Genomic DNA, 72089 nt, shown 5'->3' on the forward strand with positions numbered 1-72089 from the left:
TTAGATTGTTTTCGCATATAGGTCATCACTGAGTATTGAGTTCCCTATCCTATAAAGTTCAGAGAAGGCAATGGCACCCCACTCCAGTACTCTTGCTTGGAAAATCCCATGGACGGAGGAGCCTGGTAAGCTGCAGTCCGTGGGGTCGCTAAGAATCGGACACGACTGAGCGACTTCACTTTCACTTTTCACTTTCATGCATTGGAGAAGGAAATGGCAACCCACTCCAGCGTTCTTGCCTGGAGAATCCCAGGGACAGGGGAGCCTGGTGGGCTTCCATCTATGGGGCTGCACAGAGTCGGACACGACTGAAGTGACTTAGCAGCAGCAGCAGCATGCTATAAAGTTGGTCCTTGTTAGCTATCTATTTTATATATAAGCAGTGTGTATGTTAATCCCAATCTCTCAATTTATTCTTTGATCCCTCCCTTTCACTTTCACTTTCATTTTTCACCAGTAACCTTGTTTGTTTTCTATTGTATTATCGTTACCTAGTGTATTGTCAATACATCTGTGACTCTAAGAATCAGCTGTATTGTGAATGTGTAAGAGTTGCTCTCCTTGTAAGCATGACAGTTAGCCAGTGATTTTGCAGTTTACTGGTGAACCCATAACATAAAGGTTTGGGGCTCTGTTATTAACCAACAATGTGTTGCTAACCAGTGTTATTAATAGCGAGCGTTTCAAGAGTCTCTTCATCAGTTGGGAGTAGGGAGAGATCAACAATTTAGTCCAAAGATACAGGAAGACTGTATCTTAATACTGTAGCCTCATAGGCAAGTTGGTGATAGGAATTCTATGGACTGACAAGAGGGTTTCAGGTCATCTACATCCTCATAGATTTGGTAGTGTTAAAAGCAAGCAAACACATTCACTGCCATGCAAAACAGAGCAAGTGTATCATAGACAGTATTAAGACTGAATGATGCCTGAACTATTGCATCCCTGTTGGTTCCAAATTTATAATAATATCTGGGGAAAGGTGGAGAACAATAATAAAATGTAATGACTCATATTCCATGGCTTAGGACAATGCCAGATAGGGCAATCAGTGTTGTCAGTTTCCAGAGAAACTGCCATTTTAACTCACAACTCTTAATAGCTTTTCATCTGCAATTTTTTTTTTCTCAGTGGAGAATCCTTCCTGTGTTTCTGGATGAGGATGAGAACAGTAGCATAATGTCTATTACTTTTTAGGAGGCTAGAAACAAAGACTCTACAAGTGGGGATGAGGGCGTGACTAGAAAAGACAGCATACTTGCATTTGGCCATAAAGAAAAGTAAACTTAAGGATAAGGGGAGAGCTTAACTAACTTGTTTTTTCCTTTACTTCCCCATTCCTGCCAAGTCTTGTGCATTTAAGAAAAAAGTGGGAAAGAGGTGTGCCACTTCTTATGGCTAATACTCCATCATAAATGAGCGACAAACAAATCTGAGAAAGAATGTCTTTTGGTACTTGAGAAACACAAATGCAAGTAAAGAGTTTCATGGTTTCAAATAGGGTGAATTCTATAACTTCCAATTTCTCTCTTTGGCTTACCATGGTCACTTTTTTTTTTTTCCTCTAAAGGTGATCTAATTTATTTTCTCTAGAAGCTTAACATCCTTACAGTAGGCTTGAAATTCTGACATATTGACATCACAGGAAAAGATCAAGAACCTAAGTGTCAAATTATGAAGTCTTTATTAGAAAGTGCAAAGTCAACAGAAGACCATTACTTGGAGATTTACTTCTCTGAAGGAAGTAATATATCAGTATGCTCTCAGATATGGCCCAAGTGATACCTGCTTGGGAAACAAAAAATCTCCAGCTAGTGGGCTTTCTAACCTTCCCTTTATATCTGTAAAGCCAGAAGTTAATATGCAGAATTTTAAGTAATAATGCTACACACATTATTTTACCTTAGCTTCTGAGAGTTCATTGTTCTATGAGAAGAAAAGTACTGTGCCTCATATGATGCTTTACTGAATTCCCAAAAACTGCAATGGTACTATTCTATTCTATAGAGGTTAATTTCCTTTTGTTTGTATGGGAATTAGAAAAAGATTAACCTAGCATTCAAACTGAATTTACTCTTCTAGTCTCTTTTGCTAAAGACAGAACCTGGAGAGTCAGAAAACATATCCACCAGCCCAGTGAGTGGTGTGGCTTTGTGATTTTTGAATCACTTTGTAGAACAGGTCATGTTTCTAAGTGTTCTTGGTTGGAGGCATCTAATATGTAGTTTGTAAAGCTTAAGGTACAAAGCTTTATTTCCTGCTTCAATGGGTTAAGAAGTTTCCTTCCAGCCCTTAATTTTATGCAGTGCTATTTTTTAAAAAAAATTAATGTAGGTATTTTTCACTATTTGTCTCTTAAGAATCATTGAGATAAAGAGCTTCTAGAGGATTTATTTTTAATCTCTATATCCATTCTTCAATAAATCATGTGTATAGTAATATAGATATTTCATAGACTTTCTGAAACTTATTCATACACCAATAGATCCATGGTTGCCAAGTTTAAAACCACAATTGTAAAAGAATTGGAATTGTATCAGTTTAAATAAGTAAATAAGCTTCCCAAGTGGCACTGTGGTAAAGAATCTGTCTGCCAATTCAGGAAACACAGGAAATGTGGGTTCAATCCCTGGGTCAGGAAGATCCCCTGGAGTAGGAATTCATAAGCCACTCCAGTAATCTTGTCTGGAAAATTCCATGGACAAAGAAGCCTGGTGGGTACAGTCCATAAGAATACACAGAGTTGGACATGACAGAACATGCATACAAATAGCTGACTATCATATCCTAGATTGGGCCAGGGATTCAGTGAGCACTTCTCCACCTTTTGGAGAAAATACCCAGTAGAATTTTTTTTTTAATTCTCTGCTCTGAAATTACATTTCCTGAGCCTCTGAGAGACCCAATAAGGGTTATTTCCAAGATTCCTGCCTTTCGTTGCTCGATTTCAACTGATGAGAGACAGGACAGGAAATTCCCAGCGTTTTGTGAATGTGATCATTACATGATCTTGGAAGGCACCCTTAAGTTTTTCTCTCTTGGCTTTCATTTGTGACACTGGATGTGTTAGTGAAGGAAACTAAAGGAGACATGAATGATTTTGTAAAGGAGAGAGAAAGAAAAATTCCTTTCTTTAAAAATTTTTATTCAATTGCCTGCCTGTGATCAATGCAAAAAAATAAAGGAAAACAATAGAATGGGAATAATGACAGATCTCCACAGGAAAATTAGAGATTCCAGGGGAAAATTTCATGCAAAGATGGGCACAATAAAGGACAGAAACAGTATGGCTCCAACAGAAACACAAGATATTATGAAGAGGTGAAAAGAATACACAGAAGAACTATACAAAAAATATCTTAATGAGCCAGATAACCACAATGGTGTGATAACTCACCTAGAGCCAGACGTCCTGGAGTGTGAAATCAAATGATCCTTAGGAAGTATCACTATGAACAAAGCTAGTGTAGTGGAGGTGATGGAATTCCAGCTGAGCTGTTTCAAATCCTAAAAGATGATGCCGTGAAAGTTCTGCACTCAATATGTCAGCAAATTTGGAAAACTCGGTAGTGGCCACAGGACTGGAAAAGGTCAGTTTTTGTTCCAATTCCAAAGAAAGACAATGCCAAAGAATGTTCAAACTACCGAACAATTGCACTCATCTCACATGCTAGAAAGTAATGCTCAAAATTCTCCAAGCCAGGCTTCAGCAGTATGTGAACCATGAACTTCCATATGTTCAGGCTGAATTTAGAAAAGTCAGAGGAATCAGAGACCAAATTGCCAACATCTGTTGGATCATAGAAAAAGCAAGAGAGTTCCAGAAAAACATGTACTTCTGTTTCACTGACTTCGCCAAAGCCTTTGACTGTGTGGATCACAATAAATTGTGGAAAATTCTTCAAGACCTGGGAAAACCAGACCACATTACCTGCCTCCTGTGAAACCTGTATGCAGGTTTCAAGAAGCAACAGCTAGAACTGGACATGGAAGAATGAACTGGTTACAGATTGGGAAAGGAGTACGTCAAGGCTGTATATTGTCACCTGCTTATTAAACTTATACGCAGAGTACATCAGGTGAAATGCCAGGCTGGATGAAGCACAAGCTAGAATTAATATTGCCAGAAGAAATATCAATAACCTCAGATATGCAGATGACACCACCCTTATGGCAGAAAGCAAAGAGAAACTAAAGAGTCTCTTGATGAAGGTGAAAGAGGAGAGTGAAAAAGTTGGCTTAAAACTCAGCATTCAGAAAACAAAGGTCATGGCATCCGGTCTAATCACTTCATGTCAAATATATGGGGAAACAATGGAAACAGTAAGAGACTTTATATTCTTGGGCTCCAAAATCACTGCAGATGGTGACTGCAGTCATGAAATTAAAGGATGCTTGCTTCTTGGAGGAAATCTATGACAAACCTAGACAGCATATTCAAAAGCAGAGACATTACTTTGCCAACAAAGGTCTGTCTAGTCAAGGCTATGGGTTTTCCAGTAGTCATGTATGGATGTGAGAGTTGGACTATAAAGAAAGCTGAGTGCCAAAGAATTGATGCTTTTGAACTGTGGTGTTGGAGAAGACTCTTGAGAGTTCCTTGGACTGCAAGGAGAATCTACTAGTCCATCCTAAAGGAAAACAGTACTGAATATTCATTGGAAGGACTGATGCTGAAGCTGTAGCTCCAATACTTTGGCCACCTGATGGGAAGATCTAACGCATTGGAAAAGACCCTGATGCTGGGGGAAATGGAGGGCAGAAAGAGAAGGGAGCAACAGAGAATGAGATGGTTGGATGGCATCACCAACTTAATGGATGTGAGTTTAAGCAAGCTCTGGGAGATGGTGAAGGGAAGCCTGGCATGCTAAAGTCCATGGGGTCACAGAGTGTTGGACATGACTAGTGACTGAACAATCCTCTCTCCTTGTCTCTTTCTAGGCACACAGAAATTTTTTGTGTATTGCTCAAATTGTGTAATATGGTAATGAAATACTTTATTCATGAGAAGCAAACAAATATTTAGTAGTTCAACTAAAACAAATAGAATCATCTTAGTTTTATAATATAATTTTAGCTTTAGATACTTGCTCCTTGGAAGAAAAGCTAGGACAAACCTAGACAGCATATTAAAAAGCTGAGATATAACTTTGCTGACAAAGGTCCATTTAGTCAAAGCTATGGTTTTTCCAGTAGTCATATATAGAGGTGAGAGTCAGACCATAAAGAAGGCTGAGGATATTTTTGAATATTGATTGATATTTTTGAATTGTGGCACTGGAGCAGACTCTTAAGAGTCCCTTGGACTGCAATGAGATCCAACCAGTCAAGCCTAAAGGAAATCAACCCTGAATTTTCATTGGAAGGACTGATGTTGAAGCTGAAACTCCAATACTTTGGCCACCTCATGTGAAGAGTGGAGCCATTTGAAAAGACCCTGATGCTGTGAAAGACTGAGGGCAGGTGGAGAAGGGGATGATAGAGAAAGAGATGGTTGGATGACATCCCCGAGTAAATAGGCATGAATTTGAGAAAACTCCAGGAGATAGTGAAGTACAGGGAAGCCTAGTGTGCTGAGGTTTATGGGTCCCAAAGAGTCAGACACGACTTAGTGACTAAACAACAACAACCACATCAAAATCCATCTGCCTGCTCAAACTCAACCATCAAAATTTACATCCCTTGTTACTTGTCATGAACTATTCTGGTTTTAAATGAAATGAAAAACAATTTTAAAAAGTATGAAAAAAAAGGAAGTTTGTGCAATACAGTTTTACTGATTAACACATATATACACAAATTTACCTCCATAGTTGAAAACCTATACAAATAATAAATTTCATCCTTGATTGACTCTAATACTTTACTTTTTTTCATTAATATCGGAAATAGTCTATCAAGACAGGAGAAAAGAACATTTTATTTTCATGGTGAAACTTCAGCACAATTTTAAAGAGTTCTTGGGCAGTATGTAAGCTGAAAGTTTGATCTTTTATTAAATAATTTATAGGCTGAGTCTTTTAAAAATTTGTATTGAGAAAAATTTCAAATACATACAAAAGTAGAGAGAATAGTATGGCTCTGTAACCAATCTTTAAATAGATTTTTGAAGTCACTGATGATTGAATTATAGTATTCTAGAAAAAGCATTAATGATCATTGCATTATTTTAGTCCCTTTCTTACTTCTTCTCACACCTTGTTAGAACTGAAGCTAAGTAAATTCCATTTTATATAAAATTAATAGATGATCATTTAAAAAAAGCCAAGCCATTCAGAAAAATGCAAAGAAAAAAGTATTTTAAACTATATCAGTTTTCACCACTTCTAAATTTACTCTTGTTACTATTTTTTGAACAGCATTTTATGCATATTCTTATAAAGAGATCAACAGGTAATAGAGTAAAAAGTATTATCATGTTACACCCAGTATTTAAAATGAAAATTATGGAATTAAAAAAAAAGGAAACTGAAGTAAAATGAAAATAATGGTTTCTTCAGGAGATACTCAATCCTTAAAATGTCTTCACTTATTAATATTAAGAGTTTATTAAAAAGTACATTTTACTTACTGGATATAGCAGGCTTCCCTGGTGGCTTAGATGGTAAAGCATCTGCCTGTAATGCAGGAGACCCAGGTTAGATCCCTGGGTTGGGAAAATCCCCTGCAGAAGAAAATGGCAACCAACTCCTGTATTCCACCCTGAAAAATTCCATGGACAGAGGAGCCTGGTGGGCTACAGTTCTTGGGGTCACAAAATAGCTGGACGTGACTGAGGGACTAAGAATGCATGCACCTTTCTCCATATCCAAGTTTTCATTATGCTTTACCTTTTATCAGCCTGGCATTCATTCTGCTCAGGAATGTGCTGTTCCATAAGTTGTTAACAAAGTTGCTAACCTCAAGGAGATATCTTTATCTGAAGACACTTTGGATAGTGTAAGTTACTGGGTCACTTGGGCTTCCCTGGTGGCTCAGTTGGTAAAGAATCTGCTTGCAGTGCAGGAGACCTGGGTTCGATCCCTGGGTTGGGAAGATCCCCTGGAGGAGGGCATGGCAACCCAATCCACTATTCTTGCCTGGAGAATCCCACGGACAGAGGAGCCTGGTGGGCTACAGTCCATGGTGTCTCAAAAGCTCAGACACGACTGAGTGACTCACAGCACAACAGCATTGGGTTACTCTCCTGGAACCCTATGAATATCATTCACTATCTTTGTGAATTAAACATTGCCTTAGAGATATCCACAGTCTACCCTATTTTGCCTCTTTGCATACCATTCACTTTTCTTATCACAGGCTCAATTTTTTTCTGAATTGTTCAAGTATAGCCACTTTTACAAAATATGTCCAAAGATTGTCTGAATTTTTCAAAGGTAAAATGTTCCCTTTCAATTTTTTTTCTCAGTTTTGTGGTATTTTCACTGGTGATACTTTTTATAATTTTAACTGTTTCATTTTTGCCATACTCTTCTTCAGCCATTGTGGATATACTGGAACTTCTTTTCTTCCATATCCATCAATTTACAAACAGTAATTGTTTTTCCATTTCTTTATTGTTATTGTACTAATGTGACTTTCATCTTTATCGTGGTTTAGTTTTCTGTTACATTTTCTCTATGAGTTGTACTGGCTCAAGCTTTTATTCATCTGTTATCTTATAATTTCTTCTTTGAATCCTTGTATCTATCCTGTGACATCTTTTCAGGAGTTATTATGCTTTTGCAATTTCTTGGAGATCTAGCAGGTTGAATGCTTTTGTAATATAAGCATAGCTGTTGCAGTATTTGTAGGTGGAATTACAGTGTGAGTTTGTAAAAATGTCTGTTTTATTGGAGATGAAGAGCTCTTCTCTTCTATTTCTTTTTCATTCCTCACAGAAGGATTTCAAAAAGGAGAGAGGAATTTTAGAAAGGTCTTTGCCCAACCATCTTTGACCTAAAGGTTTACAAAGAGGTTTAAGCCCGGAATTTTACACTGTGTCACTGCTATGACGACTTCATAGATAGCCACTGAGTTGGAGTGCTTCCTTTCACTTGGAATGAGCAAGTTCCTAAGATGTATTGATTGCAAGAGCTAAGAACATAGGATTAGTTTTCCAATTCTTCCAATTACCTTCACCCCAGGAAACTGGAGAATACAATCCCTTGCCCTGATAACTGTGATGGAGACACAGGGTGAGACTTTGCAGGTATGGTTGGAAAAAGCCCTTTTTTCCCCCGCCATAGAGAAATATATGGAGTCAGCAGCTTGACTGTGTTTCCGAAAGACTGGGCTGATTTTGGCTACACCTTGAATAAATTTTTACTGGGCAGATTGTTGAGACATGAATATCACACCTTGGAGGTTCATTTCCTCTTAAAAGGCAAAAAAGCAACTGAAAGCTTTGCCACAAGTTTTTTTGTTTGTTTGTTTGATTTGTTTTACCAGCAATAGGAATAAAGTCTACCTGGAAATACTGACTAAATTATAAGTTTCTCATATCTAGCTGGAAATAAAGTCTAACTGGAAATACTAACTAAATTATAAGTTTCTCAAGTGGCCATGACTTATTTATCTTTGCATTTTCAGTACCTTGCATACACAGTGTTTGGAAAATAGTAGGTACATAATATTAACAATAATAACTAATATTCAGATGCCTATTGATGATGGGCATTTTGCCAGTCACTTGCTATGAATCATCACATTCAGTTCTTGCATATAAAGAGCCACTTATCACCCTTCTTGATTAGGGAAGTGAGGCTCAAAAAGGTAAATGCCCAAGCTTTCAATAAGAAATTGTCTTTTGATCAAAACATAAATACCCCCATATCATTTGCAAACATCTGTATGTGTATTGAACTTAGATCCATTTTGTTTGACAATCAAAGCCCAAGAGACATATTGATCAAGTGATTTTTCAGTGTAAGATATAGCACCACTACTAATTATTACTATGTCTTAGAGATAGTGCTAAAGCTATCTGAGTTCCTGGTTTATGTTTAAATTCTTTGCTCTCTTTTACCATATCTCCTTTCCTGTCTCATAGACTATCAACAACTGTACATAACTCTTCATTCATTCCCAAATGCAGCCAGCTCTGAGATGAAAGGATAAAAGACATGCTAGTCCCCTAAATACATAAGCACATTAGCTGTAAAGAAAAAAGGTATAGAAAGCATAAGAAAATCAACAGGAAGTTTTGAAAATAAGTATTCCAAAAGATATTGAAGGAAAAATCCACAAAACCTTTGATCTATCAAGCCTGTCTCTAGACATAAACATTATAGAAATACTTGTATAAGTGTACAAATAAGTATATAAAAGTAAAAAGTATTCATTGCAGCTATTTATTAGTGACAATTAGAAATAACAAATACCATCCACTGGGGAATAATATAAAACTTAGGATATACCTAAGAAAACACTTAGGCATTGAATTATATGAATTAGATCTCCATATATGACAATGAAAGAAGTCCACAAGGCAGGATCATTTTTTAAACCAAGTTGCAGGCATTAAGGGGAAACATAATTTTATTTTTTATCATTCATGTTTTATACCCAGGAAGGTGACTGCGGTCTTCAATTATTCAAGAGGATGAAGATGTTTTATGTATGTAAAAGATTCTTAAAATTCATTGTAGGTTTAGTGATTTGAGGATTTATTCAACTGTCTAAGTACATGCATAGACTCTGAAAGTTGATCTTGAAAATACTAATGGTGATTTTTGTAGGGAAGTGGGAAATTGGAAAAGGGAGGTGAGGAGACATTATTTTAATCTGAAAACTCTAGCCATCAAATGCTTATAACTGATGAATAAACTATTAAAACAATCTCTGAAAAGAGCTACACTATCTCCTCCATAAATGACCCAGGCACTCACTGTAGTTTGGCACCTTTTCCTTTTATGACTTGTGAAAATATGTGTTGCAGGCCAAGTATGGAGATAATCTTATTTGCAAAACAGAAATAAAGACACAGACGTACAGAACAAATGTATGGATACCAGTGGGGAAGTAGTGGGTGGGAGGAATTGAGAGGCTGGGATTGGCACATTTACACTACTGATACTTTGTTTAAAATAGATAATTAATGAGAACTTACTTTATATAGCACAGGGAATCCTATTCAATACTCTGTGGTGACCTGAATGGAAAGGAAGTCCAAAAAGGAGGGGATATATGGATATATATGGCTGATTCATTTGGCTGTACAGTAGAAACTAGTTTATTGTAAAGCAAATATATTCCAATGAACCAAAATTTTTAAAAAGACAAACACAGAGAATAATGTAGGATTGGAATGCAGTTTTACTTCTAAAATTCAGTTTGCGCATTTGACAAATTATAAATGGAATAATGTATCTGAATTCTTTGTAGTTGCTTTCCATATGGTGGATGGAGATGTGCAGGACATGTGAGATAGCTGTATTTATGGCAGCAATGACTTAGACCCAAGTTCTGTTTGGTCCCAGAAGAGGTGCTGCTATCCATATCAGTTAGAGTCTATCAACATGGTTTAACAACCCTGTGTTAAACAATTTCCATAAAGAGCAGCTGTTTCCTTCAATCTATCTCTCCCTTGTTGTCCCTAAATACGTGTTCATACTCACATTGGCCCTTTGATATCATGTAAGATGGACAAAGGTGTTTTATAAATATAAAAGATATTTTCAAAGGTGATTTTAAGGCTTACTATTTTAAACATGATTTAAACTGTAGAGGCTTAGTGTTTTCAGTGGCTTAATGCAATAAAACCCACCTGTTATTTTTGGCTGCTTTATTTAGACCATCTGCTCCACAAAGAATGAAAAGCTCAACAGTGGATGGAGAATTGTCTACACCTCATGTGTCAATAATTTATTTATTCTCTCTAACCAAGCCTTCAGGTCATTGCAAAAGTGTTTATCTATTCATTTTCCGGCACAAAGGAAGCAAATATTTGGTGTCTGGCTGTGTTAAAAATCATCACAGGGGATTGTATTTTTGTTAATTCATGGTTTCCTATTTTCCCTGTCTTTAAATAGCTTGCTGGGTGCATTTATTTTAAGGACCCCGATTCTCTTTTCCTTCTGTGACAAGTGAAGTAGCTGCTGAAGAGGTGTTCTTGGTGATGATGAATAAATAACATATTCAGGTAGCACTCACCATTCAGGTAGCGATGTGAGCATCACACAGACTTCTCTGAAATTATGGAATCTCAGATAGAGATGATAATTACAAAGGTCAGGCACTTTGGTCACCAACTGTGTCCACTTGAATGAAATGGTTTTGCAGTCTTTGTCCTCATCTTTTTGCAGCATTGAATACTGGAGATCACCTCACTTTAACTTTTCTACTTTACTTGATGCTGTGATTTATTCTCTCTTGAATTTAGTCTCACATCTTTTACCACCTCTAATCATAATCACAATCATAGCAATAATAACAGTTTGCATCTATTGAGTGCTTCAGCTGTTGTTTAGTCGCTAAGTAGTATCAGACTCTTTGCAATCCCATAGACTGTAGCCTGCCAGGCTCCTCTGTCCATAGGATTTCCCAGGCGAGAATACTGGAGTGGTTTGCCATTTCCTTCTCAGGGGATCTAAGTTCTCAATACTATGCTAGGCACGCCTCATATCTACTCCTAATCTTTATTCATCTCCTCCTTTTTCTCATCTTAGGCTCAAACTTAACTCATGGGTCTTTTCTTCTACTTATTTGTTCACTTTTTCAATGAGAACATTTCACATATGGTTCAAAACCCCACCTCTATGTGCATGGGGTATAGCTACATTTCCAGCCTGTCTCAGTCTCTGCAAGCAGCTATACATATAACAAAATATCATCAACTAGGTGGCTTATAGACAACAGAAATTTATTTCTCACAGTTCTGGGTGCTGGAAAGGCCAAGGTTATAATGCATACAGATTCAGTGCCTGATCAGAGCCCGCTTCCTCAGTGATGGCCATCTTCTCATTGTAACCTCATGCGACAAAAGGGATGAAGGAGGTCACTTTTAGGCTTCTTACAAAGGCTCTAATTCCATTCATGAAGACTTTGTTCTCATTACCTACTCATATCTCAAAGGCCTCACCTCAAAGCACCATCACATTGGAGATTAGAATTTCATATACACATTGTGGGTCAGGGGGACACAAACATTCAGACCATAATACAGACAGACATTGAACGTGAAACTGACTTCCAGTTTCTAGCTGCCTAAGTAGAATCGGTTTCCGCTATTTCTTGAGTGTCTACCAAATGCTAGGCACTTGTTAGATATTTTACATATTATCTTTAATCTTTACATAAACAAAGTACATCTCACTCTAGATTTGGGAAAAATCTGCATACAAATAATTTAATAATGTTCCTGCAATCACACTGTTGCTAAGAAACAAGCTGGGATGTGCAAATGTAATTCTAAAACCCAAGACTCTTATAGCATTTCATAGGCTAAATCTCACATGTAATACTTTCTCCATATCACTGACTAAGCATTTGAGACTATCGCCCCTGTACTGACAGATCTCCCTTTCTGTGTTTCTATTTATCCCCAGCCAACCTCCTGCTAGGACTTTCATCTAAGTCCTCAGTAACCTCAACCTTAGATCATCCCAGTTACCTCCCTCCCTACTCTTAATTTTTCTAATCCATCCTGTATGAAACTATCCAGTTTATTTTCCTATGGCATTATTCTATTGTCATTTCTTTTAAAGAATCTATAACATCACCCATGATCTATCCATCAAGGTCAATTATAGATTCGGAGTTTTTCTTCAAGTCCTCTAATCTACCTGTCTAAATTGATCATTATTTTATTAATTCTTCATTCACAACAATCATCTTGCTGGGTTCTTCACTTACTCTGCTCTTTGCCATTTGTTTTCCACTTCTTCATATCTCTTCCCTTCTCTTCTTGGCCAGTGCAATCTTACCCTGGTTCAAAATTCCAAACCAAGTTCTTTTCTTTCAAGAAAGCCATCTCCTGTCTACAACCCAGTAGCATCTCCTTCTCTGAATTCCTGCAGTATTTGCAGTGGACTCCAAGCCTTTATCTACTATCTCTCTCTCTCTCTCTTTTTTTTTTTTTTTTTTTTGCTTTTCATCATTTGAGCCTCCAGACATTAGACAGTAAACTTTTGAGGACAGAGGTCCTTGTATTACTTCTTGGATTTGGCACATGAACTTGGCACAGACTCTGTGCTCACTAACCACCTTTAGATAGTTGACTGCTATAAGCTGTGTGCTTAGAAGCGAGAGCCACCTTGTCACACAGAGACCATAGCCTCCCTGAATACCTTTGTCATAATCTGTTTGTCCCACAAGTGTTTGGAATTCCCCAGCTTGACATCATATATGCCTAACAAGAAACATCGAACAATATTTATTTAACTCCGTAAGCATATTTTATATCCAATAGTCTCTCATGCAAAAAGATAATTATACTTACATGTTGTTATCCTTCAGAACCCATGTATGGTAACTTTGAAACTGTAATGCCTATTACTTAAAGAGACAGGGTAATACAAAGTATAGTAAGTCCCCTACATATGAACAAGTTCTATCCTGACAGCACATTCACAAGTCTTATCTATTCGCAAATCCAACACAGTTAGCCTAGGTACCCAACTAACACAATATATAATACTGGACTGTAATAGGTCTATAATATTTTTCCAAAAAAATACATTTAAAAAAACCACACAAAATTAAAAAAAATTTTTTTTAAACCTCATAGTACAGTACCTTGAAAAGTATAGTAGCACAGTACAAGAGCTGGCATATAGGAGCTGGCATCAAGTGACGTGGAAAGAAGAATTACTGATTGGAGGAGGGAGACAAAGTTGGAGACGACACAGCTGAAGGATCATCAACAGTAGGAGATGAAGGGCAAGCTGCAATTTCACTCATGCTTTACGTGATTGGACATGCAAACTCATGTTCACATCTTTGAAAGTTTGCAACTGGAAGGTTCATATGTAGGGGACTTACTGTATGTCAGCATGTTTCTTATCATCTAAGTCATGATTCTCTCTTCTTTCCAAAAGGCATGCTTACAAAGCATTAGGTGAAAAATTTTAAAAGTTGCCTCCATCCCTGAAATATAATCTGTTCTAAAACACGCTGGAAAGATTCTGAAGAGCGAAAAAGAAAGTATGATGTACTTAAAGTTCTTTGAAGGTCAGAACCAACACTTGAACTAATTCCAAGTTAGTGATTCCTGGAGAAATATTTGCCGTCTTGTTGCAGATGGACAATGTGACAATAATAGGATAAGTGGCTAGGAACTGATACCTCAGATAGTCTGATGGCTCTTGAGAGGCAAGCCAGGCAACTGAACTCGCTGTAATATGAGAACAACGGACAGGATTTCTAATGAGATTTAGCTTCTCAGCAAGAGCACACACTGTGTGTAGGAAGCACTGTTTTAACTTTCCAATATTTTTAAAATACATTGGTATTATTAGTGCAGGACCATTTAAAGGTTGATAGGATTCCAATAGAAAACTCAATGACCAGTATAGGATAACACTAAGGTCACTTTAAAAAGGGCATGAAATGGACAGCTAATTCCCAGAGATTTGCTGTGTGATTCTCAATGCAGCATCTAATAGAAGGACGATTCAGTAGAATTAAAACTATCAGCAATACTTCCATTTTGTTTGTACATTAAAACTGACTCTATACTGCTGGCATGCCAAAGATGTAGCCTAAATGCCATGATGATGCAGAAACATAGTAACACAAACTAATCACAAAACAAATAGAACATGTTACCGCTATTGGTGTTTTATCTTATTGAATCCAATTCTAACCAGTTCTGTGGGATGAATATTTGTATTCTAATGGCTGAGTATATTGAACCTCAGAAAGATTAAATAACTTGCTCAAGGTCAAAGTTAGTAAGAGGTAGAGTTAGGATTCAAATAAGTCTGAAAGCTAATTCACTTCCCTCACTCCCCTATGTGGGGTTTTGAGAAATCCTGGAGTAAAGAAATCTATTCCACCTGATTTAGGGCCTGCTCTGCCACACTCATTTGACTGAGTAAACCTTTTCTCACAGAAGGCTTTCTAAAACCTAAGACACTGACTTTCAATAACACAGGCTTCAGGAATGCTGCACTAGAAAATAAGTACTTCAGCAGAGATATCAGATCTTCCTCAACTGAAAAAAACTACCAAGGTAGTTGAGTACAATTCAGTGTAGCCAAAGGGCATACCTTGATGGGTTCAAAAGGCGCAAAGCCCACTGAGCTTCTAAAATCAGAAGCACATGGAGCTGCCTGGCCAAAATGCCACACTACAGAAGTGGTCAATCAAGTCAACACATCAGTTGTTGGTCTCTTTCAGGATTCTGCTCACGTTTAGCAAGCGGAATCATGGATGATGCCTTGCTTCTTCAAGGTTACTCTAGATAAAGTAGATTCTCCCGTGAACTTTTCAACACTGTTTGCAAAAGGAGGCAGTAGTACTGCCCTCTCCACTAGCTGAAAACCGCTAATCTTTCCTGGATAATCCAGATGACCTAGCTTGAAGCCTCTTATTCTACTGAAACCTGTGTATCTTAGGAGACCAAGAGATTTCCATTTGTTTCAGCCATTCAGATGTGTTCACTATGAAATAGCTATATTTACATGAGCTTAAAAATAAGTTATTACATTTTGTTGTTGTCCAGTCATGCCTGACTCTTCGAGACTGCACACACTGCAGCATGCCAGGCTTCCCTGTCCTTCACTATCTGCTGGAGTCTGCTCAAACTCATGCCCAGTGAGTTGGTGATGCCATCCAACCATCTCATCTTCTGTTGTCCCCTTCTCCTCCTGCCCTCATTCTTTCCCAGCATCAGGGGTTTTTTCCAATAAGTCAGCTCTTCACATCAGGTAGCCAAAGTATTGAAGCTTCAACTTCAGCGTCAGTCCTTCCAATGTATATGCAGGGTTGATCTCCTTTAGGATTGACTGGTTTGACCTCCTTGCAGTCCAAGGGACTCTCAAGAGTCTTATCCAGCACCACTCAACTTTTTGGTGCTCAGCCTTCTTTACGGTCCAAATCTCACATCCATACATGACTATTGGAAAAACCAGAGCCTTGACTAGACAGACCTTTGTTGGCAAAGTGATGTCTCTGCTTCTATTATGCTTTCTAGGTTTGTCATAGATTTCCTTCCAAGGATAAACATATAAATCAATGTAAAATATGGTTAAATCATTTTCATCTTGGGAAACCATCCGAGAACCTTTTTGCCTAAGCTCTTGACCTGCATTTATAACACAGATGCTGTCTTCTCTAACCATGATGCTTAAAAGCCTCAATTCAAAAATTTTTATGACCCAGGAGAAGAGATTGAAGTTTTCTTTCTCGACTGGACCTGCTTCATTATATTTTTGACAACTGTGGGAACTATCACTTCCTGAAGACCCTCAAAGAGCGTAATGTACACACCAAGCAATCAGTTCAGGGGGCTGGCTAATTCCCAGATATTCTTTGGCTAAACCATGAAAACCTGGAGGCAGCAACTTAGCTAAAGATTGTGAATTCTACCTGGAGTTCAATCTCTCACAAAGCCTGGCACCTGGCCTACAGGCAACAATCTGTCTACCTGATTCCTTCCAGCTCACTGCAATGCTCTATTACACTCCAGGTGGCGCTAGTGGTAAAGAACACTTCTGCCAGGGCAGGAGACATGAGGCAGGAATCCAATCCCCGGGTCTATAAGTTCCTTTGGATGAGAGCAGGGCCACCTCCTTCAGTATTCTTGCCTGGAGAATCCCATGGACAGAGGAGCCTGGCAGGCTGCCGTTCATAGGTTAGCACACAGTTGGACACAACTGAAGCAACTGCACGCACAAGAAGCTCACAGCTGCATATTGGCAGTTTGGGAACTGGAGAATGCTTGGAAAACATTTAAGATTATTGAGGGGTTGTTTGTAAAGTGGACGTGGCAGAAAGTGTCAATATACAATTTACAGGAAGGTATTTCTGTCTCCTATACCGGATCATTTAGAGGGAATACTTTGCTTCAGGTTATAATTTCCATAGATCTAGTCTACAAGAGTATCACTTCAGTCTACAAGAGTATCATGTTTTTAATAAAGGCCATGCAATAAATAGTAGCAGAGAATATCTTAATTGACTCTTTCATACTATTCATTCTGTGTGTGTGTGTGTGTGTGTGTATAGCTGATTTGTTTTAATTGTGCAGCAGAAATTAACACAACTATACCTCAATTGTTGTTTGTGGTTTAGTCACTCAGTCATGCCCGACTCTATTGTGACTCCATAAACTGTAGCCACCAGGCTCTTCTGTCCATAGGATTTCCCAGGCAAGAATACTGGAGTGGATTACCATTTCTTTCTCCAGGGGAATCTTCTGGACCCTGGGATTGAACCCACGTATCCTGCATTGCAGGTAACTTTTTCACTGAGCCACTGGGGAAGCCCTATACCCTAATAAATAGATATATATTTTTTTAAGAGAAAGTTATAAGATAATTCTTCTCCTTTAGCCTCTCATTTTTGTAATAAGAAATAGTCTTTTGAAATGTACATACAATTGAGGATTTTTTTTCTACAATGAGAGTGCATATTTTACATATATATCATTTAGAGGAAGAAGTTAAATTTATTCCATACTATTACTTCCTTTTTGAAATATTAATATGTTTACTGTGTTTAATTAGAATAGCTCTTTGAGGTTCAAAAATATCTTTTGCAAGTTTCTGAGAAGGAGTTTAGAAAAAGGGATGTAGTTTCTTGGGTGGAGAAAGGAGGTTTCTTCAAGGAGGAGATTCATGAAACAAGGGCAGAGAATCATTAAGCAATTCTGCCAAGGTCAGCATTAACTTCAGTTACTGGCTACATATTTTACAATAAACACTGCTCAAGTTAAAATTCCCTTTGATGGTTAAATGGTGGCACCAAATTATCCCCTCGCTGGGTTTATTTGGTAGAGATAACAAGAGAAGAGGCTGTGTGAGCATCTGGTTCATTCCTTTTCCATCTTTCTCATACCCTTTGTTTCTTCTTTGAGTCTCATCCTTGAAAATGGAGTCCTCTGAAATCAGCTTCAGGAGTAGGTTAAACAAAGCCTTAAATTTCACCTTTCTGCTCTCAAGTCATTCGCTTTTTTTCTCTCATAAATTCACACTTTGGGATAGGGAAGTTCATCCTAGGCTATTCCCTGGGGGCTATTGTCTGGTCCTTTACCATTCAATTATTGATTGAGACTACATGTAACACAAACCACTTTATGGTGGGAGCAGATGTTCTCAGGCTGCTGGAGGCCCATTCTCTGACCCTGCGCAGGACTTGGTTAAGACTTGCGTGGCCACTTCTCTTTCCAGGATCCAGTTCCCTGAGGTCAGACTAGCCAGGACACCTCCCTATTGATCTAGGTGTCCCACACCAAGGAGTGATAAATCAGGTGTTCCTTCTGAAGTTACTCTTGGTTCCCTAATAAGGTCGAGCATCACAACGTTCAGAGTGGGTCAAAGTAGAGGGAGGCTGACCGCCGAACACGTTCACGGATGTGATAGGAAAATTAGTTGCTGGAGAAGGAGAGTGAATACTGGCTATGTTTCTGTCCTCTTCGGTAATTCCTAAAAAATATGTGTGACTCAAGAGCTTAGTATCTGGCCAGGCCATATTTTAGGAATAACTGATGGATAATGATCAACCTATTTTGTACTCTTAATCACTGGCTTAATGTGCATTCTTTTATTGCTGAGTTTTTCTGCTGTTCTCATCTCTCCTCTGAGTCAGGTATCTGGGCTTATTTTCCAGAGACTACAGGTCCCTGAAGTGATTGCCATGCCCTTCACCCTCAGCTCGTTTCTTTTTTGCTCCTTGTGTCAAGTTTAAGAAATTTTCACTGGCATCTATGGATTTCTGGTTTCCAAGACATCACTCAGTGGTGCTCTGAGGTAACAGAGAGGTCCTTCTATCATCCTAATGGTTCTTGGGCTCTGTAGGTCACCACTAGCTTATCTGCTTGTAGGGTGATATCTACCAGTAAATACCATCATGCTGTAGTCTTCCTAGAGTTAATTAACACTCTACCCTGATCGCTGACAGGGTATCAAGCTGATATTTTCTCAGCTTGAAAGTGTCACAGTGGTCACTGGAGTGGTAAATGATGGACCTGGGAACTAATAATTATGGATATGAATTCAAGCCGAGATATAGAATATAGGACCTTTGTTTTTCTGGACCATGCTATTCTTAGAAAAGTCAATGTTATGCATCCATTTTAAGACTGTATTATCATTGTACTTTCTTAGTTTTTCATCATTCAACAAATGTTATTTTGTCTATGTGGATCACAGAAAAAAATTGGCATCTTATGAAAAGATGCCAGAGGAGAAAAACACAAATTCTTTGTATATATAGATCACAGAAAGATTGACATTTTGGTCAAGGAATGCCATAGAAAACTCAAACAGGGGGCAACTTTTCATCACACACATATAGAAAAATAGAGCTTGGTCGATAAGGCTATGTAGTTATTGACCTGTGAACAGTTGGCTAAAGAGAATGCTTCTCTGATAAATCAAGAAAAAGAGCTGAACACCTCAAGTAAGAAGTCTAACAAATAACCCCACTGAGCCCCATTTGTATGTGTGAGTGGCTCAGGGGTCAGCGAGGAACAAGGGCATACTGACCATACCGACCTCCTGCCACTCCCCTGATGCCTGTTTGCCTGATCCTGCTCTCACGTGGTCAGTCTTCTGAGAGAATCAGTCCTCAGCTCCAAGAACCTGCCTTAAGTTACAAACAGCTGAGAAGCTGTGCTACCATCAGGAGTGGTGAAGATTGAGCCCTATTGGCCCCAACCTGAGTGCATTAACAGCTGGGAGCTCGCCCACCAACCCCTTGCACTCTCTTTCTCTCTCAGAGAGGATGACAGAGCCTTTTTCCCTTGGTAGCCTGAGTCTTTCTCCTCCCCCAGTTCTCCACTAAAACCTATTCTGACAATTTAGGTCAGGATTGATTTGAACTTTGATGGAGATCATGAGAAATGTTTTCTCTTTAGATTCTACTCACCATGTAACTGATGGGATATTTTTATGCACAGGAACTTTCAATCTGTTAAATGGCCATATGTTCACATTAGCTACTGTTCCTTGGAGTTACTAGTGCTTGAATTCTCTGTATATATGCATTTGTCCGGTGGGAGAGGAATCGGCCTTAAAGACTGCTGATGAACTCATGCTTTTGGTTGATGCTAACAGGTGTGACTTGAAAGTGAAAAGTAATTAGTCACTCAACCATGAGACCCCGTGAACTGTAGCCCACTGGGTTCCTCTGTCCATGGAATTCTCCAGGCAGGAATACTGGAGTGGGTAGCCAGTCCCTTCTCCAGGGGATCTTCTTGACCCAGGGATCAAACCTGCTTTGGAGGAGGATTCTTTACCATCTGAGCCACCAGGAAAACCCAACAGGTGTGACTTAGGAAAGCACATATTGGCTAAGTTCTGAGCTGACCGTGAGTAGAACAAAACACACAAACCAGGAATCAGTCCTTGGATATTTCCTAGAAGCAATAAGCACTGAATCAGATTTTAGAAAAGGATAATTGATTCTTTTGTTTAAAGGTAAAATTCCAGTAGACAGAGGAGCCTGGCGGGCTACAGTCCATGGGGTCACAAGGAGTCAAACAAGCCTGAGCACAAACACAACCCACATAGCCTGCTACAACACGCAGGAGATCAAGTCAAACATGAACAAGCAGCAATTGACTGGAAATAGATAAGCAAGCCTTTCAATTTTAGTCTTAAAAATACTTTCAAACACTTTAAAATTATTAGTTCTATTAGCACAGACCTGAATGAGCTATTGGTAGGAATGTATATGTTGCGAACTGGAAGAGAAGAAAGATCTGAAATCGGCAATGTCTTCTTTTTGATAAAATGCCTGCTTTATGTTTTTGGAAGAGGAAGAAGAAGGCAATATTCTATTTAATGCAAATAATTTATTTGAAATATAGCTAGCATTTGTTATGGAAGACACATTTGCAATGAGAGACAAAATAACATAATGTGCTCAGAACAAGTAAAAGCAGATTTCTATCAAATCATCTTGTAATTTAATGAAAAAAATCCATATAGGAGAAAAATGGACAGGTCTTGAGGCAGTATAAAATTCTCATTTCAAATAATAATATGCTGTGTAAACTATAAAAAGTAGATCCAATCTACCAGAAACACCCTAAGAATTATACAGAAGAAGCAACACTGAATAATTGATATGAAATGCAGTTTGTTTTTAAATCAAATACCAAGGCTGGCCTTATGCTACAGTGCAAAACCCTCACCTCCTCCTTAAACTTCCCTATCAAGTGTGATCTACAATTTGTTAGGGAAAATGTTCCAGTGACCATTCACTGCATTCAGAATAAAATCCAAAGGCCTTATAATGCTTTTCAAAAGTCTCTGCAAAGTAAGCCTTAGGTAAGTGTTCAGCTTAATGTCCCATAAAAACCGGAAAGGCACAATGTTTCAATTAGAGGAGCTGGCTTCACATTCCAGAAGCTGAATCGTGTGCTCACATCCAGGCTTTGACTTGGTGGATTTGGGTTGCTTAGCCAGCTTCATCCTTGCTTTTCAATGCCTGTCTCTCAAAAGTTTCTCCCTCATTCTTGGCCAAATTCAAACTCCCTTTGTTTAAAGGGCCTTTGCAGAATTTAGGAAAAAGTGTCCTTTTTTCTTTTATTCTTCTAGAAGATTATTAGCTACTCTGTTTGACAACTGATACATCCAATGGAACGCCACGTGCCCGTGGACTTTACCTTCTAAGGTAGAAAACACATAGTAAGCATTCACTTATTACCTGTTGCCTGTCTAACTCAATACTACTCAAGTCATGCTTTCTTCCTCAAAACTGACCTAGTCACATCCCAATCTTCTTCAATCTAATTATAAAAATAGTTCCCCAAACAGGTCACTATACCCCTAGCCCAACACTTTCCACACTGTTATCATAAAGATCTCTTGAAAACAGAAACTGAAAAATGCCGTGCTGTTTTATTTATTTATTTTTTTCTTGGTCACATCCCTAGACATGTAGGATCTTAGTTCCCCAACCAGGGATTGAACTTCACCCCCTGCGGTGGAAGCACAGAGTCTTAACCACTGGATCACCAGGGAAGTCCCCATGCTATTTTAAAAACTGTGGTCCTCTCTTTCTCCCTCTCACTCAGAGGTTGAATTCCACAGGCTTTATAGGACATACAAAGCCCTGGGATTTGTCCCTCCTCCTTCCCCAGTTAATTGTCTGAAACTTTCTTTCATGTGCTTTATATCCCAGCAACACTGGAGCTTTGCATCTTATGCAAGTGATAGCTTCCAGAAGATCTACTGTAATTTAAAACTTGCAGTAATACAAGTGTCCTCATGTGAGTGAATATCAACTAGGAAGAACATTTTGGAGCAGTTATTTGAATATATTTTAACCATAATAATTTTCCTTTCATATTCTTTGGCCCAAAATGCCTTTATTATTATTTTACAGCATATTGTGTCTTAAATTTACAGAACACACGGTAGTGGATTTTTGGAGTTCTTTGTGACTTTTTATTGCATTTAAATCTTGTTTCAAAGTTATGGATTTCCAGGCATTGTTCAGATCTGAATTTTAACCTTAGCTCTAGCAGTCCTAGTTTATGAGGATTTCTGTTATATTATTATAGGGTAGGAGGAGATAATTTAAATTACAAGCAGTGAATGCTAAAATTACAAGATGAAAGTCACCCAAAAGCATTCACAGAAATTTGAATGCAGGTAAACAGCTGTGGTCAGACATGGGACAGAAGACATTTCCATTCACTAGCAAAAGTGGCCACAGGGCAAGAACAGAAACTGGTCTCTTCATATGTTGGTCATTTCATCATATTTTTCCTGAATGTCTTTCAAAACTGCACTCTAAAGTTACATTATTTGAATATTCCAAACTTGTATGGAATACAAGTTAAAAGGGCATATCCCAAGACACTATCATTCTTTGCAAGCTTGATTATATCACGTTCCTTCTTTAACTCTCAGCAACTGCCTCTAAATCACTGATTTCGTTTTCCTTTCCAGTCCATGAACTTGCTCTTTATTTCTACTCATCCTTTAAAGAAGTTCATATAAATCTTCTCAATCATACACCATAATTTCTCGTTCACTCCCACTGTATGCAGCATGCTTATATTCTTTAAAGATGTCACCTATGAAACTCTTGTTGTGTTTTATAAAATCTAAGACATTGTCTCTCAAATGCAAGGATACATGAGAATCATCGGGGGGATAAAATGTGCAAACCAGCAGTAATCTGCTTCAACAGGTTTAGACTAGGGTTTCGGAATTTATCATCTTCACAAACATGGCAGGAGATTCTCATGCTGGTCTCTGTGATGTGCAAAGCTTGTTCACTGCTTTGCAGTACTTTTGTTATTGAACCCAAGTTCGTATGTCTGACACACAGTGTCCAAATAAACCAAAATGTTGGAGTTTGAAGCAGAGAGTGTTCTATTGCAAGTGACAAGCAGGAACTGGTTGGCTCATACTCAAGCCCGAACTCCTTGATGGTTTTAGGGGAAGAGTTCTTATATGCAAAATTTGGAAGTAGGGCTACAGGGTGTGTGACTTTCCACTGCTTAGTTGGTGGGAAGGTAACAGGGCAGTGTTCTAGGAGTCTCAATCATCAGCCTTCTGGTTCCAACCAGTCTTGGGTCTAGAGCTTGTGTTCAGCCTGAACACCATCCTCCACCTGGGTTCCTGTAGAAGAATTCAGAGATGTGTATCAGATTGCTCTGTGTATCCCTTGAGGAGGAACCAGGACCCTGCCCCCAATCCTGCACTATTGTTCCTTTTTGATACTGTTGTTAGTTACACTATTGTTTCTTGGCTGCCTTTCCTTTATTTCTGTATTTCCTCACTCCTCTAATTAGTAACTATTTGAATATGACCTTTGGAACTCAGGGAAAGTCTAAGAGACAGAATTATGCATTGTGCATGCTCAATTGCTCAGTTGCATCTGACTCTTTGAGACCCTGTTGACTGTAGCCCACCCCCGGCCCTGCCCCGCCAAGGCTCCTCTGTCCTTGGGTTTTCCCAGGCGAGAGAACTGGAGTGGGTTGCCATTTCTTCTCCAGGGGACTTTCTGACCCAGGGATCAAACCTGCGTCTCCTACATTGGCAGGTGGGTTCTTTACTGCTGAGACATCAGGGAAGCCCTTAGAAGATTGAAAACTTCCTACAAACAAGAAAGGGGCCCTTGGGAAGGGTTTTGTACCTGGGAAGGCCCTATGGGGTCCTCCTTGGTTTCACTTTTTAGCACTTTCACCTGGTTCTCCTTTATTCTTGGAATACTCTACATAAAACTTCCTCCCTGTTTGAATGATGTTCATTATCTTTAAATTTTTTGCACATTTATTCTCCATCCTGTCTGAAGTTGAAAATGTCTTTCAAAATATTAATTTTGTTCCTTTGCCTGAGGATTATATTCATATTATTATTTGATGACTACCCACTGATATTTGGAAAGTGACTTGATGAATATTTTTTCTTATATTTTGCTTAACACTCTATTCTATAAAGAAATTGATCATATCCCAGTCTAATTTACCTACTTTCAAAGAGAACTTGGGGGGCTTCTCTGGTGGTCTAGTAGCTAAGACAGCACTCCCAATGTGAGGGACCCAGGTCAATCCCTCTTCAAGGATCCTACATGCCTCAACTAACAGTTCACATGCCAACACTAAAGATCCCACATGCTGCAAGTAAGACCTGGTGCAGCCAAATAAATAAATAATTTTTTTAAATGATCTTAAGATAACTTCATCATCAGAAAAGGTGGTATCTTTCAATTTATATATCACAGTTTTCCAGTTTCCTCTATGGAAATCACGTTATTTTTCAAGAACCATTTCTCTTCTTTAAATGTATATTAGAATGTACAGGCAATTTGGTGCCCTGCAATCCTGATGATTTTGCAGGCGTTGTAAATATGTGTCCTCAGAGTGTACAATGTCCCTGCTTATGCCTCTGCCATTGGAAAGTCTGTTTTTTCTGAGCACCTTTAACACTATACTGAGAAAAGTAATCAAATTCTTTGTTTCCTTCTTAGTTTATTGGCTGAATGGGGCAGAGAATAGGCAGAACATGAGATTGGGTTCTGGATCAATATCACTTATCATACATCATCCAACACAGATGTCAAACTTACCTTTCTTTTCTCCTATAAAAGCTACTGAAATCTCAGCATACTGTGGGCAGTTGTCATGATTTGCATATTAACTGTTCCTTCCAGTGATTCTTTTTGTGATATCCTCCCAAATTTTTTGATTCTTTTTTGTTCCAGTGGTTGTGCATAATTCCAGTTGTACAAGAAGCATTTTTACACCCTTGCCCTCTGAATTATAAACCCCCTTCTGAATTTATTTTGTGGTTGTCTGACACACCTTCACAACTCTGAGGATAACTGGAGAGAAGAGCTTTGAGAGCCAGATACATCTGGAAGTGTATGGAGTCCATTCTATGTTTATCATTCAGCTTTTACATACAGATGCTCCACAAGCTTGAGAACTATTTTATTTAAATCAGTTACATTTAACCCACCACTTATGTTAACTCGAGTAATATCCACATCTTGATGTAAATCCACCAAATCTCAAAAAATGTTTCACTGTTTTCATAGAGAATAGACTTATGGTTGCCAAGAGAGTAGAGGGGAGGAAAGTATTGGGAGTTTGGGATTAGCAGATGCAAGCTAGTGTATATAAACAACAACGTCCTACTGTATAGCATGGGGAACTATATTCAATATCCTGTGTTAAACCATACTCGAAAAAGAAATGAAAAGCAATGTATATGTGTATATATATATATATATATATATATACACACACACACACATATATATATATTTGTATGTATGTATGTATGATGGAATCACTTTGCTATATATTGGAAATTAATGTAACATTGAAAGTCAACTACACTTCAATAAAATTTTTTAAAAATATTTCACTGTCTTAAGAGAAAATATATACATATTTATGACTTAGTATATTTTTCTATAGTTGCAAATCCACTTGACCCTCACATAGGACTTGCTTGTATACCTGAATAAGATTGCTAGCAAGAATTTCTTTAAATGCAAAACTCTTGGATTAAGTATTATGTGGTAGGTTTCACAATAAACATAAAAGCTAAAAAGCTACAAAACTTTTTATTGAAGCTGACAAGTATCAAGTGATCCTGATCCAAGTTCAAGGAAGCATCTTTGTTATCATAGTAATTAAAGTAGGACTCTGAAGGGTGATACTTTGCATTAAAATGTAAATGGTTTTTGCCTGTTCTGATTCTGTAACTAAAAGTTATTAGACTTGTATGGGCATCCCAGGTGGTGCTAGTGGTACAGAACCTGCCTGCCAATGCAAGAGACATAAGAGACGCAGGTTTGATCCCCGGCTCAGGAAAGTCCCCTGGAGTAGGAAACGGCAACCCACCCCAGTATTCTCGCCTGGAAAATCCCATGGACAGAGAAGCCTGTCAGGCCACAGTCCATGGGGGTCACAAAGAGTCAGACACAATTGACACGCAGATGTGTCTAGCCCTCAATTTCCTCAATAAAAGAAGAGGACCGATTGACCAATGGTTCTGGTTTGGCTACCAACAAATCACTTCAATTATTCCCATTCCAATATCGATGCTGAAAACTCAGCTTCTCTGCACCAGTGCTGAATCAAATTTTGGAGAGAAATTTTTAGTTGAAGTAGAAAAGAATAACTTAATTATTTTGCCAGGCAAAGAGGGCCACAGTGAGCCAATGTCTTCAAAATTGTGTGTCCTAACTTGGAGAAGATAGTGAGAAGTTTTATAGCAATGGTTCAAAGAGAGTGATCAGCTCATTGACAGTCTTCTGACGGATTGGTGGTGAGGTGAGCAGGAGTAAGTGTCATCAATATTCAGGTCCAGCTGGTCTGGGGTCTGCGTGCTTGTGGGCAGCATGCCATTGTTAATTGTTAACTTCTCCACCTGGAGGGGGTTTCAGTATCTGCAGACTAGCTCAAAGATATTGTTGTGTATATCCTTTGATGGGGAAACAGCACCTTGTCCCAAGGCTACTCTTGACTGTTTCTCCCTGGTCTAGTATCCCCTCCTTTCCCTAGTTAACAGTTCCTTGAATCTACCCACTGAAACTCAGGAAGGGTCATGAAGGCTGAACGAAAGCTGTTACTTGTAACCAAAGAAATGGAAGACACAGAAAGGCTTTGTGCCCAGGAGCCCTGCAGGGCCCTGCTGGGTATCAATACTTTTGTTATGAGTTGAATTATGTCCTTCCCAAAAGGTGTATAAAGGTCCTAAACCCAGGACCTGCAAATGTGAACTTCGCTGGAAATAGAGTCATTGCAAATATAATTTGGCAAAATGAAGTCAACCTGGAGTAGGGTGAAGCCTAATCCAATATAACTAGTCAATATAAGAGGAAAAAAAGTGCCCCAGAGGATACTCATGGAGGGAAGAGGCCATGGGATGATGGAGAGAGAGGCTGAAATCATGCTCCTGCAAACCAAAGAAAGTCAACACAACCACCAGAAGCTGGTGGAAGAGACGTGCACATATTTCCCTTACATGTTTCAGAGGGAGTGTGGCCCTGCTGACACCGTGATTTCAGGTTTCTGGCCCCCACAGCTGTGAGATAACAAATTCCTGCTATTTTATTATTTTTTGTTTGTTTGTTTGTTTGTTTTAATTCCTACTGTTTTAAACCACCCCATTTGTGGTACTTTGTTATGGTTGCCCAAGGAAACTAAGAATCTTTAAGAATGAGATGAGAAAAATCTGTATTTTGAAAGCTACACCCGCCCTGGTGGTGATTCTGCTATGAGCAAGGCGTGGGACCGCTAGACAGATGACGTCTGTGTTTCTATCTAGATCTCAGATTTTATGATTCAAGGATACATGTATTGTAAACAGAAGGAGAAAAAACAAAAAGGTAGACTACATATTCATTGCTGAAATAAGGTTGAGAACTGCTAGTCCACAGTGACGATGTGAAAATTCTCCCTCCCGCTTATGACAATGACACCCTAAATGGTGCTGTTCTATAAGCTGCTATCCTAGAAGTGCCAGGCACTTGAAGGTCAATTCAATTTCATTTTAACAAACACATCCGTTTAAACTTACTTGCTCTTTGAGATATTATGCTGATTCAGTTTTCCTTCAGTAAGTGTTGGGGTACGGTTTGTGATAGATTTGCTTCCTAATGGGTAATACATCTTCTATGTATGAACATCCAGTTCTTTGCAATTGTCTGTGATGATTGATCATAAACTATCATTTCTTGGTCTGTGGCATCAAGTGCAAACTTATCTTTCATATTGCCAACTCCAGACACTTCTCTCTCCTGCCTGGGTCTGCCCTTGAGACACAATAAAGTGGATGCACGACACTGCAGCAGCATCAGAGATATGCAAGATGCCTGGAGCTGACAGGGTGCCCTGAGTAATGGCTGCAACCTTCCAGAACACGCCAGTGGGGCCTCCTTCCATAGATGCCCCAGACAATAATGACCCTTTACTCCACAATACGTCTTTTTTCATCACTCATGGAAACCATTCTTCTACATTTTCTACTTTATCTTGTGTCTTTGCCATGGACCGCTGATGGGAATGCTGTAGGAAATGCAGTTCTTAGAAGGAAAAAAATGCATATGAAGAAGAGAAACTTCTTCAGCACTTTTCTGTTCTATAGTATCTCACTGCATTGAAGAGGGTTGAGATTAGTCAAAAGTAATCAGGCACTTGGGGAACAGAAAGAGAAGCAGTCTTGCATAGCCCTGTTTAATAAGTGGTTTCAGCACACTGGTGGGGGCTCCTGACTTCTGTCTTCATCATATGTATGCATATGTATGCATAATTGTGTTTGGGCTTATTATCCCCAAACTTGCATGATCTCTGTCCACTCTAATAGGAATGCTAAAGTAAGAGAAATACATCATGTTGGTATAATAGCTGCACTTCCTCCATGCTCTGCCTCACAGATGAAGAAGGTTGTTTATTTATAGACCATTGTAGCAAATACATTACCTTTTATCTCATCTATCAGGATTGACAAGATTAATGCGGGGGAAGTATTCATATATTCATCTGGCCAGTTTATGAATAGATGACCTCCAGAATATTATAAAGTTTCTAAGATTAGGACCCACAGGCACTTTCCTGGCTGTCCAGTGGTTAATACTATGCACTTTCACTGCAGGGGGTGCAGGTTCAATCCCTGATCAGGGAAGTAAGATCCCACATGCTTTGTAGAGCAGCCAAAATAAATAAATAAACTATTCTACTTAAGATTAGTACCTATGTCTAAACTTATATTTGTACCCCTCATCTTTCATTTTTGTATCTGGCACATAATAGGAACTAAATCTATTTTTTTTTAATCAGAATTGCTTTATTATGAAGTGAAGTGAAGTCAAAGTCACTCAGTCATGTCCGAATCTTTGGGACCCCATGGACTATACAGTCCATGGAATTCTCCAGGCCAGAGTACTGGAGGGGGTAGAGTCTGATAGGCTGCAGTCCATGGGGTCGCTAAGAGTCAGACTGAGCGACTTCACTTTCACTTTTCACTTCCATGCATTGAAGAAGGAATGGCAACCCACTCCAGTATTCTTGCCTGGAGAATCCCAGGGACGGCAGAGCCTGGTGGCTGCCATCTATGGGGTCGCACAGAGTCAGACACGACTGAAGCGACTTAGCAGCAGCAGCTTTTCCTTCTCTAGGGGATCTTCCCAACCCAGGGATCCAACCCAGGTCTCCCACATTGCAGGTGGATTCTTTACCAGCTGAGCCACAAGGGAAGCCCAAGAATACTGGAGCGGGTACCCTATCCCTTCTCCAGCAGATCTTCCCAACCCAGGGATTGAGCTGGGGTCTCCTACATTGCAGGCAGATTCTTTACCAAGTGAGCTATGAGGGAAGCCCATAGACATAGACATTTTCGTTTCTAACAATAAAGTGAAGGAGAAGCACACAAAATCTGGTACCATAAGGGTGCTCATTCCAAAATAGTAGGGAATCAAGTGTCAGATGGGAATCAAGACATCAAATACTTTCTTGTGCTGCTTTATAGGAGTGGGAATTTATAGGTAGACTACAAACATTCTGGAGAACTAAGGCTAAGAATGAAGATGGGCTATAAATCACATATGTGCTTGAATTAAAGAAATGGTTTTGGAGTATGCTGATATTTCTACTTAATGGACATAATTTAAAACAAATGTTCATTGATATTATAGTATACCTGTTCATCTATATCAAGGCTCTTCATACTCAAAGGGTCAGTTATTGCAAGCCAAAGAAAGGTTTCATATGGATATGAAAAATCACCAATGTGGTACCTTAAATATAAAAAACTCAGCCCTTATTGAATGACAACAGGATCAAGACATGGGAATTAGCACCATGGAATATTTTAAGACACTCAAAGATCAGATAGATTCAGCATTCATTTGACTAAGTACTTGCAAATGTTATGCAGAATAATTACTTAATCACAGAATATCTGCTTACAAAAGCAAAAAGCTATTAGGAGAAACATTAAGATGAATAATTATGATTTTTACTAGTGCTTTATGGGAGTGTAATTTTTATACCATTAAATGTCAGATCCCAAGTGATCAGCTTAATGACTTTGTTCATGTGTATACTTCTATGGAATCATCACTTATTCAAAAATATAGAATATTTCCACTACATCAAAAATATGTTTCAATTTAAACATGATGCTAAGCTGCAAATATTGGGAAGAAGAGGGGGGATTACACGCCCCCAAATTTAAGTAGTCCGAAAGCAGAATTCAGTTGACAAATATTTGTTTTACACATAAAGTTCAGGTATGTTTCCAGTATACATCAAGATGGTTTCCCATGTATCTCAAAGTTACTCAACTATATGCTCACTATGATCCATTAAAATATTTTTAAATGTTTGTATGATGTTAAACAATAAATAGTATTTGCTGAAGGAAGATTTTCCCATTGTTTCTGTTTTTCTTTGTCAGTCTCCTTCAAAGTTGCTTTCTCTGAAGGTATAGATAATTGTAGTTAAGAGGATACTAGTGACACCTAGTGCTTATCCACTAAAAATGTCTGCATTTAGGAGAACATTTATTTTCTAATGGTTAGCTACTGTTAATCAAGTTCTTGTTTATGTGCAGAAAACTGACAATAATAATTTCAGTGCTATTTCATGCTGTTAAGGACTAAGTGGGTAACCTTCCAACATAACCTCTTAACGTAATTAAAGCAAACAGATTTGACATTAACACTGTGCATTAAGAGCTAGCGTGGAAATGAGAGGACCTCAGAATGAGGAAGCATAAGCTTGAATCATTATTATTCTTAAGCAGGTAGAAATGTTTCAGAGTTGTGGCAGATCGACTTATTCTGTTTATTAGGAACTGGTAGGTGACACAGAGGGGACAGAAATAGGACCTCTGACCACAGTGAAAAAAGACATAAGGAAAGCTCCTTATGATTAATAAGTTGGTTCTGAGATTTTCTGTATCTTAGGTTACATGCTGATATACAATGAGCCAAGCAGGCAAACAGAGCAAGGCTTGGACTGTAGAGCTGGTCACTGAAATTAGAGTCTCAGCATCCTCTCCCTCCCTCCAGTCTAGGAAGAAAATCTCAACTGTCAGTCCGTGTGTGTAGATCATTGAAACCAAAACATTTTCCCATCTGCCTATCATTCCTATGCCACTGTCAGACTCCATCCTCACAATCTACCAAATCTTGCTATTGTTTCATACAGTCTGTGTGAAAGTCACTCAGTCGTGTCTGACTCTTTGCAACCCCATCAACTATTGCAGTCCATGGAATTCTCCAGGCCAGAATACTGGTGTGGGTAGCCTTTCCCTTCTCCAAGGGAATCTCCCCAACCCAGGGATCAAACCAGGGTCTCCTGCATTGCAAGTGGATTCTTTACCAGCTGAGCCACAAGGGAAGCCTGAAAATACTGGAGTGGGTAGCCTATCCCTTCTCCAGGGGATCTTCCTGACCCAGGAATCGAACCCAAGGTCTCTTGCATTGCAGGCAGATTCTTTACCAGCTGATCTATTGGGGGTGAGTTCGTAGTTAATCTTTGGTTGATAGTGATAGGGCAAAGGTGACCCTAAAGGAGAAAGGACCATACTGAAGTTGAAGAAAGAGACTGCTAATTTTTTTTTAAAAATTGTACAGTTTTTACCAAAAATAAATCATCAAACAATGAAAGAGTAGAGCTACTTTCACTCTTCTTAGAATTGTCATCATCATCCAATATTATTATTAAACCTCGAGAATGCTGGGGCTTCCCTGGTGGAAGGCACTGTGTGAGGCACTGAAATATTTTGCATATATGTTAATATATATAATGCATGTATATATATATATATTTATATATATATGTATATATAGAGAGAGCCATAATATATATATAGTGCTGACATATAATGTGTGTGAAAGTGTTATTTACTCAGTCATATCTGACTGTGACCCCATGAACTGTAGCACACCGGGTTTCTCTGTTCACGGGATTTTCTAGGCAAGAATACCGGAGTGGGTAGCCATTCCTTTCTCCAAGGGATCTTCCCCAGTCAGGGATCGAACCTGGGTCTCCTGCACTTCAAGCAGATTCTTTACCGTCTGACCACTAAGAAAGCCCATAATGTGTCTGCTGTGCTGTGCTGGGTCACTCAGTCATGTCTGACTCTTTGTGAACCCATAGATTGCAGCCCACCAGACTCCTCTGTCCATGGGGATTCTTCAGGCAAGAATACTGGAGTAGGTTGCCATGCCCTCCTCCAGGGCATCTTCACCATGCAGGAATCGAACCCAGGTCTCCCTCATTGCGGGCGGATTCTTTCCTGTCTGACCCACCAGGGAAGCCCCAGAATATTGGAGTGGGTAGCTATCCCTACTCCAGGTCCCAACCCAGGGCTCAAACCAGGATCTCCTGCATTGCAGGCAGATTCTTTACCAGCTGAGCTACCAGAGAAGCTCTGTATATCATATATCATATGCTAGATTCTAAATTCTGGAGATAAAGTTATATACAATGTAGATAAACTTTCTCATGAAGCTTATACTCTAGTGCAGTTCATAGATAATAACTGTAACATAATGGAGATAATTTCAGATAGAGATAAGTAGTAATAAGGGGGGAAATGAGATAATGTAGAATAGAATGATGACAGAGGAATAAAATAAATTTTGCTAAGTTATCCTGGAAACCTCTTAGATGAGGTGATTCATAAACAGAGAGTTGAAAGAGAAGGCATGTGAAGACATGGGAGAAAATCTGATACCAGCAAGTGCAAAGGTCTAGGGGTAGGAAGAATCTTGACTTATTTAAAGAACAGAGAGAAGCCCAGTGTGGCAGGAGCTGTATGTGAAGATCAGGTCTGAGAGATAGACTAGAATGAGACTTTGCAGGTTGTTATGGGCTCAATGGTTGTGTTCCCCCCAAATTAATATGTTGAGGCCTCAGCCCCCAATGCAATGGTGTTTGGAAGTAGGGCCCTTGGGAGGTAATTGTGTTTATATTAGGAATGAGGGTGGGGCCCTCATGATGGGATTAGTGCTCTTACAAGAAGAGAAAGAGAGACAAAGTCTCTCTACTGCACAGACCAAGGAAAGACCATGTGAGAACAGAGCAAGAAGTCAGCTGTCTATAAGACAGGAAGCAGGTTCTCACCAGACACTGAAGCTGTTGGCAACTTGATCTTGGACTTAGCTTGCAGAACCATGAGAAATAAGGATCAATTGTTTAAGCCACCAGTCTGATAGTTTGAGCTTCCCAGGTAGTGTTAGTGGTAAAGAACCGGCCTGCCAGTTCAGGAGACATGAGATGGGGATGACATCCCCGGGTTGGGAAGATCCCCCGGTGGCAACCTACTGCAGTATTCTTGCCTGGAGAAGCCCATGGGCAGAGAAGCCTGGTTGGCTACAGTCTATAAGGTCACAAAAAGTCAGGCACATCTGAAGCAGCTTAGCACACAAGCATACTATGATAGTTTATGGTAGCAGTCTGAGCAGACTAAGATGCAAGTGAAGACATGGCATTTGGAATCTAAGGACAAAGGAAAATGATTTGAAAACCTGAATTTTACGAATATATATATTCATTCTATTTAAGGATTCTGTGACTAGTATGTACATAATAGATACATAGCATTAATATTGGGAGTGAGATGACCTCATGTAATTTATAATCTACTTAGGACGGAAAGACACATACATAGCAGAAGCTTAAATTCATAAAGAATGCAGCCTACATTATGAACATACACTGCTCCACAGCCTTGATACTAATAAACATCTCTCCTCGTGGGAACATGCATTGCGTGTGTGGAATGCCTTCAAGAAGTGAGCCCTGGTAATTTAGTGGACTTGGAAAAGCTGTGTCGTGCTGTTCTCCTCTTTGGGGACTTCACACTATTACATTCCCTCTGGTCTCATACATCAAGTCGCTTGAGGTGTCACCTTACATGATTTAAGGTGGCAAAAGATAAACCCACTTTGTCTCTGGGCTCATTGTACTGGGTGTTTGAAGGGCAGGCCAATGATTGTTTATTTCCCTGAAAACCTCCACAGCTGGAGACATAATGAGAAATTCTGCTATCAACCTTGTTGAAAAGCTAACAAAAACTCCCATGCAATATCAAAATTGTGATTTGAATTTTTATAGTTTTTTTTTTTCTTCTGTATGCCTCAAGTTGAACTTTGCTTAAGGACACAAAGTCTAGTTTTTGTTTGGCTCTTGCTTTTGTTTTTACATAATATATCATTTGGCAGTGTTCTGGAGCACAACCATACCTTCCCCTCATTCCACTTGGTTTAAATGCAGCATTTTAACAATTGCTGCTGCTTTCTAAACACACATATATGCAATTGTACATACACACACACACACAGTCACACTTATGCAGATTTCAATAGTACCTCATCATCCTGTCATTTATTAGCCGATTTTTCTTATTCTGCTGTCTAATTAATGTGATCCCACTCTGGCATCAATGTGAGACTGTAAACTCCTATTTGAAATTCTAGATAGCAAGAACTCTTTCTGATGAGTTTTTGTTTATTGATTTACTCGATATAGAGTGTCTAATATGTGACCGATATTTCACTTTGCATGTGGAAAAATCTAATAAAACTTGGTCCCTGTCCTCACAGATGACACATTCTCAAGGAGAAGTTTACCAGAACTGAGACAAAGGACAGCTCCCCACTTCCTTCCACACAGGAGATGGGGGGGGGGGGTGTTGTAGTGACAGTGGATGGTGGTGGTAGGTGGTGGCGATGGTTGGTGGTGATGGATGGCGATGGTGAAGTGTCTGACATTATTTAGGTAGGAATTTTGGGGAGATTTGGTCACATAATTTATCACATATTCCACCCATCTTCATTCATTCTTTTGATACTTTGTTTGTATGTCCATTCACTCCAAAAACGTTTGTTCTAAGACTACGCTGGGTGAAAAAGAAACAGAATTGTGAGCATCATGGAGACATAGTTATGTGGTTTCCTCTAGCAGAATGCCTCCAAATATCCTTAGCACACACCTCAAATGTCATTTCTTCTGCAAAGCATTTCTTGACCAACTCAAGAAGCCTATGTGGATCTCTATAGTATGCTTTCATAAAGCTCTTTGTACAGCACTTTCTATGGCCTAATTAGTAGGCTTTGTCATTGACTTTCTCTGTGTATTTCTGTCTCCTTATGAGATTTTCAAACCATGAATATTGCTTTCCTTCCTCCCCCACACCTCAAAACCAAAGCATGTTTATGGCACATACTCAATACACATAGTGTTTGTTAAGTGAGATTCAAGTCTTCTAATAGGAGTCAGTATCCAGGTAGATGGGGCTTCCCTGGTGGCTCAGATGGTAAAGAATCTGCCTGCAATACAGGAAACCCAGGTTGGATCCCTAATTCTGAAAGATCCCCTGGAGAAGGGAATGGTTACCGACACCAGTATTCTTGTCTGGAGAATTCCAAGGACAGAGGAGTGTGGTGGGCTATAGCCCATGGGTTTGCAAGGAGTCAGACATGACTGAATGACTAACACACACACACACACACACACACACACACACACACACACATCCAAGTAGATATTTGAATGATGCTTCAATTATTTGATGTTTAATAGAAGGTATAGAAATTATTTGTCAAAAAACATTTAATTGATTTTTTTCTAGAATTATTTAACAAATAAGTATATCAAGCTTACAATGGGCTACACTCTATTCCACAAGCTTTAGAATATAAGGTCATTTAATGTTTATAGAAACCCAATGATACTGGACAATCATCACTGTTACTGAACCAAAGTTGGGTCCACTTGCCTACATGTGGTAAATCCAAACTACTGACATTGGGTTGTGGTGAAGGACAGTGAGCATTTATTTTATTTATGTGCCAGATAAGAATTTTGGGACAATTAATGCTTGAAACACCCAAACTCCCTGCTTCATTTCAGTGAAACATTTTTAAAGGTGAGATAAGGAAGAGGAGTTGCAGAGTGTATGATCAGTTGTTACACAGTTCTCTGGTTGGTTGATGATAAGGTCACAGGGTGGTATCACAAGAGTTAACATTATTGATTCTCAGGCTCCAGCTGGTCTGGAGGCTATGTGCTCATGGTTATCACGTAGTTAATTTCTTCCATTTGGTAGGGATTTTAGTATCAGTAGGAGTTAACATTATTGATCCTCAGGCTCCAGCTGGTCTGGAGGCTATGTGCTCATGGTTATCATGTAGTTAGTTTCTTCCATTTGGTAGGGATTTTAAGTATCAGTAAAGCAACTCAAGAATGCGGATCAAATGCTAGTATCTATGTACTTCAGGGAGGAACTAAAGATTCTGTGACTACCATTCGTTTATTCAGCAAGCGTATTTCTTTCTGTGGCTACCACTTCATTAAGCTCTCACCTTCTAGTGCTCATGTTTATGGAATAGTTTTACTTTCCTTTCTCTTAGGCTAACTGTGGGAATCACCCAGAGTGGTTGCTTGGACCTCTTGCTTTTGTCTCTTTACATTCTCTTCCTTGGAGCTCCTCCTGCCTTTCTAATATATATTGCTTTCATGATACCACTTTGTTTTTCAGTTGTTCCCCTTCAAAGTGCTCCATCTTCTAGTTCCAAATTACCTTTGCAACCTTATCTTTTCATTTGCCTTTTCAAATATTCTGCCCCCAGGAAAACTTGCAAACACAGCATAGAATTTGCTAATCTGGACTCCATGTTCTTGCTTCTGCTTGTCTGCTCTCAACCAGCCTCACCCCTCCACCTATGAAAATGTCTCCAAGATGCCTCTGCTGTACCTCTCAGCTTGCTGGGGTCCTTCCACCTCTCCCATCTGTGTTTCTGTAATTGCCTGCTCCCTACACCTCTTTCCAGGTGGCTCAGTGGGTAAAGAATCCAACTGCCATGGGGAGATGCTGGAGACTCAGGTTCCATCTCTAGTCAGGAAAATCCCATGGAGAAGGGCATGGCAACTCACTCTAGTGTTCTTGCCTGGAGAATCCCAAGGACAGAGGAGCCTGGTGGGCTACAGTTCATGAAGTCGCAAAGAGTTAGATAGGACTGAAGAAAAGGAGTACACACACACCTCTTATTTGATGTCTGGGCAGGACTTTGTAGTGGTTGGGTATACAAGCTTTGCAACCAGAATGCCAGACTTGTGGCCCAGCTTCACAACTTACCTGCTTGGGTAAATTATTCAGTCTCATCAACAAAAATGGATATAATATTAGCAAATTCATGAAAGAGACAGCAGGATGGGGAGATTAGCTTGTAACATAATAGCTTAAAATGAAGATCAAAATTTCCCTGGCATATTGCATTTAACACGTGTTAGCGACCATTACAAGTTAATTGCATAGAGAAACTTGTAGCATATCTGACAATGATATTCACTTCTAAGGTGTTTCCTATGTATTATGAGTCCCCATCTCTCTTTCCATAACTCTGTCTCCTACAACCCGCTGTCACCTTGTTCTTAGCTTTCCCCCTTATGCTGTACTAGCTGATCCTAAATACCTGAACCAGATTTAAAATTGGACCCAATGGATTGGACTATCTATCTGTCTTTTCTGAGGTTTTCATTTGTCCTGTACTCAAGCCAAGTTCGTAACTAATTCTATTCCTCTATACTTTACCATTGATACAAACTGATTCCTTCTCTGCAATATCGTCTAAGGTCTTGACTGCCTGCAAGTCCTTCTCTATGATCTCCTGGACTCTGTACAACTCGATTTTAAGAACGTTAAAAAGGAGAATCATAAATTTTCCTTCTTTGTATTCCCCGCAGTGCTACGTACATACTAGATGCTCCAAAAATATTCATTAAATAAATTTATACCACAAAAAATAAAGATGTTCATGGCTTATTATTATTTCTCAGTTTCCAGAGAAGATAATTTTATCAGTGAAATTTGACAGATATCTGTGATAGTCATATTTTAAGCAGGTTCAAAGAGATAATCATAATTTGACAAATTATTGAGAACTTTTCCCTCCTACCAGCAATAATACTTAGAAGAGACTTCATTTCATTAGTGGGGAGAGGTTTATTTGCTTATGGCTCCAGGAAGACAGGAATTTGGTATTTATTCTCAAGCAATTGGAAAATTGATTTGACCCATTTAGGAGTTTAACAATGGATTCATAATAACTCTTCTTAAAGAGTACAAAAGAACAAGTACATCAATTGATCAATAGTACATTTAAGAAGAAAAAGAACTCAAGATCAAGGGAATTTAAAGAGACTGCCGAAGACTACTCCCTATTCAGAGAATTAAATCATAGGGTATTGCAAAGGGCACAAAATGAATACATTAGGAAGTGTTTCCTTAACTCTGGAACACCAATTTCAGGGAGCAGCCCCCAAACTCCTTCTTATTAGTGTAAAATCAAAATGAAAATCCCACATAAAATATATGGATCATTGAAAACATTTAATTGTATTCTGTAGTCAGCCTCTGATGTAGCAATTCTGGATTCTCACAAAGAACACGTGTTCAGCCTTCTCTTTGGGGCTAACTAGATTCACTGGTGGGAAGATAAACCCAAGGAAGACCTTGATGAAAAGGCTGGTGGCTGGAAAAGCTGAGTGACTGTTATAGAGTTAAGTGCCACCCAGGGAAAAAAATGAGAAGTATGTCTCCTCTCTGGTTTCCTTCAGAAGAAACCCTAGCAATCTAGGAGAGATTCTTTTCCATCAGTCATTATCAGAACTTGGCTCTGATCAATACCCAGAAAATTCCAATTCTAACAGGTCCCAATTTTGTCCAGCTACATCCCCTATTTCCCTGCATTCAATGGATAACTTTAGTTTTCCAGTAGAGTAGTCTATGTAAATAAGACCTCAGGTAATTAATGGGTAATTTTAGAAAATAAATGAATGAATTTTTTTCCTTCAGCACAGAAGAGTTGGGATAAAATGAGAGAAAAGGAAAAACAAAACAGGTTAAATTTTCAAATCTTTGTAGAGACAAAATTACCTTTCTAATGTTCGCTTGGCAATAGAAGAAGCAGAAATATACAATTAAAGAGAAATCTTTGAAAACACACATAAATGCTTTACTAGAGTTGCAGATGCCTACTCCAAAAGAATTTAAGTTGTATGTACAGTAACCAAAATAGCTGAAATAGCTATTTTAGAAGTCTATAGAAATGTAATAATGATCAAGCTTTAGAAATACAATAAAGGAAAAAAATTCCTCCTCTTTTGTTTTTTTCCTCCTCTCTTTTAAAAGAAATTATTTAGACATGAATCCAGTTACGCTATACTTGATTAGAAACTGATTTTAGAAGATTTCCTTTCCTAAACTTAATAATACTATGATCACTAACCCAGGCATAAGGATAATAGGATTATTAACTATGAAGTTCACTAAGTAAAAAAAAAAAGTTCTAAATATAACTCCCTCGGAAAATGATTTCAACCTTCACACTCTTTCACCCACTATTGCCATTCATTCATTTATTCCCCAGTATTTGTTCCAAGCTCTTCTAGAGAAATATAGCCTGAGTATTCATTTTAGAAACAAGATTGTGTTCCTCCTCCCTGCTGAACACTTTCCAGTGGTTTCCCCTTCCCTAGATAGCATATTCAAAAGTAGAGACATTACTTTGCCAACTAAGGTCCAACTAGTCAAGGCTATGGTTTTTCCTGTGGTCATGTATGGATGTGAGAGTTGGACTGTGAAGAAGGCTGAGCTCTGAAGAATTGGTGCTTTTGAACTGTGGTGTTGGAGAAAACTCTTGAGAGTCCCTTGGACTGCAAGAAGATCCAACCAGTGCATTCTGAAGGAGATCAGCCCTGGGATTTCTTTGGAAGGAATGATGCTAAAGCTGAAACTCCAGTACTTTGGCCACCTCATGCGAAGAGTTGACTCATTGGAAAAGACTCTGATGCTGGGAGGGATTGGGGGATAGGAGGAGAAGGGGACGACAGAGGATGAGATGGCTGGATGGCATCACTGACTCGATGGACATGTGAGTCTGAGTGAACTCCGGGAGTTGGTGATGGACAGGGAGGCCTGGCGTGCTGCGATTCATGGGGTCGCAAAGAGTCGGACACAACTGAGCGACTGAACTGAACTGAACTGAACTTAGGATAGACAAGACATGCTCCGTGACCCTTCACATGCCCCTTAAGTTAATGCAGGATTGGGCTGCCTCCTACCTTCCTTGCCTTCGCCTGCTCTCCTCTACACATTCCTCTTATTGGTCTTTAGAAAAACATTTTTCTCTGATGGGCCACTCTCTTTCTTGCCCCAGGGCCGATATATACTCTGTCATATAGTTTTTCTCTCTCCCACTTACTCTGTCTTTACTTCTCTAGTCCCTCCTTTATGGTCAACACAAATTTCATTTCCTTAGGGAAGTATTTCTGGACTCTCCAATACAATTTCCTCTCATAGACTTCCACAGAACATTTCTCCTACATACAACTCAATAAAATTGTTTGATGACTCTCTTCCCAACCAGCCTGCAATCTGTCTTGCTCAGTGCTGTTTTCTGGAAAGGAAAGTGAATGAACGAATAAATGGTTTGAGAGAAACGATTGCTGGCTTGACTTACAATTTCAAATCTACTTTTTTTTTTTCTTCTGGCAGAATAGGAATTATCATCAAATAATAGCTCAGCTCAGATTTAGTTATCAGATCAGCAGAAAGCAAGGCCTTGGAAAAAAGTAGCACAAAAGATAAGTGAGTTTTCTATGGCAGAGCAGAAGATAAATGTTAGAAATATAAGACTATGCTGAAAGGGAACCAGGGAATAGTAGACGCCTGAATAAGAAAGTGAAGCAAAAGAGAACACTTAAAGTGGGAGGACAGAAATCAACTTTATAGCATCTTCGCAATATCTGGGGCTTTAGAGTCAAAAAGACCTGAAGCTGAATCCCAGTTCTCCCATTCACAGCCAATTAATTAATCTGTCTGCGTCTCTATTTCTTTACTGTGATTTAGAGATGATAATACTTATTGCATAAAAAGAGTGTGGGGATTGCTTTTTTGATGGCAGGAAAATTCTTGGTGCCTAGCAAGAGTTTGAATTCCTAGTTTCATTCTTCTTCTCTGACTCAAGGATTTTCCACGTACATTTACTTATCTTACATTCAGTTTATCAACCAATAAACTTTGTAGGGTATAAATTTAATGTCAGTTGTGTTTCCCACAATATGCAATTTTGTGTAGGTCCCATGGGGATACATAAGCCATACTGTGTAATCCAAGAGAATATTCTGTGCATCGTAGAACAGTATTAAGAGTGCTGGAAATATAAACATAGAAGGTGAGATGGCCAGAAGATCAGCAAAGACAGGAAGATGCCAGCACTGTTCAGGCTGCAGAATCAAAAAAATAGAGTGACTCTCTGAAATGTAACTGCTGGGGCAGGAGAATGGGAGCTGGGGTTCCAGGTGAGTCTGCCAGTGAGGAAATTGTCACCACCCACCTGAGATGCCACTCAAAGCAGAGAAAAGGGGTGAAATATTCTGACTTGCCTCCTCCTCCATCTTTCCAACCCCTGCCAATATCTCCTACTGGCCCAACCTAACCAAAGCCTCTGGGCAGTGACTTGCTGGGAAATGTCATTTGTGGAGTCTGATCTCTGGGATTGAGAGCAGAGAGAGGAAAACAGGGAGTAGATCTGAGGGAAATCAGGCAAATGGCTGGCATAAAGAGCAAAAAAAGGGAATCAAACGTCAGAAAGAGAAAAACTAATATCGTATATTAACACATATATGTGAAATCTAGGAAACTGGTACAGACGAAGTTAGCTCCAAGGCAGGAATGGCGACATAGAGAGAATGGACATGTGAATGTAGGGGCGGAAAGGGGAGGGTTGGATAAATTGGGAGATTAGGTTTGACAAAAATACACTACCATGTGTAAAATAGATAGCTAGTGGGAACCTGCTGCGTCACACAGGGAGCTCAGCTTGGTGCTCTGTGATGACGTAGAGGGGTGGGATCAGGGGATGGGAGGGAGGTCAAGAGGGAGGAGATATGTGTATACATATAGCTGATTCACTTTGTTGTACTGCAGAAACTAATACAACATTGTAAAGCAAGTATCAGTTCAGTTCAGTCACTCAATCATGTGCAACTCTTTGCTGCCCCACAGACTGTAGCACTCCAGGCTTCCCTGTCCATCACCAAAACCCAGAGCTTGCTCAGACTCATGTCCATACTCAAAAAAAAAAAAAAAAAAAAAGATTTAATAGAACTCTGTTACCGAAAAGAACCATACTGTGATGGTAAAACCCCATCAGACTGATACAGAAAAAGATTACAGATAATGGTCATTTCACTCCTTGTGCTCTACAAGGCATTTTCAAAGGGTAATATGGTGTAATGGAAAGAAAACAAGTTTGGAAGAGGATAGCTTTGGTGTATAAACAATTCAAATATGAAGGAGATGTAGACAGAGAACAAGTCATTCACGCCCTTCTTTCTGCTCCTCCCTCCAAAACAATAACCATTGTCACTAAATTAATGAAAATCTTCTAGAAATTGTTGATGTATATGCCAAATAGATATGTTTACCCAGATGTAGATACCTTCTTAAAAAACAAAATGATGAACATACTGTTATGAGACTTTTTCCCACTTTAAAAAGTAATTGTCATCTTTCCATAACACATATATGATGTTATCTTACTACTTTTAGTAGCATAATATCCACTGTATGCTTAGATCGTATTCCATAATGGGAGTCATTTACAGTGTTTTGAATTGTTTTCTACTAAACATCATCTTGGGAATAATATATTGGTACAGATATCTGCAGGATAAAATTCAAAAAGTGGAATTGCTGGGTCAGGGGTAAGGTGTTATACATTTTAATCCAGAATTACATAGGCAATCCAGAATCTGTTTGTATTTACATCTTCAATAACAGTGAATGGAGAACCTTTCTCCCATACCTGTGACAACAGAGTTGCATTTTTCATTTTTGACTACACGAAACACACACACACACAAATGCACAAAACAATTTCTGTAGGTCTCTAATTATTGGTTATGTTTATTTGCACATCTTTAATTGTTGGTTAGGTTTAGCATCTAAGAGTACTTTAGTACTTTTTTTCCTGTGAAATGCTAGCAACTCATATACTATGCCAATGTTTCTTTTAGGAGATTTTTTAATCTGCTTGCTGTTTTGCAAAATATAATAAACTTTATCCTAAGTTGTCAGGTGTTATGACCACTTCCTAATTTGCCTTTAGTCTTTTGGATTTTTGTGTTGTTTGCCAGGCAAAAAATTTGCCACTTACAAATGGTTGTCTTGGGCAAGTAAGTTTAATTTGCTTCAAATTTATTTATTCATTTGAAAAAGAGGAATATATGTTCCTTAATTATTTATTTTGAAGATCTCTGAGATTATGTATTTAAAATTTTTTTTTTTGGTCTAAAACAGGAACAACCACTTTTATTGTTAAATGTTCTTTCAAGTTACATCATCTCATTTGAAATATGTAACAACTTTTTGAATTGGGTCTGGCAGATTTTAATATTCTTGTTTTACAGATATGAAGCTAAGGCTGATGAAGTTTTCCTGAATTCAGTACAGAAACTATACAAATTTAGAGTCAGTTCTTGTTCTATGATAACAAATATAAACACATTTATCACTTCACCATTCTGCTTTCTAGCGGTTGTGCATTTAGGCCAAAAGGACAGATCCTCTACTTTTTATGAAAAGAAAATATTCTAGCATTTCTTAAAGCTCTGGGACTTTCTTCATAAGTGATGAAAGCAAAATAGACTTTGTGGGTACCTCTTCAAATTTGTTTCAAATTTACATACTAAATAGGGACAAAGACATATCTTTGTGGCTGTGAGTGTGTTGAAGGTGGAGGAAATGGCTAGGAACTCTTTCTAAATACATCTTACAGCACCGTCTTCCACTCAACTTTTGCTACTTCTTCAAGCAAAAGCAAGTCTGCATAAAAACAAGACAATTCTCTATTGTGCACAAAACTATTCAATCAAACTCTATACACACATATAACTCTAAGAAACAGGATATTTGAATACAAAGGGAAAAAGTTATTTTCCAAAAATATCATGTTGGAAAGTGTAATTGTACTTTCATAGCTTTTCATCTGCTCTTCTGGGAAAGTTACCTGTGACATGAAAGAAAATTTAACAATGAAAGTTAATTTAAATGCCCAGCATATAGGCCAGATGAAACATCAGTTGCTCAAACAAAACAGAAATGCTTCCAGACATATGCGCTTAGAGAGATTGTTGTTGTTCAGTCGCTAAATCGTGTCCAACTTTTTGCGACTCCATGGACTGCAGCATGCCAGACTTCCCTGTACTTCACTATCTCCCAGAGTTTGTTCAAATTCATGCCCACTGAGTCAGTGATGGTATCTAACCATCTCATCCTCTGCCGCTATCTTCTCCTTTTGCCTTCAATCTTTCCCGGCATCAGGGTCTTTTCCAATGATTCGGCTCTTTGCATTAAGTAGCCAAAGTATTGGAGCTTCAGCTTCAGTATCAGTCCTTCCAATGATTATTCAAGGTTGATTTCCTTTAGGATTGATTGGTTTGATCTCTTGCAGTCCAAGGGACTCTTGAGAATTTCTCCAGCACCACAATTCAAAAGCATCAATTTTGGGGGGCTCAGCCTTCTTTATGGTCCAGCTCTCACATCTGTACATGACTACTGGGAAAACCATAGCTTTGAGTATACAGAAATCTGTCAGTAAAGTGATGTCTCTGCTTTGTAATATGCTGTCTAGGTTTGTCATAGCTATTCTTTCAAGAAGCAAGTGTCTTTTAATTTCATGGCTGCAGTCACTGTCCACAGTGCTTTTGGAGTCTAAGAAAATAAAATCTGCCACTGTTTCTACTTTTCCTCCTTCTATTTGTCATAAAAGTGGTGGGACTGGATGCCATGATCTTTGTCTTTTGAATGTTGAGTTTTAAGCCAAAGACATTATTGAAAGATTTATACAGATGTGAAGCATTTTAGTTTTAGAGGCAAAGATGGGAGCCTAAATCAGATGAGACTAATAGCAAGTTCATCAGTTCTGAAACCTCACACAGACATTAAAGATTTTCCACATAATTTTAGAAGGAGGTCAGCCCTGTAGCTCAGTGCTGGAAAGAGGCACAGCTGTCTAAGAATTTGGGAGGTAGGACCATATATGGTTTTAAAAAGAGCAGTCATGGCCAAGGTACTAATATCATTCTCAGCTTATCTTTGCTGACACGAGTACATCTCCATAACAGTCCATTGCCCTGGAAGACCATCCTGCTTGGTAGACTTTAAAATTCAAAATGCTATTTAATTTGCAAGAGCCAAAACACGGAAGCAACCTAAATGTCCATCAACAGAATAAGGGATAAAGACGATGTGGTATATACACATATAGTATAATATTACTCAGACATAAAAATGAATGAAATGAATGAAATAATGCCATTTGCAGCAACATGGGTGGACCTGGAGATGATCGTACTAAGTGAAGTCAGTCAGACAGAGAAAGACAAATAGCTACTTATATGTGGAATCTGAAAAAAAAAAAACAGAAAACAAAGCTATGATTACCAAAGGGGGTAGGGGATAGTGTGGGGATGGATAAATTAGAAGTTTTGGGTTAATAGATACATATTACTGTATATAAAAGGCTTCACTGGTGGCTCAGACAGTAAAGAGTCCACCTGCAATGCAGGAGACCTGGGTTCCATCCCTGGGAAGATCCCCTGAAGGAGGGCATGGCAACCCACTCTAGTATTTTTGCCTGGAGAATCCCCCTGGAAAGCTAGAGTCCATGGGGTTGCAAAGAGTCAGACACAGCCGGGCAACTAATCACACAGCACTATATATATAAAATAGATTTTTAAAACAAGGATCTGTTGTATAGTACAGGGAACTATGCTCAGTATCTCATGTATATATATTTGCTGTATACCTAAAAGTAACACTACATTGTAAATTAACTATACCTCAATTTTTTTAAATGTTTAAAAATTTTGGAACTTTATTGGAAATAGATTATAGCACTGTTTTTTTCTTTTTCTTTCTTTTTTTTTTTTTTTTGGCCATGGGCTTGCATGTGGAATCCTTGAACCTGTGCCCCACCCCTCCCCAGCATTGAAAGCGCAGAGTTCTAACCCCTGGAGCACCAGCAAAGTTCCAGAAATAGATTTTAAACAAGAAACATTTTGAAGTCCTTTAGTCAAGGAATGTGTCAATATATTTTTAAAATACATTTCTTTGGCCAAGCATCAGGTTGAGTCTGCCGAGAGGCAGGAATATCTGTGAGACAGAGTAAAGTGAGGTGTTTCAACATGGACCTGGCCTTAGGAGATCTTGAACTGGTTGTATTCTGTGGATACAAGTCCCCAAAACTTCCCCTTCCATATTATTACCATCCTTCTAGGTTGGGGATCGTTAGTGTCCTGAGCTGCTGAGAGGAGAGTTATTCTCATATGTTAAATTTGAGGGCAAAGTCTCTGGGCACAGATGGGACCTGCTCTTACTGGATGGCAAGCTGTCAAATATTGGTGGGAGGTAGGTCCTTCTTTGATACCAATGGGAACTATGTTTGACTTGCCAGTTTGATACAAACAGTGCAGCAAGCTCCTGGACTGGAAATGTGATGATCTGTGGATGATTTCTTGGCTTCCACATGGCCTTCAGAAATTGTTGACAAATATGACTCTTCAGCTGGAGGTGAGAAAGGTCCCTGAAGCTGACACCCCTCCTGGTCTGGTTCACTAGTCACTAGTCTTGGTCCCACTGATGTCTGCTCAGAGCATCGTCTTCTGTCTTCATCCTTCCTAGACAATTGTCAAGATAGCCAAGATCTTCAGCTATTCTTCAAGATCTAAACTTTGTATCCAGGGCTCAGTACTGGATCCAAAAGATGATAATTTGATTGTTTGATTTTTTTAAAGATTTCTCCCTTGTTCTTTTCCCTAAGACAGTAGTTAGAGGACATGGAATTTATGGGGTGAAATAGGGCCGGAAATATCATAAGAAACAGAAAAATACAAGGACACAATGGCTAATATATAAAAATATTATCCTGCCCATTTTCAGAATTTGATAGTGTTTTTGAAATTAAAACTTAGAGGAAATGGGAAACTACAGCCCCTCCCAGTTTCACATTGAGCTTCTAACAGATTCTACTTCAAAAGTAGCATGTACTAATAGTCTTGCTTCAAACCTGTAAGCATCCTCCAGTGGACATTATGTCAGGGAGAGTTGGATGGAATGAGTTTTGTCATGTGGTTCTTGTTACAATAAAGCAGTCAGAGAAGAGAGAATTCTGTACTCTGGATGCATTGTGCTTTAGAAATGAAAAAGGAAGGTTCTCCATAATAGGCATTTCCACTGGAGAGCAATCACAATGCCTGGTTGGTTCTCATGCTTTTGATAGTTCTTAACTGTATCTAACTCTCCTGATGAGTTCCTGTCTCAAGCTCACAGGTTAGTATTAACTTGGGCTGCAAGGAGGCAGATTCCTCTTGTTGAGAGAGTTATTTTGATCTGTACAATTTATCATTAAAACATTTCTGAAAGCCTATCTTGCAGCATTTTCCAAATCAAGTTCCATGGAATCCTGGTATCCAGTGAGATGTAAAAAGGTTTTGCACAGATAAAAGCAATCTGTAGTCAAAGTATTCAGTGATATTCTGCAAGCTTTACCTCTTATCATAAAGATTCAGAATTCAATTAACATATAAAAGGCTCAGAGAAAACCTACATGAAAGAAATCTGCCTAACTTTGATAAACCCTGTGTATTCCAAACTTTGCAAATATAATCTTGGTTTTATTCATCTAGTATCAATGGGTATTACATGATCCACATTTTGAAAAAGGCTGCTGTATACAGATGACATAATTTACTCAGATATTTGATTCCATACATCCCTTAATAAATAAAGAAGGAATTAACTTCCATTTAGGACAAAAACCATACCATTTTCAGAAGTATGAAAGCTCTTGTTAATTGGGGAAGCTTTTTTGCATACTTAATTCATAATTTCAAGTGCTCTTTCAACAAACTGGAGAACTGAAGTTGGAAGACTGTGGCCCAGCTTAAATCCTATTGTGTGAACACAGCTGTCATTAAGTAAGTCATCAACTTTCTTTAAGGTAAGACACCCAGATAATAGATTCAATAAAGTCAGGAGCAGAGGAGTCACATACAATTGGGTTGCATAGTACTCTGTGATCAGAGCAAGACTGTGAGGGGCTGACCCATGAAGCCCAGGGGCAAGTCAAGCCAGAGAACAAATACTAGACCATTAGACACAGGGAGGGGAAAAGACAGACAGAAGCAAGGGTTCAGGAACGAGACAAGCAAACTGAAGAGGAGGCACAAAGTACTAACAAAAATTGGAAGACTAGATTTACATGTATACACCATTGATACTATGGATAAAATAAATGGGCTTCCCTGGTGACTCAGATCATGGCATCTGGTCCCATCACTTCATCCAAATAGATGGGGAAAAAGTGACAGACTTTATTTTGGGGGGCTCCAAAATCACTGCAGATGGTGACTGCAGCCATGAAATTAAAAGATGCTTACTCCTTGGAAGAAAAGTATTTTCCAAATAACCAACCTAGACAGCTTATTAAAAATCAGAGACATTACTTTGCCAACAAAGGTCCATCTTCAAAGCTATGGTTTTTCCAGTGGTCATGCATGGGTATAAGAGTTGGACTATAAAGAAAGCTGAGCACCAAAGAATTAATGCTTTTGAAATGTGGTATTGGAGAACTCTTGAGAGTCCCTTGGACTGCAAGGAGATCCAACCCAGTCCATCCTAGAGGAAATCAGTCCTGAATATTCTTTGGAAGGACTGATGCTGAAGCTGAAACTCCAACACTTTGGCCATCTGATACGAAGAACTGACTCATTTGAAAAGGCCTTGATGCTGGGAAAGATTGAAGGCAGGAGGAGAAGGGACCAACGGAGGATAAGATGATTGGATGGCATCACCGACTCAATGGACATGAGTTTGAGTAAACCCCGGGAGTTGGTGATGGACAGGGAGGCCTGGCGTGCTGTAGCAGTCCACGGGGTGACAAACAGTCAGAAAAGACTGAGCGACTGAACTGAACTGAGCCCACTCCACTATTCTTGCCTGTAGAATTCATGGACAGAGGAGCCTCGAGGGCTACAATCCATGGGGTCGCAAAGAGCCAGACACAGCTGAGTGACTAACACACATATGCACATAAAATAGATAACTAACGAGAACCTACTGTATAGCACAGGGAAATGTACTCAGTGCTCTGTGGCGACCTAAATGGGAAGGATATCCAAAAAAGAGGGGATATATGTAAACATGTAGCTGATTCACTTTGCTGTACAGTAGAAACTAACACAACACTGTAAAGCAACTATACTCCAATAAAAATTTAAAAATGCAAATAACCCTGTAGTAACAGAGAAGGCATGGCACCCCACTCCAATACTCTTGCCTGGAAAATCCCAGGGACAGAGGAGCCTGGTGGGCTGCAGTCCATGGGGTCGCTAAGAGTCGGGCATGACTGAGCGACTTCATTTTCACTTTTCACTTTCATGCATTGGAGAAGGAAATGGCAACCCACTCCAGTGTTCTTGCCTGGGGAATCCCAGGGACGGGGGAGCCTGGTGGGCTGACATCTGTGGGGTCGCACAGAGTCGGACACAACTGAAGCGACTTAGCAGCAGCAGCAGCAGCAGCAACATCTGCTGTAATACATACCTTACAAAAGAAAACATTTCTGATGGGACAAATGACAGGAAGAGTGATTCTAAAGTCTAAGGGCTATAACTGGAGAAGGTAATGGCACCCCACTCCAGTACTCTTGCCTGGAAAATCCCATGGAGGAGGAGCCTGGTAGGCTGCAGTCCATGGGGTCACTAAGAGTCGGACATGACTGAGCAACTTGACTTTCACTTTTCACTTTTATGCATTGGAGAAGGAAATGGCAACCCAATCCAGTGTTCTTGCTTGGAGAATCCCAGAGATGGTGGAGCCTGGTGGGCTGCCATCTATGGGGTCGCACAGAGTCGGACATGACTGAAGCAACTTAGCAGCAGTAGCAGCAGCAGCAAGGGCTATAACTGGTTAGTGGTTCATCTGAGCAGAGAAGGAAAAAGAAATGAAAATTAGAACCACAAAGATATGATAAGGCAGAAATTATCTGGATGTTCAAATAAGTTTGGAGGAAGAAGGATTCGACCACTTTTCATGATTGAGTTGTCAGTTTTGTAGAAATCATCTCAGATAGTTCATGATAATTCCATTTTGAACTTTTTCTCATTTACAAAGTAATAATCAGTTACAGGGCTTCCCTGGTGGCTCAGAGATTAAAGCATCTGCCTGAAATGAGGGAGACCCAGGTTCCATCCTGGGTCGGGAAGATCCCCTGGAGAAGGAAATGGCAACCCACTCCAGTACTCTTGCCTGGAGAATCCCATGGACGGAGGAGCCTGGTAGGCTACAGTCCATGGGGTCGCAAAGAGTCGGACATGACTGAGTGACTTCACTTCACTTCACTTCTTCAATCAGTTACATGGTAGAAATACCATATCAATGCCCAAGCACACCCAGCATGTGTCCTTCGTAAGAGATGAAAAATTAAGCATGAACACATTAATAAATACCAAATGCCAATTAATGGATGAATATTCCAATAAATATGAAGAGCCAACTTTTGAGCTGACATTACTATACACAAGAGTTAAACATAAGATATGAAGAATTTATCATATATTTATAAATGTATTATTGGTTTCAGTGAGTTGAGCAATGCTTTCTTGTTTTTTTAATCTTATTTTTATTTTGGAAAAGTTTATTCTTACTTTAGGAAAGCCTTTGATTCTAACCCATGGATGACTATTAACACAAATTAAGAAAATTTGAAATGGACTTCCCTTGTGGTTCAGTGGTTAAGACTCTGAGCTCCCAAGGCAGGGAGCTCTGGTTGGGCAACTAAAATCCCACATGAAGCACATGGTATGGCCAATTAAAAAAATAATGAAATAAAATTGAGTTTAAAAAAATAAAGCATGGTACTCACCAGGTTACTCTTTTCCAGGAATTTTAAAGCTACACGTGGCAGATCATTCTGATGACTTTGTGTTAGCCTGAGCAGATATATTGAATAGTATTTGGCAGAAGTTCATGCTAAGGTATATCCTGATTAATAACTGATGACCTGATCAAAACATTTACAGTATGTTAATCATATTACTGAAGAGCTTGTGTTAGGTGAGTGTCTAAGATTTTGAAATTAAACCCAATATGATTTTTTTTTAAAGAATGTATCACATTTGCTAAAACACAATGAAATTCAACAAAAACATGTGCAGGTTAATTTAGACAAGGAAAAGAATCTGAAAAGGAACAGGGAGTGTGGAAATAGTAATCGACCCTATGTATCAAAAAATGACCCCTGCCAGCATACTACAGATATATTAATATGATTAACTTATGAAGATAATTTCAGAGTATCTCATAAGAGGGCTCTCAGAATTTGTTATGAGCAGACTTTGAAGAGAGTGTGTTCACACATATGGATTGTGTGAAAGTGACAACCTTAAAGGGGTGGAAACTGAGGACAATCTGAGAGTGTCTTGATTGGCAAATCAGTTGGTGTCTACAGACAGTGTATCTGTCAGGATTTGGTCAGGAAGACAGAAGACACTTGGTGCATCCCAGGCATAAAGGTTTTTAAATGAGGAAACGTGGGCTTAAATAACTATTGAAAGAGCAGGGAGAGTAAGATCAGGGAAGCCACTCTGATGATTCCAGCCTGGAGCACTGAGGCCTGAGATCCTCCACACCAAGAAGGCAGATGTAGGGAGCCTCTAGTCCAAACACCCCTTTGCTTGCAGTTGCCTTCGAAGATTAACCGCCATTCTTTTACTTCTACCTTTCAAAACTTACAAGAGAGCTCACTGCTAAACTCTGTTCCAGCTTCATATAGTGAATGAGATTCTAGGGAAGATACATCTTGGTCAAGAAAAAGCTGCTGGTGGGGCTTCCCTGGTGGCTCAATGGTAAAGAATCTGCCTGCCAATGCAGGAGACATGGGTTCAATCTCTGAGCCAGGAAGATCCCAGGTGTCGCAGAGCCACTAAGCTCCTGCTATTACCACGACTACTGAGCCTGTACTCTAGAGCCTGTTAGCTGCAACTACTGAAGCCCAAGCACCGCAGAGCCTGTGCTCTGCAACAAGAGAAGCCAGCACAATGAGAAGCCGAAACTAGAGAGTAGCCCCCACTTGCCCCATCTAGAGAAAGCCTGCGCAGCAGTGAAGACCCAGCACAGCCAAAAACATTAATTCTATATAAAAAAAGAAAAAGCTGATACAGCAATCCAGCACAACTGACAAATGAAGACCCTACAAAGCAGATGTAAAATAATGTATATGTTTCACCTGAGGAAGACAGGATATGACAGCTTTTCACAACATTTTTGACATGTTGTGAAACCAGGTTAAAATTCTTAGCTGATTGTTTGTTAATGACTGAGTCAATGACTGTCACAACAGTAACAAACAACCTCAACGCTTCAGAGGGTGCAGTAACAAGTATTATGTTTTACTCATGTGTGGATGGGTTTGCTGATCTCATCTGAGCCTGGTAATTATTTCCAGAGAAGGTTTAGATCCAAGTCTGTTCTAAACAGTTACCTGTGGTAGGCAGATTAATGGTCCCCCAAAGATGTTTGTACCCTACTCTCCAGAAACTGAATTACATTAGTTTCATGGCCCAGAGCAATGAAGATGGCAAATGGAACTAGAATTGCTCATCAGCTGACCTAGAGAGGAAGACATTATCCTGCATCATCCTAGATCACCTGGGTGGGCACACTGTAATAATTTCAAGGGTCCTTAAGAGTAGAAGATGGAGGAAGATGAGACAGAGAACCAGAGAGAGAGCCGCATGAGGAGAACTTGGCTTGACGTCACTGGCTTTGAAGGGAGAAAAGAGAGTTGAACCAAGGAAAGTGGGCACTTTCTAGAAGCAGGAAAGAGCAAGGAAATCTTTTTCCTAGAAACTCCAGGAGGAATACAGCCCTCCAGACAGCTTGATCTTAGCTGAGTATAACCCATTTTGATTGAGAAAATCAGATTAAAAGGAAAAAAGATTTTATTTATTTTAAAGTTTATTTTTAACTGGAAGATAATTGCTTTATAATGTTGCATTGGTTTCTTCCATACATCAACATGAATCAGCCATAAGTATACATATGTCTCCTCTCTTCCACCCCTCTAGGTTGTCACAGAACATTGGGTTGAGCTCCCTGGGTCATAGAGCAAATTCCCACTGGCTATCTATTTTACATATGGTAATATATATGTCCCCTTGCTACTCTCTCAATTCCTCCCACCCTTGCTTTCCCCCCACTGGGTCCACAGGTCTTTTCTGTATGTCTGCATCTCTATTCCTGCCCTTTGAGTAGGTTCATCAGTACCATCTTTCTAGATTCCATATATATGTGCTAATATATGATATTTGTTTTTCTTTTTGGGACTTGCTTTACTCTGTATAACAGGTTCCAGGTTCATCCACCTCATTAGAAATGACTCAAATTTGTTTTTTTTTTTTTTTAATGGCTGAATAATAATCCACTGTGTCTATGTACCACAACTTCTTTATCTGTTCATCTGCCAATGGACATTCACATCCCTTCCATGTCCCAGCTATTGTAAATAGCACTGCTGTGGGGTACATGTGTTTTAGAATAGTTTTCTCAGGGTATATGCCCAGTAGTGGGATTTCTGGGTCATAAGGCAGTTTTATTCCTAGTTTTTTTTTTTTTTTAAAGAAATCTCCATACTCTTCTCCATAGTGGTTTTATCAATGTACACTGCCACCAAGTGAAAGAGGGTTCCCTTTTCTCCACATCCTCTCCAGGATTTCTTGTTCATAGGTTTTTGAAGAAGGCCATTCTGACTGGTGCCAGATGATTTGTTGTTGCTGTTGTTTAGTCACTAAGTCGTGTCTGACTCTTTGCAACCTCATGGACTGCAGCACGCCAAGCTTCCCTATCCTTCACCACCTGCCAGAGCTTGCTCAAACTCATGTCCATTGAGTCAGTGATCCCATCCAACCATCTCATCCTGCCTTCAATCTTTCCCAGCATCAAGGTCTTTTCTAATGAGTCAGCTCTTTGTATCACGTAGCCAAAGTGTGAGGTGTGATTATAATTTTGGTTTGCCTTTCTCTAATAATAAGTGATGTTGAGCATATTTTCATGTGTTTACTAGCCATTTGTATGTCTTCTTTGGGGAAATGTCTGTTTAGGTCTTCTGGCCATTTTTTAATTACGTTCTGGTTTTTCTGATAATGAGCTGACTGAGCTGTTTGTATATTTTGGACATTAATCCTTTATCAGTTGCTTCATTTGCTTCAATTATTTTCTCCCATTCTGAGGGCTGTCTTTTCATCTTGTTTATGGTTCCTTTTGCTGTGGAAAAGCTTTTAAGTTTAATTAGATCCCATTTGTTTATTTGGTGGAGGGGGGGAACAGATTTTAAAAAGAGATGATTACTCTGACATATGACAAGGATAGAAATTCAGGAACTCAGAGGTGTTGGGTAAATCGAATTCTGCACATTTCATCCTCAGGAATCAAGAATGGAAGGGAGAAAGATTGAGAGAGAGAAATTAAGGAATCATAGAGACTCCTGAAAGAGGTAAAGAAGATGTTTGGTGGCAATCAGATAAGAAAGCAGCCGAATTTCTCTATCACAGTCCTTTTGCCATTAAGTTTTGTATTGAGGGGAGGAATAATATCTTTTTAGCCTCTCCTAATACAATGCTAATTATATATACACAGTATACATCAGAAAAGGCAATGGCACCCCACTCCAGTACTCTTGCCTGGAAAATCCCATGAACAGAGGAACCTGGTAGGCTGTAGTCCATGGGGTTGCTAAGAGTTGGACACGACTGAGCGACTTCACTTTCACTTTTCACTTTCATGCATTGGAGAAGGAAATGGCAACCCACTCCAGTGTTCTTGCCTGGAGAATCCCAGGGACGGGGGAGCCTGGTGGGCTTCAGTCTATGGGGTCGCACAGAGTCAGACATGACTGAAGCAACTTAGCAGCAGTAGTAGCAGCATACATCATATGTAATATATAATCTACTTTATACAGAATTATATAGAACAATGAAGTACATTGATTAAAAATATAATGTACAGTATAATTTATGCTTATATTATAACATTATTATGGCATACATTATAAATATATATATATTGAGGAAGAGCGTCTCAGTGAAATTTCTCTGTAGATATTTTATTTCTCTCCTAAACTGTTCTTAGTAAGCAAGGTTTCTGAGAGCAATTTGACCTCAAGGGTTAATTTTTAAAGCTACATTTCAAGGTTTCCCTTTTAAAAATTCATCTTCCTTATGAATAAATACTGCAGAATAAGGCAGCTGATGTGATCAGTTACCCGAGATATGTCCTCAGTCATGGGAAATTCTCTCTGGAAGTTTCTTCCATCTTTCAAAGTGAAGCTGGATGAAGAGAAGCCTGTATTCACCCATTGAAATATCGGGGGAAATTTTCGTCTTTTAATGAAAGGAATGATTTTCCATTCCATTTATTTCTCTCCCCTTGTGTGTATGTATGCATGCACACACACACACACACACACACACACACACACACACGCATCATCCATAGATCTCCCCCCTAGAGTCCTATTCAGTTATTTCTCTCGCTACCATCCATTTTCCATTTCTGCTGGAAATGCCCTCAGTCTTTCTGACCCCAGTGGCTTAGTGGGTAAAGATTCTGCCTGCAGTGCAGGAGACACAGGACATGGGTTCAATCACTGGATTAGAAAGATCACCTGGAGGAGGAAATGGCAACCCACTCCAGTATTCTTGCCTGAAAAATCCCATGGACAGAGCAGCCTGGCGGGCTACAGTCCAACCTGCGGCAAAGAGTTGGATGCAACTGAGCAATGGTGCACCCAGCAAAGAACCTACTGCATAGCACAGGGAGTCTACTCAGAGCTCTGTGGTGACCTAAACCGGGAGGAAATCTAAAAAAGAGGGAATACATGTATACCTGTAGCTAATTAACTTTCAAAATAGGCCAGACTGTGAGGTAAGAACTGGAAACCCGAGCTTTCTCCTTTGTATGTAAAATTCTTGGTCATGTGTGCATTTATGTATGTATGTTACATCAAGAAAGATTCTTCATGGATATTTACCAGTCCTAATGGTTTCCTCAGATTGTTTTCCATAATGAAAAAAATAGCAATTGGAATTAAAAAATAAAATTTGAATGAAAAGGCAGATATTGTTTTAAACCTTGTGTTAAAAAGCTCTAGGTTATCAGGATTCTTTCATCATGACAACCTTAAAATATGCAATCTGTGAGCAGCAATAGGCTTCTTATCATTTAAAAGGTTAAATTGTAAGGGGCTGAAGAGGCTGACTTTTCCAGCTTAGGGCAGAGTGGAGAATTTATTACATAGTCATGATCTCATTTAGTATGCAGGGTAAATAGCCTCATTAAGAAGATAATGTTAAGGAGATTCTCCAGGTTTCCAGCAGGGTCAGAGAAGTCAACTGAAGGGGAGGGGGAAGTCAGTCAATGGAAATAGGCCTTGGATGAGGCTGTGCTCTCAACCTGTTTGCTATCTATAAACTGAGTCATTTTGCGAATGGTATCCATGAGGGAAGGAGGAAAGCCCTGTTAGGAGATGGAGATGCAAACAACACTCCAGCATTTCTTCAGAGGTCATGTGCATGAAATCAAGACAGCCAATGGAGGAAATCTGAAAGCCAAAAGTGAGAACCTGTAGGGAAGGTCATTTTTGTTGTCCCCACCTGTCTTTGTTGTACACTGTAGGCATGCTTAGTCATGTCTGATTCTGATTCTTTGTGACCCCATGGAGTGTACCCATTAGGCTTCTCCATCCTTGAGATTTCCCAGGCAAGAATACTGGAGTGGGTTGCCATTTCCTTCTCCACCGGATCTTCCTAACCCAGGGATTGAACCTATGTCTTTTGCATCAGCAGGTGGATTCTTTACCACTGCACCACCTGGGAAGCCTGTCTCCACTTGTCTTTATCTTGTATGAAACCCCTTCAACTCCCAGAACAAATGACATCTATTCTGAATGCCCCCTCTCCAAACTTTGAGTGCAGGAATCTTTACACAACTCGATTGATGGTCTAGGGCCCCATGCGGGCATGATCTTGACCTTTCCGTTCTTCTGAAGCCCACATGCTGTCTCTGGAGCCCTTAGGGCTTACCCTCTCTGGCTCACCCTCCGACTCCTCCTGCTAAGACTTAGCTGCCCTCCTCTCAGAGCTTCATAGGCTTCGCTTAACAAGGTGACAGGGAAGAGAGGCTGATGTCTGCAGATAGGCCAAATGGAGAAGCCCAAGGGCCCACAGCCCACAGGGCCATCAGTGGTCCCTCTCCTTCAGGGAACAAATGTATCCCAAAGGTGGGCTTCTGGAGGCGACTCTTTCTCTGGGGCTTTCTCTCACAAAAAATTTTCAGAAATATTCCTGAGCAAGTGGGTTCCATTTGGTAGGAGAGAAGAAAGACGATTGTTGTTTAGTCACTAAATTGTGTTCGACTCTTTGTGACCCCATGGTCTATAGCTTGCAGGCTCCTTTTTCCATGGAATTCTGCATGCAAGAATACTGGAGTGGGTTGCCATTTCCTCCTTCAGAGGATCTTCCTGACCCAGGGATTGAATCCGAGTCTTTGCATTGAAGATGGATTCTTTACCATGAGCTGCCTGGGAAGCCCAGAAAGACAATAATTTTTGGCACTAAGTAAAAAGAATAGATGGTGAAACAGTTCTTCTAGGCTAGTAACTATCTTTCTAAGGCCTTCAGAAGACCCAGTTTTAAAGGTCTCAAGATACCAGTAAATATCAAATATGGTAATAACTTCCCCCATGCTAACATGTTGGGAGAATGGCCTAATTTTCCAAGAAAGGGGCTTCTACTGATTTTTTCAAAAAGGTAAATCTCTAATATGCCAATATCGCAAAATGATTGGATAAACTTTATTGGACAGTCAGTCACATGATACTGGCATTTAAATTTGGTAGGAAACTTTCAGGGGCTAGTTAATTTTGCTCAACTATATCTGTGACTCTGGTTGTAACTCTGGGTGCTAATTTTAAAAAGAAGAGATGTAAAAATGATCTCACATTTACATACCATTAACCACTGTAATAGGGTAAGAATGAACTTAGGGAGCTTGCAGATTGCAGAGTTACTGCCTTGTGGGTAGACAGGGAACCATAAAAATGTCACGGGCAAGTAAAAATGAATGAAGCTTTAGTTCCAATTCCTCTGTGGAGGCTTGCCATTGTAATTTCAGTGCCCTGATTTTTGAAGGAGAGTAAACTAGAGCGTCTTAAGATGGAATTCATCTTGCTATTTGAGGCTTTCAGTTATTTTATTCTGTGACTTTTGGAACATGCATTCCTGGCTTATGATAAGAAAAATGGGTAAAATTCACAGAAATAAACCAAGGCAAGTAGACCTTTATGGTGTAGCCTGTATTGGCTATTTTTGAGTCTGAGAACTCTACCAGAGGAGAAAACCACTGTGTGCATGACAGTCTCTGGGTCCATCCACATCTCCACAGTGACAGTGAAGTAAGTCAGAAAGAGAAAAACAAATATCATATATTATGCATATACCTAGAATATAGAAAAATGGTACAGATGATCTTATTTGCAAAGCAGAAACAGAGACCCAAATGCGGTGATTGAACATACAGACACCAAGGAGGAAAGAGGGGTGAGGTGAACTGAGAGACTGGGATTGACATATATATACCATTGATACTATATATAAAATAGGTAACTAATGAGAAATCATTGGAAAAGACTCTGATGCTGGGAGGGATTGGAGGCAGGAGGAGAAGGGGACTACAGAGGATGAGACGGCTGGATGGCATCACTGACTTGATGGACATGAGTCTGAGTGAACTCCAGGAGTTGGTGATGGACAGGGAGGCCTGGTGTGCTGCAATTCATGGGGTCGCAAAGAATCGGACACGACTGAGCAACTGAACTGAACTGAACTGAATGAGAACCTACTGTATAGCACAGAGAACTCTAGTCAGTGCTCTGTGGTGACATAAATGAGAAAGAAATCCAAAAAAGAGGGGATATATGTATACGTATAGCTGATTCATTTTGTTGTACAGTAGAAACTAACAGAATATTATAAAGCAATTATATGCCAATAAAAAATTAAAGCAAAAAAAGAAAGAAAGATAGAAAAACAGACTTCTCTGGTGGTCCAGTGGTAAAGGTTCATTCCCTAGTTCGGAAATGAAGATCTCACATGTCTCAAGGCAACTGAGCCACAGCGTCACAACTAGAGAGAACCCCAAGCACCAGAGTGAAGAGCTCGTGCACTCCAACAAAAGATCCCTCGTGCTGGATCTAGGCCCCAATGCAGCCAAAAAATAAATAAATAAATAAATAAATATATATATATATATATTTTTTTTTTTTAAAGAAAACCACTCTTTTGCTTCCATTGTAATCAAATAGCTGGCAGATAATCCCTCCCTTAATCTGTATTGAAGGGGAAAAAAATTAGGGAAGAATACAATGATAATATGAAGAGATAGAAAAGCTACTTCCTGGATTTGGAACTACACATCTTCATGCCAGCTATGAAGATCATAGCCACTGGCTAACATATCTTCTGCCACAACAGATTTAATAGTCTTGAAGAAGATAGAAAGACAGAACCTCTACACCACTATCTGCCTCCTCCAACTGCCCACCACTCCTCACTTCAGTATTTGGACCAGGTAGAAACTTGGCAGTTTATAGTGTCCTATTACATATAAGGTATTTTTTTTTTCTAAAACTTAATTGAAGTTTAGTTGATATACAATATTATATAAGTTATAGGTGTATGATATAGTGATTCACAATTTTAAATGTTACACTTAATTTATAGTTTCTGTAAAATATTATCTATATTCTCCATGTTGTACAATGTGTCCTTGTAGTTTATTTTACACATAACATTTTGTGCTTTGAAGTAGCCCAAACACTGTTGAATACCATCACCTTCATCTCTCCCATGCCATACGCAGCATTACTTCATTCTGTATCCACACAGAAATCAAAATGCACAGAAACAGGAAGGAAGTATCAATAGAACAAAACAGGAAGTCAAGCATTAATTCCTAAGAGGTACATTTTGAACATGGAAAATGCCACTGTTAATGCTAAAATGTGTAAAACTTCAGGTAGCAGTGAATGTTGGAGATTAAAACTGTGTGTTTGATTAGTTCAGATGACCAGGAAGATAATCCCCAGGAGATTTAGAAAACCTTCCTCCCCTCAGCTGAGCTGTATTATATAAAAACCTTTCAGACACTCATGCAAATCATTCCTGAACTGCCTCTGCTTTGACCTCATTTCATCTCCATTTCTGGCACAAAGTCCCTAAACATTTCCACATCATTTCCTCCTGTCCAATTAGAGTTAACATTCTAGGTGGGGACAAAAGCTTTTGGATCACTGGGTTTATTATAACCGGTGGAATATCATGCTCCTGTTTTAAAGCGTGTTGCTAAACTCTCATCATTTCCAAAATCCTGAATAAGATCATTGTAATATTTCCCACCTGGTTCAAAGGGGACCTAATCCTTGTAACAGGAAGGAAAACAAAGAGTTGACTACACAAAAACTGTGTTAATCAGGGGAGAAATGCAAGCCTCGCTAAGTTCTATGTTATGTAAAAGGTGGATAATAGTATTTTTACACAGCTGTGTGATAAAAATTAACTATAATAAAGTAGTTAGCACACTACTTGTTATAGAGTAAAATCTTAATGAAGTAACAACTATTCTTATTAGTAAAATAGGCTATGAAATAAAAAGTTGAGACTATATATGTGTGCTCTGTCACGTCCAACTCTTTTGCGACCCTGTAGACTATAGCCTGCCAGGCTCCTCTATCCAAGATATTTCCCAGGCAAGAATACTGGACAGGGTTGCCATTTCCTTCTCCAAGGGATCTTCCCGACCCAAGGATCGAACCCCCATCTCCTGCATCTCCTACACTGGCAGGCTGACTCTTTACCACCAAGCCACCAGGAAGCCCTCAAAGGATAATACATAACTTTAAACATATTTTAGCAATACAGAAGGGAAATAAATGAGCTAAGCATAAAAAAAGTTAACATGTATACTATCATGTAAGAAACGAATCACCAGTCTATGTTCAAATAATATTTTCTTTTTTTTAATTAAAAAATTTAAAGAAGAAGAAAAAAAAGAAAAATATGTTTAATATAAAAAGTCAGTATAAAACTAAATAGAAATCACTGCATGAGAAAACACAAAAACTGGAAAATTAATGTAGTTTCTATACTAATACTTTGAAACATCTCATTAAATGGGGAAAATATTTTCAAGTCTCATCAATCAAACCCAGAAAATGCAAATGCAAATTAGCATATAAAAAGTCATATAAGCAGGTACTGAGGAAATTGTAGCAATTACATGGAAAATAGAATAAAATATAACATAAAATTTTAAAATATCATTGATACAGATAATTTTCTAGAAAAAAAAAACCTAACAACACAATAACTGATGTAACAAGCCAGTGTACATGCTCCATCACTTCAGTCATGTTCAACTCTTTGTAACCCCACCATGTACTGTAGCTCACCAGGCTTCTCATTCCAAATTCTCCAGGAATTTGGAATTCTCCAGGCAAGAGTACTAGAGTGGGTTGACATGCCCTCCATCAGGGTAAGAAGTCTACACTTAACTAATCCAATAACCACCTCAACTCCGCCTGGTTCTATCAGTTTCCACCATTGCTCATCTAGTCCAGGGATTGACAAGATTTTTCTGTAAGTGTTAATTGCTCAATTGTGTCCAACTCTTTCCAACCCCAGAGACTTCACCCTTCCAGGTTCTTCCATGGGATTTCCCAGGCAAGAACACTGGCGTGCGTATCCATTCCCTTCTCCAGAGGATCTTCCCAACCCAGGGATCAAACCCAGTTTTCCTGCATTGCAAATAAATTCTTCACTGGGGGAAAAAATTAATATTTTAGGATCTACAAACCAGTAATCCTTTATTTAAACTGCTCAATGCTGTCATTGTAATGGGGAAGCAGTCATAGATACTGTAAATTAATGAACTTGGCTATGTTTCTACAAAACTTTATTGACAAAAACAAGTTGGGTGGGGGTAGATTTGGTCTTTGAGCCAGTTTGTAGACCCTTGATCTAGTTCAAGTTCCTAGCATCCCCAAATTAGATCAGTAGCTTTCCAAGTTACTAGCAACACTCCCCAGATTAGATCAGTAGCTTTCCAACTAGTTTACTTGCACTGCAAAGCAGCAACCCCACACTGTTCTTCATACTGCAGAAAGCCATATCTAATTAGGTAACAAGCTTCTGATTTCCCCTTAGCATTTTTAATACATTTGTTCTTAGGATAAAGGCAGAAAGGTAGTCCACAATACCCTGAATTGCCTGGCCCCCATCTGCCCATCATGTAAGGTTTGTTTTCAGTCCTTTCCACCACTCTGCTTCCTTCCATAACAGGACCCTTGAATATGTTTGTTTGTTTTACCTAAATGCTGCTACTGCTCCTCTTCCTTAATTAACATCTGATAACTTATACCCCAGAGAAGGCAATGGCACCCCACTCCAGTACTCTTGCCTGGAAAATCCCATGGATGGAGGAGCCTGGTAAGTCGCTCATGACTGAGCGACTTCACTTTCACTTTTCACTTTCATGCATTGGAGAAGGAAATGGCAACCCACTCCAGTGTTCTTGCTTGGAGAATCCCAGGGACAGGGGAGCCTGGTGGGCTGCCGTCTATGGGACTGCACAGAGTTGGACACTACTGAAGTGACTTAGCAGCAGCAGCACCAACTTATACCCCAGCTCACATACACCCCAGTTCATTTCCTCAGCTAAATCATTCCCTCATTTCCCTGCCTATTATAAGATTTCTGGCTTTTCCTAGCACTACATTGTTTGAACTGCAAATAAATATATTTGTTGCTCTTGGATCCCTGTGCGTCTCTGCACTAGATTAAATGCTCCAGGAAAGCAGAAGATATTTCAAGTCTTTTGGCCACTTTGTCCTTATTACCTAGCATCATATCTGGTACATAACAGGAGCTCAATAATTATTTGTTGAATGAGCAAACGAAAACTGCAAAAACGCATAAGTGAATCATGGAGTATATTTAAACACATCAGATAAATACTTTCGTTAAAGATTCAGAGGCTAGTTATAAAATGATTTGTTTCAACTTTAGTAGTTCCCAGGCTTATTAAGTTTCAAAGAAGAAAATAATTGGGAAGATGACCCAATTTATTTTATAAAATCAGCATCAACTTACATTAAAACATAACAAGAAAAAGAAATGCTGGCACTGTATTTTCACAATATACTTTCTTGACTGATTTGACCCAGTCATCAAGATTGTTTAAGCTTTCCAGGTGATTTCAACCTGCACCCAAGGCTGAGATCCATACATCTAGGTAGTCCTACCTGGAGCAGAATGGGAAGAAGTGGGTGGCTTATGATAACTTTGGGTCACTGATATCAAATTTAGACATTTACAGTGAAGCAAATCTCTGCATGCTAAGTCACTTCAGTCATGTCCAACTCTTTGTGACCCCATGGACTGTAGCCTGCCAGGCTTCTCTGTCCAGTGGGAATCTCCAGGCCAGAAAACTGGAGTGGGTTGACATTTTCTTCTCCAGGGGATCTTTCTGACCCAAGAATCGAACCCAAGTCTCTATGTCTACATTGGCAGGTGGGTTTTTTACCACTATCGCCACCTGGGAAGCAAACCTCTAGTCATGTGTTTATTATTATTATTATTAAACACTACATTTATAAGTATATAAATGTAGTATAGTGTCAACACTGAGATGACAATATTAGGATATATTTTTATTTCTCCAGTTACTTTGAGAACCAGGGCATGTCAATCCAAGAATAGCTAGACAGAACAATAGAACAAAAGAGCTTTGAATTCTATGCTGGCCTATATAGAATTTATTTTAAGATAAAAGTGATTTAACAAATCAGTGGCAAAATAATGATTATTCAATAAATGGTCCTTAAAAATTGCTTAACTATTCAGAAGACAGTGAAGATCTCTATCTCATATAATAATACAAGTAAATTCTAGTTTAATGTAAAAAAAAAGAAACTGTAAAACAACCTGAAGTTTAAAAACGGTGAATATTTATTTCATATCATGTGAAGACTTCCTAAAGCATTAAAGTACTGACATAAATAGCAAATAAAAATATCAATGACTTGTCTATATAAAAAAATCCATTCTTACATATAGCATGTTTTTACATATAACATATATAATAGATTAAAAGACAATTTTTAATAAATGTGGCAGAGTTAAATTTCCTTCATATGTAAAGAGATCTTAAAATTTGTTTTAAAAATTATTAAAATGTAGAGAAAAGTAAGCTAAGAGCATCATGTGAATGAAAAAAAAATTAGAAATTTGCTGCTATATTAAAAAGTATGTCCAGTTTCCCTAACTTACAAAAATTGCCATTACAATAAAGAGAGATTATTTTTCAGGTATAGAGTTGGTCTACTTTTTCTTTCCTGAATGATAATTCTCAATTTTAAAGAGGTCAAAGGGCAGTGTTTGCTTTTATGTATGGTCAGTGACAGTGTAAATTAATAAACTCTGAAGAAAGCAAATTAGGAACTAAAAATCCTTAGAAATTGTAATTTTGGCCCAGTGATAACTCTTCTAGAAATTTATTATATGCAATAATATTTATTGCTGAGTCATCTGTAGTAGGGAAACACTGAACCACCCTAAATAATAATGTGAGAATGGTCAAAACAAAATAACGTGTTCCTTATGACTTAATATTGTGCATTCATTCAAATTTATGCTACTGAAGTCTCTGTCAAGATCACTGGAAAATGTCCAGGACTGAATCAAGGTATAACAGAGCATGAACTAATCAAGGTATTAAAACTCTGTATGGTGGGTGTATTTATGGATGTGTGTGTGTGTGTGTATGTTGTGTGTGTGAGAGAGAGAGAGAGAGAGAGGGAGAAAGATTAATGTGTCAACAACAGATCTCTCTGAATCAAAAAAACTAAAATTGATTTTCATTTTATTCTTTTTAGTTGTCTTTATTTCCCAAATTCATTCAGGGATCATTTTTAAATAGAAATATACATATATATATTCAAAATAAAGAAATATATAAACATGAATATATTCTCAGATACCACTTCCTTTTATTCTTTTTTTCCCTCCTCTACTGGTGTGAATTAGTCCAAAAAAGAGAGGAAACAACAACTGATAAATTCAGGTAATAGTCTGGTTTTGATGTTTGTATTACAGTCCTTTCTCTCTTTTTTTTAACACTGAGTTTAAGCCTTACAGTCATGTTTGGAAAAGAGACTCCATCATGAATCATGTATGTGGGATGCTGATGTTTATCAGACAATAATATTTAATCATTATCTTTCTAGATCTAATTGACAAAATGTGACAGTTTCACAAAATATACCTTTTACTGAAGATGACAGAAAACCACACTAAGGCTATCGTGAAGCAGCGGCACATTGGGTTGGGTGGGTATTTCAGTGACACTTAAGGATCTATACTGTGAAAGCAGAACTAACTCAGTCTTTCAAAGTTTCTTTCACTCTTCCTTCAGGATAGTCCAAATGACCAACCTTATTGTGAAATAAAGCAAACTTCTGGACATCTTCAAAGCCTTATGTTTCATGAAAAAACTTCAAGTTCTGATATGGACTGGGAAAATCTCATGAGGTTGTGTCATTTAGCTGAATTCTCTCTATATTTGAAATCTTCTAATATACACTGTCTTTGCAGCATAGTATTAGACCTCAACTTTGTCACTGCCTTTCAAATTATATTTCTTTTTTGCTATTAGCAGATTTGATTTTGGATGAAATGTCAAAAGAGGAACAGGAGCTCCTCCCAGCTCCTATGCCCATAGCTTTCAGTATTCTTGGAAGACACATTTAACAACAAAGGCTTTATAGACATGTGGCAATGCTGTTATCTTGCTTGGCACAGTGGTGTTCATTCCTTGACATTGACAGCACAGACTTGTGAAAGTACCTGGCAAGTAAAATGGGTTCCTCTATCACTCTGAGGTTTGAGAGGAGTTCCCAAGGTAGAGATGATCTTTTCCAAGAGGACTTTAGCCACAAAAGAGGCAGTAGCCTGTCTGCAAGGAAAGGCTTCATTCAGTCCAGTTTGAAAACATACAGACCATCAATAAAATATATTCATATCCATGAAACAAAGGAAGTTGTACAAAATCTGCCCAAATACTTGGAACGGTCTATTATGCAGTTTAAAATGGCCAGGGGCTATTATACAGGCTTCCCTGGGTTGTTCTTCAAGTGAGATGAGTGAAGTAGGTACTTTTTTAGCCTTGTTAACATTTTACACCAATACTGGTTCATGAGGTGACTATCTCAGGTGGCACAGAGGTAAAGAATCTACCTACTAATGCCAGAGGCACAAGAGACAGAGGTTCAATCCCTGGGTCAGGAAGATCACCTGGAGAAGGCAATGGCACCCCACTTCAGTACTCTCGCCTGGAAAATCCCATGGGCGGAGGAGCCTGATAGGCTGCAGTCCATGGGGTCGCGAAGAGTTGGACACGACTGAGCGACTTCACTTTCACTTTTCTATTTCATGCATTGGAGAAGGACATGGCAGCCCACTCCAGTGTTCTTGCCTGGAGAATCCCAGGGACGGGGGAGCCTGGTGGGCTGCTGTCTATGGAGTCACACAGAGTCAGACACGACTGAAGCGACTTAGCAGCTGCCGCAGCAGCAGCAGCAGCAGCAGCAGCTTCTTCTGCGGTCACAAAGACTTGGACACAACTGAGCAACTAAGCAGCAGCAGCAGAGCTTCCTCTTTTTATCAAACAAACAATTCAACAATTGTTGAATCTCCAATCTTGTTTTTCCTTTTCTGAGGCCAATTGTTGGGCTTCACTAGCCAGTTTTTAAAGTTATCGTTTATGGAAATATTCCTTTGAACCATGACAGTGTTTTGGCTGCTGTTAGTCTCTTTAAGGGTAGCATTCTTTGCAGAACCATCAGCAAAGTGATTTCCATTAGCTTCCAGGGAATCAAGTTTAAAAAGTTCTGTAGTCTCTTAACACCAGCTAAAGTGGCAGGAAAAAGTGTTGCATCCAGTGATTCTTGAACATAAGGGCTGTTTTACATTGTATTTCCTCTGGAAGCAAGGAAGCCATCTTTCTTCAACCACATTCCAAAACCATGAGCTACTCCAAAAGCATGTCTACTATCAGCATAAATATTGTCAGCCTTTTTTCTTGCCTAAAGTACAAGCCCATGTAGAGTGTGTAATTCAGCCCATTGGGCCAAAGTAGACATTGGTAAAAATGCTGCCTCAACAACATCATAAGGAGTAGCAATAGCATATTAGCACAATATTTGCTATTGTCACCTCAATGGCAACCCACTCCAGTACTCTTGCCTGGAAAATCCCAGGGACGGAGGAGCCTGGTGGGCTGCAGTCCATGGGGTCGCTAGGAGTCCGGCACGACTGAGCGACTTTACTTTCACTTTTCACTTTCATGCATTGGAGAAGGAAATGGCAACCCACTCCAGTGTTCTTGCCTGGAGAGTCCCAGGAATGGAGGAGCCTGGTAGGCTGCTGTCTATGGGGTCACACAGAGTTGGACACGACTGAAGTGACTTAGCAGCATCAGGCAAAGTCAATGTTACCCAATGACATTTCCTGTTGATCTTCACAAGGTGTCAGGAGGCAGTCTTCAGCAGTGAAGAGGGACTTCATCAGTGATGGGAGGGAGAAGAGTAGTGGGTTAAGGTTATCACAACACACACACACACTCACACAAAAAGTGAGGAGCGGTTACCTAAAGGAAATCATAGGAAGAGAGGGAGCTGGCTGAGAAACATTGAGTGTGATGAGAATTCAGGAGAACTTCTGCTGCATGAGGTCCAAACATGGCTACAGAGGACCCCACAATGATTTTCTTGGTGGCCTTAATGCTTATAAGTTCAGTAGCTATAATGGCTCTAAGGTGAGGGATATTCCTGTGCCACAGGTCCAATTGCTGCCTAAAATACCCTATGCGTCAATGGTTTGCTTTGTTTTTTTATTCCCTCCCTTTTCATACAAAAAAGAGAATCTGATCATTGGGATGACCAAGGTCAGCTGGGTTCATCAAAATTTCCTTTATGAGGGCTTCCCTGGTGGCTCAGTGGATAAGAATCCACCTGCCAACTCCGGAGACACAGGTTCCATCCCTGGTCTGGGAAGATTCCACACGGACAACTAAACCATAACTACTGAACCTGCACTAGAGCCTGGGAGCCACAAGTACTGAGCCCATGTGCTTCAACTACTGAAACCCACGCACCCTAGAGCCTGTGTTCTGCAACAAGGAAAGCCACACGGTGAGAGGCCCTCACACCACAACTAGCGAGTAGCCCTGCTCGCCGCAGCTAGAGAAAAGTCTGTGCAGCAACGAAGACCCAGCACAGCCTAATAAATAAATTAATAAAAATCTTCTTTAAGGCCTTGAAGGCTGTGTCATCTGGTTCTTCCAACTGGCTTGGGGTTGTCATACTGTTGAGTAAAATAAATAGAGGTTTATCTGTAACAGCGAATGTTGGAATTCAATTTCAACAAGCAAACTACCTCGAGAATGTCTCACAGTTGGCACTTAGTTTTGGGTTCGGGGAAACTCAGGACCCCATGAAGTCTCCCTGGATCTAGGTGTAGTTGTTACTCTAGCATCAAATGCCCTTATGTTGAAACTGGGTTTGGGCACACTGCAGATTTTCTTTGGTGACCTTGTGTCTCTTTAAGACTAAAAATCTTAGCAAGTGTCTTCTTGAAAAGAGGCTTGAGAAGAAAAGCAAAGAGGTAAATCCTCAACATCTTGCAACAAATTAGAACCTCAAGAGAACTTTATATCCTCCAGATCAGCCTCAAGGATTTTCAAGAAATAAAAAAGACTTTTCGGTAAAACCCTGAGGCATTACTGTCGAAGTGAATTCTTTTTCTTGCCAAGTGAAGGTGAAAAAGTATTGGCTAGCTTCATCAATAGGAATACTAAAGAAGACTCTTTGTAAATCAATTCCAGTAAAGAATTTACTTCAGATAGGAATGGATATTAGTAGCATATGAGTTAGGAATAAGCAACAGGGTGTCAAGGGATAACAACGTTATTTGTTGCTCAGCCGTCATAAAAAAAAAAAAAAGAATCCTCCACACTTATCATTAGGTTTTCTAGCTTGTAAAATTGGAATGCAACAGGGGTAGTATCAGAAAGACTAAACCTTTAAAAATATCTTGAATAAATCCTGGAGAACTTCAAATACAAAGGTGATGTGAACTTGGATCCAGGAGAAAGAGGTACCTTCAAACCCCAGGGCTTGTGAGAAAGCATGAGTGACTGTGAGCTAAACTGTGGATACCACACCTTTTTTCTCACCAGTCCCAAAGCTGTCAGAGGAATTCTCTGATTCCCATATAGGCCACTAAAATGTTGACTTAAAATACAAAGACTTCCAGTTATTTCTCCTACAAAGAAGAATCTATTCAAGATGAGCAGAGAATTACAATCTGAAGTCTGCAACCATTGCAAGCCACATGCAAGTTCCTGCACAAGGGAAACAGTTTTACAGGGAAGAAAAGGAAGCCCAGAGGGTACAGTCAAAAAACAGTCTGTGTCTTTTCATGGGCTGAGCCCTTGACAGGAAAGAAGAGGAGTCTTTCTTCTTTCTGATGCTTTGCTACCCTCCCAGGTCATGAGAGCACCCCATTCTGGTCTCTCAATTCTGTTTAACTGAGATTTCTGTTTATTGTGGCTCAGCTGGTAAAGAATCCACCTGCAGTATGGGAGACCTGGGTTTCATCCCTGGATTAAGAAGATCTCCTGGAGAAGGGAAAGGCCACCCACTTCTGGCCTGGAGAATTCCATGGACTGTATAGTCCATGGGGTTGCAATGAGTCGGACACAACTGAGTGACTTTCACTTTCACTTCTGTTTATTAATTTTTATAATAGCATTTCCTTATTATTCTTTCAATGTCTGCAACGTCTCGAGTGACATCTCCTGTTTCATTCTTGGTATTAACTTGTGTCTTCTCTTGTTTTTGTCAAGAAATAAGACAAGAAGTTTGCTTGTCTTGCTATGTTTGTCAATTTTAGAATTTCTTCAGAGAACTAGCTCTTCTCTTGTTTTATTTTGTGTTGTTTTTTATTTCATTTATCTAGTATTGCCTTTATTATCTCATTCTCTCTGTGTTCTGAGTTTCTCTTGCACTATTTTTAGGTTCTTAAAGGAGCTTGAATTATTTGAGAATTTCTCTCTCTTCTTTCTAGCCTATTCTTTTGTACTATAAATTTCCTTCTCAGCACTGCTTTTGCTATGTCCCACAAATTTTGATATGACATATTTTCATTTTTATTCTCTCTAATGTATTTTTTACCTTCCCTTGAGATTTCCTCTTTGACCAATGGATTATTTATGTGTGCCTTCTTGTTTCCAAGTGTTGGAGATATTCCTGTTATCTTTCTGTTATTGATTTTTAGTTTCATTCCATTGTGATTACAGAACACACTGTACGATGTCAATCATTTTGTTGGTTCCGGTCTGTTTTTGACTCGGGGTGCAGTCTGGGTTGGTACATGTTCTGTGGACAATTAAGGAAATGTGTAGCCTGCTATTTCAGGGTGGAATATTTTATAAATTCCAATTAGATACTGTAGGTTGGTGGCATTGTTGAGTTCATTAATATTCTTGCTGATTTTGTCTAGTCTTTTCCATCAGGACTAAAAGAGAGAAACTGAAGTCTCCAACTATAATTGTGGATTTTGCCACTGCTGTTTTAAGTGCTATCAATTTTTGTATCAGATCTTTTGTGGCTCTGTTATGTGGTGCATACATATTTTGGATTGCATAATCTCTGGCAAACCTATAAACCGTAGGTATATAATAGAAGGAAACTACTATTATATCTTGTTAATATGGAGACATGTGTATCCTTGTTCAAGCAGGCATTCAGAGAACAGTAACAAGACCTGGAAGATAACAGAGAAGTCCTTCATTTCATGCTACCAAAAGGAACACAAAGTAGAATATGATAGAATTTTTATTCAACTCAACCCAGACTTCTCCACTGTTGCCCCTCATGCACACTGAAAAGGAGATTATCTCTGCAAGCACTGATGTTAAAGAACGATGTCTTTTAACTGTTGTCCTTGTAAGGGCCATAAGGGCAAATCCTATTCCCACAGTTGAAGGCTCCCATTTTGCTAAATGGACTTAATAATAACAAAGTCATACACCTGGAAGGGCACAAATAGTGGGGCCTTGAACTGGAGAGAGGGAAAATCCCCCAGAGTTGAACCTGAAATTTGACCCAGAGGCAAACACAGAAGTTGCCCATTTGTGGAGATGGCCCAGTGTCAGCCCTGGAAGTGTGCCAGGAGGTGGGCACAGGGGTACACTACAGAGGAGCCTAAACATGGG

The sequence above is a fragment of the Capra hircus genome, chromosome 24, assembly GCF_001704415.2.
Source record: "Capra hircus breed San Clemente chromosome 24, ASM170441v1, whole genome shotgun sequence".
In the NCBI taxonomy this organism is placed as follows: domain Eukaryota; kingdom Metazoa; phylum Chordata; class Mammalia; order Artiodactyla; family Bovidae; genus Capra; species Capra hircus.